The sequence below is a fragment of the Haliotis rufescens genome, unplaced genomic scaffold (assembly GCF_023055435.1).
Source record: "Haliotis rufescens isolate VD_foot unplaced genomic scaffold, xgHalRufe1.0.p SCAF_4, whole genome shotgun sequence".
NCBI classification, from domain to species: domain Eukaryota; kingdom Metazoa; phylum Mollusca; class Gastropoda; order Lepetellida; family Haliotidae; genus Haliotis; species Haliotis rufescens.
The window spans coordinates 23,387,663-23,441,275 of record NW_025964112.1 but is presented as its reverse complement, the minus strand read 5'-3'; the positions used below and the strand labels follow the sequence as shown (position 1 = coordinate 23,441,275).

Here is a 53,613-nt window from a genome sequence, read left to right as displayed (position 1 = left end):
GTCACTGGTCAGACCGGCGTGATATAGCTGAAATATTGCGGCGTTACACAAGCATTACAGCCACATGCAACAGTTCGTTTTTCTGTCAGTCCTTTACCACGTTTGTATCTCTGTATGCCAGTGCTCGTCAAAGCCCTTCACCAGCTGTCGATGAATAGCGGCAGCTCCACTTCAATGTCAATTACATGGAATGCCAAATACATCGCGCCATTACCAGTACCCCATGTCACCCGGTGGAGCAAGTGCAGTGGTGATTTACTGTGGACCTAACCCCGCGGACAGATGTGCGAAAACTAAAATACACGCATTCTCATTATCGAAACGATTGTAACATATGTTGAACGTTAAATGAGTAAGAGTGAGTGAGTATGGTTTTACGCCGCTTTTAGCAATATTCCAGCAATATCACGACGGGGGACACCAGAAAGAACGTTAAATGAAGAACTCCGTCATTCCACCTTCCACAATAAGTATTACATGGGAATGGCATTTAGGAGATAAACATACTAGCTGTGTTTTCAATGTAGACCTAGGTTACCTAGATTAAGCGCAAAATGGAAATTGGAACCTAACGCGAAGCATTAAAAACACCGTATGTTTATCTCCATTCTGGGGCGGTCGGGTAGCCTAGTGGTTAAAGCGTTCGCTCGGCACACCGAAGACCCGAGTTCGATTGCCGACATGGGTACTATGTGTGAAGCCCATTTCTGGTGTCCCCCGCCGTGAAATTGCTGGAATATTGCTAAAAGCGGCGTAAAACCATACTCACTCTCACTCACTCACTCACTATCTCCATTCTACCATGACTAAATAAAACGCGAACTCTTTGGTGTTAGCAAATATATTGAGTGAAGCGGCATGGGTTGAGTCCAGTGTTTTGAGTGGGTTGTCGATGTGAATTACGGAATCACCAACAGTCTATGGCGCTGTATATGCTCAGGCAGTTTGTTTACACCGTAATACTTCACTCGAACATGTGACAGGCAGTGACAGCATGTAAGCACGGCAACTTGGTAAGCTAACATGAGGTGGGCACCCCTAAGGAAACCAAAGCAAGCTTTGCAAGGCTTTCGTTCTACACCGAACGTCACCATTATAACGTCACATCGGTCATTGTGACGCAAAAGATATGACGTCACAGTCGTATATATAGAAAAGCGCCAAATTCCAAGCTCTCTGTTGTCCCCCAAACATAAAATACATTCTCTCTGACTTCTATCGTGTTTTCCACAGGAAATATATTGCCAAACATCCTTTGAACTTTGTAGTAACCGTAGCTTTGCATTTTGTTACGTATAATTGTAGGTATAATTATTTAAATAGGCAATGACTGAAAAAAAAGTACTATTCTATGAATATTAGCTTCCGCGGTGATGCGGCCGTCAAACCAGCAGTTTCAGTCAGAGGGGGTTTTGTGTGATTTAATAGCCTCTGATTGACCCATCAGAATCCTCATGATTTTAATCACTGGATTGTCTGGTCCAGACTCGATTATTTACAGACCGCCGTCATATAGCTGAGTGCAGCGTTAAACAACAAACAAACAAACAAAACAAAATAAAGACCTAGAATGAAATTGGGCAACAGACGGTGGAGCCGAAATTATATTTCATTTTGGCGCAGTAAGATAAATGCCTATTATAGCTAAAACGGATAGAATTATCATTAAAACGCCCGCATGTTATCAGAAATGAGCGGGCCACTGTAACTTGATAATGCCCTCGTATTGCTTGACGACGGGCCATTATCAAGCCCGTTGTTAGGTGACGTCATAGGGTATAGAAAATGACGTCACGTATTATAGTGACGTCATCTAGTTTGTTCTATGGTGTTTCCATATTTGTAAAATGTGGTCAGTGACATTCGTGCTGATTGCAGTAAATGTCTCAAAACCGATGTTGTTTCTTTTTATTTGATAACAAATTCCATCCATTTTAGCTATAATAACGGTAACGCTCTTTTTCAGGGCATTATCATTTGCAGAAGCCCTCGGTCTTTTCAACTGCCCTCCTTCGTCGGGCAGTTAATGGAAGACCTCGGGCTTCTGCAAATGATAATGCCCTGAAAAATAGCGTTACCCTTATAATAGTTCTATATATAATGGTATTTCCATTTTAACAATGCATTTGGAACTGCATCTGTCAACGTGAAGCTAAGCAACCGACGCCATTACTTTTTCTTGAGATGAACTGTTTACATCTGTCTGATGTCATAATCTCTGCGAGCTACCGAAAACGAAAATTTGGAAGTCGGTAACTGTCGGACAAGTCTGTCGGATGTATACACGTTCCTGTATATTTGTGAACAGATGTGGCTGCAAAGATGGCCTATAAACTGCATCACCACTGGGACACATGCTCTATCTAACCAAGTCGGACTCCAGCGTCCTGTCAGTCTGGTTAGGCGCGAGAAACAACATCAAAATAATAAATAATGTATTTCTGTGGGCGTACATCACAGCACGTTTGTGCGGGCGGTAGACGGTCTGTCACAGGAGTAGGTCTAGCCAGAGGTGGTGCTCTTGACACCTTTTTATGTAGCACAAGACCTTCAGCTATGTTTGGATTTAGTTGACTTTTTCCCCAAGGGTATTTTGTGAGGATCGATTTACTTCTGCTGTTGATAATATTCCTTCCATATGACACAATGGATAGGTTATACACATTGTACTCACCGACTCTCAACCCACCGGCTGAAAAGGGTGTTCAGACTCCGTTTAGTTGCTTGCCAATGCGCGATCACCGGATCCTGGCAATGACTAATGGTCACAGTATCTAACTATACTCAGCAACAAAAGTTCCTGTGACACGATATAAAACAAGAACCTGATCAAAGTAGACGCACACATCTGAAAGAATTCATTTTTTCAAACAGACAATGGACCAGTAAAACAAGTTTACACATTTAATGACACAGATCTGGAGAGCGAGCAGGCCATGGGATCACACTTACGTCGTTCTGTCCAAGTGCTTGTTGAACAATCCGGTCTACATGGAATCGGGCAGTGTATTGTTGCAGGTTGGGACCGATTTCGTAGATGGGTGGTTCGAATCCAACGATCTTGGCGGACGTTCGTAACGGGGGGCCTGCCGCTCCTTGGTCGGTCTCCGACAGTGTTTGTTTGCTGCCATCGCTGCCATAACGTCCAAATGGGCCTAGCAACTTCACGCTGCGACGTCCCGACTGGAGCATACCAATGGCTCTCACGCGGTCATTTTGAGATTGGCGTAGCATCTCCGACATGCAGGCATGATAAAAAAAAATCGATACTTTCAGTGAAACAAAATATTTTCGCATCCAACACCAGTGCTTCGGTCCAGAGTAAGTCAATTTGCCATTTGTATCACGTGCTCAGGCCAACACTGGCCCTGTGTCGTACAACATGCGTAGAAGCGAACGAGACAAATTTAATGTTGCGGTATGTTGATAATTGTTTATACACGCCACTGGGTATCACAAGTGGCAGGGATCGAACAGCAAGGCCCTTGAATACTTATCCGTCAAGGTGCTGCAACTAGTACACTACGAGCCCATATAAGGCTTAGATCCCCTGCTTACAGTCCACGGAACAATGTCGTGAAACAAAGCAAATGATATGTGAAACTTATGTCATGGTTTTACTTGAAAATATGTTTCCTGTGGTTGATTCGTGGACTAAACTACAGGCTATTTATGTACGTCTAAGGCGAGTTGAGTCCAGGAACTGTGTCACCATGGGTTTTCCTCTCACATAGAGCTGACACACTGCGATATAACTGAAATACAGTCACATTGTGATGCGATAGTGCTGCAGAACCACGCTATATAGTAATGGCACGACGGGTCTGAGATAGAGCTCCATCAGCTAAGACCCCAACGCTATGTCGCATATCGTGATATCACGTGATTGAAAATACAAAAAACGTTTAAAAATATGATAAAACATACGTATTAACATTTATATTTCTATGAATCACACATCAGAAAATCGCAGCAATGTCTTCACAAACGGTTGAAAGAAGGGATGTTTTCTCCGGCAACCGGATGTCACTTCTTTTGCCTATAAAAATATTTCCCGTGTCATATGAAGCATATCTGTCATTAATAAGCTGACACACCTGACCCAGTTGGCATTTTTGAAAGAGGCAAGTTCAGTGTATATATAATCCTAAGAAAAATGTGCCTGAGAAATATATCATTTTGCTTATGCCTCAAAGTGGCACTTTGAATTACATACCGGCATTGTTGTAAAACTGTCGCTCCGAAAGGGCGCTTCCAATTACCGCTCTGTTGTTTCGTGAGTGAGTGAGTTGGGTTTAACGCCGCTTTTAACAGTATTCCAGTTATATCGCGGAGTGTCAGCTTAATGTGGGAGGAAAGCCCGAGTAGCTCGGCAGATATGTAACAATATAAGGCCAAGATGTTCACTTCCGGAAGAAAGCGTGAACATTTGTACATAGGGGTTTTAGTGTATGCAGAATCTGATTTTAATGGGATCCACGCTGGCAAACCAATGGTTCCCACTCAAAATTAAGAAATTCAAGATGGCCGCCATCAGTATTACAAATTTTGATATATGGCCATAACTCAGCTATTGATATTGCAGCTGTTTTCACAACATGATTGTTTTCCATCTGGTTTTGGATGTTTGTACCTCCAAGAATCATCTGAACCAACGCAATTAGGGAAATTAGATTATCCTCATACTGCTCGTCTATCAATGATCCCGTGAATTTGTAGCGTTTCTGAAAGATCTCCTTCCTGATTATGTTTGCAGCTCTCATGAGTACAACAATATCACTCTCGGGTTCCTGCTTCTTGGCCTTCAACAAGGTATTTCCGACGTCATTCTTAAACGTTAGCATGACCTCATACTTTTGTGTGCTTCCAAGTCAGGAATTCGTATGAGAAGCTTCTCCTTCAGACGAGTTGAGTTTGTGCGCCCTGACACATCGCCGCCAAGTTGTTCAAGTCGTGATCTGTAAAGCCGTACGAGGGTTGACAGCTTGAATATGTGTTCTGTATGCTCATCCACCTGACCTGACCTGTTTGGATGGAGTTTTAATTAAAATCGTTCACCCTTCAAAAAAGCATATTTGTCGTTTACACAAGTTGTTACGCGGATGGCGGCCATCTTGGATCTTGTTCTGGATGCACTTTACAGTATTTTAAACTATTTCATTGCATTCTAATTTGCCACCAAGATCATGTTTCTATGTCAGATAGATCCAAAGTTATGGCCATATATCGACATTTGTAATACGGATGGCGGCCATCTTGGATTTCTCAATTTTGCGTGGGAACCATTGGTTTGCCAGCGTGGATCCCATTGCAATCAGTTTCTGCATACTCCATAACCCCTAAGTACAAATTTTCATGCTTTCTTCCAGAAGTGAACATCTATTTGACATATCTGCCCAGCTAGAGGTGATGCAGGTCTTAGACGTTTACCACTTCGATTCGAACCCACAATCATAGGTTTCTGGCGTGCCCAAGGGACGCAACTCTGTACAGCGAATCGCGGCGCCTTAGACGACTTGGCAACCCGTGCCCCCTTTGCAATATTGAGTTGCATGGTAGAGCCATAAAGCAGTGTGTTTGACACGGTACAAACTGACATCTATGTTGTCGCGTCGTACGAGACCCGTGAAGTGCTGCTTCATTGTTACATTGTATGTCGTGTAAACGAGGTTTACTGTAATCTGAAAATTGATGTATGCTTGACATGTTATTTAAACAATACCAAGCAAAATAACCTGAGGATAAACTGTCACACATACAAACACTGATCACAAAGACCGTCTACCCCCAATATATATTGTCATGTGAACACACGCTTCACGGATCAGGTTATGACGAAACAGTGTGCACATATACTTGAACCTTACACCTGACAACCTGTAGCAGATATGCAACGCTTTATACCGAGGAGAACACCGCATCACAACATACACATTCATCCTGTAGGGTAAGCAACTACGCTGAAGCTATGGAGTTGAATCGCGCTTTCCAAGTTGTTGGTTACAGCTTCCTTATTCGATGTTTACACTTGTAGTGAAGACATTGTGTCTGTCGTACACAGAATGGACCGCTTTGAGAAGGAGCTGATGGCTAGCAAGGTGAACATGATCCACGTGGAAGCAAAGGTGGTAAATATCGTAGATAGTGCAAAGATATCACTGAGAGCAGAGTTGAAGGATAGCATACGGGATCAAGTGAGAGAAGTCATGTCGGAGATTCTTCAAGAAGACTCACTTCAAGACATGGTGAGGAGTCAGGTTGTCTCTGAGTTGCGGCATCTGAAACAGGGCTACCATCAGATGAAGAGACAGCTGCATCATGTCTCAAGATCACTTGAAGCTGTCCAGGACGAGACAGGTGTATTTCACGATTCTGTACTAATGAAGTTGGGAGTTTGGAATCAAGATAACTCGAGTGACGTTTGTGTTCGGGATAAACAAAGACTGGAAAAAGAACTCCAGAAATGTGGTGTTTACGCTGCCGATCTCAAGGCCGAAAATGAGCGGTTTGTAGAATTGAATAAGACATGTCAGTCCGAAGTATCACGACTGAAAACAGCTCTTGCTGTACCAACCTCTACCACAGGAAGTGAATATTTCAGGTCTCCCCCCAGGGCATCTCTACCGACAACGTCAATGATGACACCGAAGCCGGAGGAGAGGAAAAGTCGGATCCTGATTGCTCCACGCTGGTCAGGCACCCAGCACCAGTTCCGTCAGCTCAACGTTGATAGGAACTCTGTTAAAGCCTATCAGTTTCACAACAAGAAACACATTGAAGCTGTTGCCTATGTAGGAAGGACAAAGAAAGTTCTAATTGGGTCATATCGTCCTGATATTATTGTATCATCTACCCTGGATACAAGTCACGTGACGGTGCTCAGAGAAGGCGTAGAGACATATGGCATGGCAGTGGATGAAGAACGGGACATTGTGTTTATGACTACATACAGTCCTAAATACACAATCAGCCGCATGTCTACACAGGGAAGAGACTATAGTGCCATCATTGACTTAAACAAATACGGGACTTGGCCAAGTGGAATTACACTGGACATAAAACGGAAGAAGATATATGCGTGTAACGGAAATAAAATGTTCATCGTGACATATGATGGTCAAGGTCTAGCAACATTCGCCACAGGAAGTAACATGTATGCTGTTGTCATGGATCAGATAGCTGGTGTGTTGTATTATAACACTGAGAGGAAACTGATGAAGATGACAGTGTCCAGCAATATGAGTACGGAGGTGGCCACCCTGGACGTTATCCGCAGGAACACGAGACTGTACAGGGGCACCATCTACTACAGCAGCTACAGTGGTACATCTGTAAATTCTGGTTCTGTTGGCGCTGTTGATGTGACATATAACACTGTAGCATATCGTCTACATTCAATATCCATGAAGACCATTAGGGGTTTTCTTATTTGTCTGATTCCTTGACATGGTAATGACGACATTTAACATGGAGAACTATTTCGTTCATTTTTCATTTGATGTAATGATAATCCGGTAAATGCTTTTCAGTGATTTGATATAACATATAATGATGATGATTTGCGGCTTAATTAAATAGGAAAACATTCGGAGTTTCTTTTTCAGATGTGAGTTATATTTTCTGTTCGATGCCCCTAGAATTCATTTGGAGCCAATGTTGTTAGCTGGAGGTTTAGAAAGATAACATTTTATTAATACAATTAAAACAAATATAAACCGTGACAATTTACACACCTACATATTTTACAGGGAAATTAAAGCGTATGTATATATATAGTCCAGATATTCGTGCTTGTCAAAAAATTTTTTTTAGCGTTCTATTATTCCCTTACCCTCATGTGAAGATATCAAGTCCTATCATACTTACGTAATGGTTTTTTGGGGCGGTCAGATAGCCTAGTGGTTAAAGCGTTCGCTCGTCACACCGAAGACCCGGGTTCCATTATCGACATGGGTACATTGTGTGAAGCCCATTTCTGGTGTCCCCCGCCGTGATATTGCTGGAATATTGCTAAAAGCGGCGTAAAACCATACTCACTCACTCACACTAATCTACACCCATATACGTTGATACATTTGCACCTGTGAGACCAAACCCTATTCTCAGGTGTGCTCTGGACAGTGAACTCGCTTTTCAGTTAAATCAACTGTTTTAACATCAGTGTGTGAAAGTTGTCAGCAATTATACAGCTATTTAAGACAAAGGCCTTTAAATTGTCGAGTCTGAAAAGCATGAGCATTGATCCCTCGGTCCACGATGTGACGCAATTAGCCGTGCCTCACCAACCGATCCCCAGTGGAGGCGCGCCCGGGATCAACCCAAACATGAACAACAACATTGAATAAACAATTTACAAGTGGTTACATGGATTTAAACAATTTGAAATGTTTGTGCTTTTATGTTTCAATGAACCCGAAAACCAACAGGCCACTCCCACAAGAGGACTTTTTTAGTCGGCTGTATTGCATCAGTGCGCGGAACGAGGTCACTGATTTCGTTTCGTTGTGTATAGTCAGTAGTATAATGATAAACCAGTCTGTGAAGTTATTATTATCGACCTATTTATGATTAAGAAATGGCTTTAATATATTGATTCGGTTTATGGAGGTGTAAACGTACAAGAGGACAATAGGGCCTGTATCGCTCACCTAGATATTAACGCAGTCATGACAAAATATTCATTTGCACTTAATCCTTAGGGATGTGGCAAGACCCCAGGCTCAGTTCTCAATATCATGGTTGTGTTTGTCTCTTTATGCCCAGCAATTGTATATATGGTTATGGGATGGGGATCTCAACTGTTTCAAAGTTATGTCTCCAGGTGTGGAGCAAGACCCCCCGGACCATCCTGGTAGCATATCTGCATTCTTCTCATTATACACTGGTCAGCAATTGTACACATGGTTATACGGTGGGGATCTCGGCCCCTCCATTTCTCCAATTTGAATCCCTACCATTGGAGAATGCTTCCATTGGAGAATGCTACGGTTGATATCTATCTCTTAGTTCAACAGAAGAAAGCGTTTAAAGCAATAACGCCAAGTTACCCCTATTCGCCCCCCCTCCCCCCCCCCCCCCCCCCCCCCCATGGTTCATATATATCTCTTAGTTCCAGAGAAGAAGTCGTTTAAAGCAATATAGCCCAATTACCACCATTTGACCCCATTTGGGGGATCAGAGGTACCATTTGTACAATTGTGAATCCCCACCACATAGGGATGCTTCCAGTCAAATTTCGTTAATTTCCAATTAGTGGTACAGAGGGAGAAGTCGTTTGAAAAAAACTGTTGACGTACGTACGACGGACGCAACGGTATGGCATAAGCTCACCTTAGTCCTTCGGACCAGGTGAGCTAAACATTAGGTGTGCACATTTTGCGTAAATCGATTTTCACAGTGTGGGCACCGTTTGCACGTTTATACCTCCACAAACACAAGCTATATGGACGTCAATACTTACATACATTCGTGTAGCTGATCACAATGGTACAATCACTTTTGACTGGTAAACTTGCTAACTGTGGTAAAAATGTTTACTGCAACATACCACTCTTTGCATGTGGATCGTGCTGAATAAACATATTTATATGAGGATACTTCATAAATATATGTAGGATTTGTTTCCATTGCTTTGTTTGTTTGTTTGTTGTTTAAGGACTCACATAGCAATATTTCGGCCATATTATGACGGCGGTCATTACATAATCGAGTTTGGACCTGACAATCTTGTGATTGACATCATTAGCATCAATCTACGTAACTGGGATATGATGACATGCATCAACCAAGTCAGCGAACCTGACCACCCGATCCCGTTAGTCGCATCTTACGACAGTCGCCTTATACAGTAAGCATTGGTTGCTAAACATATATTCTAACCTGGATCTTCATGGGTATGCTATTTCTCGTTTGTGGGTATTATCATAAAACACTGCAGTCCATTAGTATGTCAACATGTGACAAGGCATGAATAACTCCTACACGTAGACAGAACATTGTATCCATCACCAATGCTGTACAGTTTTCATGCATTTACTTTTGGATCCGTGCAATAGTGGGTAATATATCTCTTTGCAATATTTCCAAGCTAAATAACCGTGGTTTAAGGAAGTAATAAGCTGTATGATTTAGGTTGAGTTGATTGTGTTTGAAAGATGATGGAATAAAATGTTAAAACAAGAGATTTAACATTTTTAAAGAGAGACTGCGCAAGGCCCATTGTTTCAGCTTTTAACATTATTTCAGTTATATCGCGGAGTGTCAGCTTAATGTGGGAGGAAAGCCTGAAGTGATGTAGGTCTCAGACGTATACCACTTCGGCGAAACCCACGAGCACGGGTATGGTGCTGACAAACCTTGAAACATATTCGGGGCGAACCGGGATTCGAACCCAGAATAACACGTTTCTGGCGTGCCCAAGGGACGCAACTCTGCATAGCGAATCGCGGCGCCATAGACGACAGGGTAATTCGTGCCCCCCTTAATGTAGAAGATATCAAATAACGATCAGATTAATTGCTCAGTTATGACATCCGGCGCTCATACACGTATTTCGGAACTCGTGCCAGATAACAATGCATGCATTTTTGATAGCATTTGTGATTTGTGGAAGTTGTGGAAGTGCGCGTGAACTTATCGTGGATAGTTTACGTGACAATGCAAGACAATATCTAATGTCTGATGAATGTATTCAATATGTCTGCACACATTGTTGTCCCCCTGTGGCGACCCGGGGTAGATAAAAATGTGTCCTCATCACCCTATTGCTGGTCGTAAAAGGCGACCGAATTTGGCAACCCGTTTGCCGTGGGATGCGCCCCTGTGTCGGTGAAGGACGGAATGCTGGTGGTCGAGGGCACTGGAGCCAGGAACCGGTGTCCTTTTGCCCAACATACCACTTTGACCCTTACTTCACCTAGATGGGTGGTAGAATTGGTCCGATTCTATCAATCGGTTGGTCACGCCATGTCCTGTGCATGAAAAAGTGTCACTTCAGAAACATCATATCAAACAATAATTTATGATGATGAAATATGTTAAGCAAACATATGCCAAACTAATTATTGCCTAAAGTCCTATGCCAGAAGGCGGTGGCTCATGGGCCAATCTGGTGATGTCAACCTCCGAATTCTATATGTCTTCAATGTTCTGTCATGAGCCGAACCAGCTGGGCATTTCTTTTGGTATACAAATGTAGCTTTTCGTGTTGTATTTACTGGAGTATACCATCCCTGTAACCCTGGTGTTGTAGACTGGCTTCCTCTGCAGCATCGTCACTCGATGGTGGGTGGGGGAACAGGGGTGCTGAATAAATTCATTCAGCAACGCAACGACTATCTGGTTCAACTCATCATGAAAAAAGAGAAGACTTGAAAATGACAGTTTAGCGGAAAATGTGTTTCAAAACGATGATTCTTGGGCTCGTTTCCTGGTGTTCGCGGCTTCTGATCATCAACCATTAAAACTGAACCCTTTTGTCATTTCAAAAGATGTTCCTGGAATTTGTGGTGCAGTCAAAAATGTAACCCGTCTTCGGTCTGGCTCCCTACTTGTGGAGTGTGCACGGAGCCAGCAATCTCTGAATCTTTTATCAATTTCTCAGTTTGTTGATGTTGCTGTGTCCGGAGTTATTCGGGACAGAGCTCGTTGCTTGTCCGATATGTCGGGACAAGAAATTGTTGCTGAACTAGATGATCAAGTTGTTACGTTTGTTAAACGTTTCACCAAAAACAAAGATGGAGTTGTTAGCAATACAAACACGTACCTGTTCACTTTTGCGCGTTCTTCTTTACTGCAATCAATCAAAGCTGGATATGTTAATATCGGAGTGGATAGGTATATCCCAAATCCACTTCGATGTAATAAATGTTAAACTTTTGGCCATGGTTCAAAATCATGTGATAAACCTGGCAAATGTCATCGTTGTAAGGGTAGAGACTGTGAGGCGGACATGGTTTGTGCTAACTGTGGTGGCCAACGTTTGCCTTCTTCCAAGTCATGTCGTGTGGCATCTTGAATAAATAATCTATAAAATGAAATATGAAAACAATGTTTCTTGTGCAGATGCAAGAAAGCTGTTCACCAAACAATCAACAAATTAATTACATCTTAATTACTCTATCGCAGTTACTCGTTCTGCACCTATATCAACTTCCACTGCATCAATCACATGCCAAATGGATCCATCATGGGTCCATTCTGATCAGCCCATTAATACCGTTGGAATCAGTCAGCCAACATCCGATAATCAGACCAGTTTAGCAATCCAGACTGCAACTGGGCCTGACACTCTGACTGTTAGTCAGCCTGACACAGTTGTTCCAGAAAAGACCAAAAACCAGAACCAAAACCAGCTGTTCACTTGACAAAAAGAGAAAGAAAAAAATAAGTAGAAGATAAACATCTCCGGCAGCCTCGCCCCCAGTGGTATATCTTCACAACTCCTTTGGGCCTCTTGACATGGAGGTTGATCTGTCTGTACTGGACAGTATGTGTAATTATTCCTCACGTTCACGTGAGAGATCTCCATGATTCAATTGTCCAATATGATACAATGGAATTGCAGAGGACTGAGAAAGAATTTTGATGAAATACGTACAACTATTAATACAGGAATTTAAATCATGAGCAATATGTCTCCAAGAGACATATCTCAAGCATGCAGATAACTTTGCCTTACGAAAATATAATTTTCATCACTCCTTTTCGCCTCCAGGTGATAAAGCTACTGGAGGTTCTACTATATTGGTCAGACATGGTGTCAATCAAAGCGCCGTCACCCTGAATACAAATCTTCAAGCTGTTGCCATTCGCCTTACTTACACATTACACTTACTTCGTCTGCACTTCGACAGTCAAAACTTCAGAATTTTTTTGATCAGCTGCCAAAGCCCTGCATTATCATTGGTGATCTAAATGGGCATTGTGGGGAAGTTCAAATACAAACAATAAGAGGAAAATCCTTGAATATTTTATTTCTGACAATAATTTATGTATATTTAATGATGATTCAAAAACGTATTTACCTCCTTCCACTGGAACGCATTCAGCACTTGATCTTTCCATCACAGATTCAAACCTTTACAACGAATTTGAATGGTCAGTTCATGATGATGTGGGGGTGATCCCTTCCTGACTTTTCGTAAAACTGTTAACCCTACTGACGATCCACCATCAACGAGGTGGAATTTTACAAAGGCTGATTGGTCATTATGTGGCAGACACAAGTATTAACATACAGTTTTGTTGTATATATGTTTTATCTATTTGAGGTCCTTTAGGTTTGTAATATTATTTTAAGTTGTTGGGAGAGTAGGTTCTTAATTCAATATCTATTATGGGCTTCTGGATTAGTTTACTTATAATGTAGAGGGTGGTTGGGTTGGTCTATGTTTGTGTCATTGTTTCTTCTCTTTGTTCTAACTCAAGCCTTGTTTTCATTGGCTTGTTCAAACTGTGCACTTTTCATCCATCTTGCACTTGACACTACACCAATTCAGAAGTCAGTCAACAATTTGGACTTGGACAGATCTGGGATAAATAATTCGATTATTAAGGTTAGTAATCTATAAAATTGCTAGCTAATCTCTATGTATGTATTTAAATAATAATATAACTTATGTTATCTAAGTTATGTGGAATGTTATTTCAGTATTATTAATATGCTTATCTTTGGTATGGTGATTGTGTCACCATATTACTAAGTTAATAATTAAATAAGGCTAAGTAAACACTATAAATGCTTTTCATCCTTCTTCTTCCTGTGTGTGAATGTTTGAGTGAATGCGTTGATTTTTATCGTTGTGTAAATACTGAATTTGTATGCAATGTCAATCATTGTATGGTAGTTAGTAGTTAGTTATATATCCTCAACTGTATTCTGTATGTTACATTTATTCAGAGCTGATTCTGTAATTAGGAGCGTGCTGACAGCTACATAGCCACCACGCATGGCGGCTGCCTGGAGAGGACAAACACCCCAGTGTCACCCACAGGGTACGCATAATTTACATGTTTGTTGTGTCATGAAGTATATTTTGTAAATAGTGTATCATACCAAATGTATCATCAGGTAATGAATTAATATAGTAGTTTCAACAAAGTGGTAATTGAATTTGTAATGTTCATTGTATGTTAGAACCGTGGACCATCTATATATTGTAATCTTATCAGTAATGTCGGGATCGAGTTATCGCCCTTGATAAATCGTTTGTTTACTTCAGGGTAAGATAATGATTTTATATATCATTGATTATTAAGTTCATGTTGATGTAATGAATATAGACTATGTTTATATTAAATGAAAGGTCGCTTTGTATTGTATTAATATAGGTGTGTATGAAACCTGTGTACTCCTGTTTTTATAATCTTATTGTTTGTACATTACAGGGTGTCATTATTATCTACTAAGGCAATAAAGACTCACACCCGTAGCCTGTGTTGGACCTTGTATTTGCCATCACAAACCCCGGTTACAAAATGGAGCCCCCAGTGAGGATTTTTGCCTAAGAAATGTCAGCCAGCCTCTTCGTGGGATAGACAGCTCCCCTTCCATTCTGTGTACAGGCACATGTACTGAGATCTGCCGAGCCATGTGATCTGCCAAGCCATGTGATCTGCCAATCCATGTGATTCTCTTCACTTTCACGGCATCTGTGACTGACTTCTGTGTATTGACATTTGTGGATACAACGTGGATATAACGTTGTGTATTTTGTAACTTGTACCTTATTCCCGTACACAAAGCATATTTCTGATATCTGGTAATTTGTAAATTACTTCCCTTTGCAATCAATCATGTAATATATTTTACTTCATAGTATTTATTTATCTTTGCCGGCTTAAGTTTTTCATTATTGTACATTTATTTCAAATTATCTGCATCTATGTAAGGTTTTCTTAATTGTAATTACATTCAACCTTTCTCTACATTTGTAATTATAGATATTTATCTGGCCAGTAAACCTTGTTATGTAGCATTTCACAACTTGTGAAAACATTTTTTCGGTGATCACCAAGTTTGTATACTTTGGTATTGTGTACATTTGTTTACAGCATGTATCGATAGTTTAGTTTAGTTTAGTTTAGTTTAGTTTAGTTTAGTTTAGTTCAGTTTGACTATTGGATAAACTGTTTTGTTAGTTTCAATAAAGTTTGAAATATTTGCATACCTTACGTAGACTTGGTTTCCTTAGATTGGTTTAGTTAGTATTTAGTTAGACTTTTAGATTAGTTGTTGAGTTAGTTTCAATAAAGTATCATATTTAATTATAACCAGGTGAGTGTGTGTGTTTGAATCAGTTCTATTTGCTTCTTTCACCTTTCTACACGTATGCAAATAAACTTGGATAGGTATTAAATAATAATAATAATCAGATTAGAATTAGTTTGGGTTGGGTTTTTTTCTGACTGCCCTACCACAGACTGACTTAGTTTGAAATCATTTCCCCCATCTGCACTTCTTTTTTTTCACATTTACATAACAGCATGCCTTGATCTATTCCTTCGTGTTGTTTTGTTGGTCTTATATTCACACCGTGTATTAGTTATCTTAGGTACTTTATTTCATTATGTAGCATTTTAGTATCTACTTTTATTTTTCACTGAGATTATTTTTTTCTAGGAAATATTTTGCAATCAATTTTTTTATATTCCATTGCAGCTGTTTTTCTTTCAGATTGCAGGTGTGACTCGGTGATCATCTCTATTCATTTTCAGATTTCAGTTATCAGCATCTTTCAAAACTTCTGTGACTTTTTATAGTCTTTGCACATCTTCTTCACATGCTTTTGTGATCTTCATTTGGATTTTGTAATCCTTCCACTCGACTGCATCATAATCATACATCATGAATCTTAAAGAAGAAGAGATGAAAAGTTTGTTAACTATATTTACAAAGATGGGACTGTCTCCAAAGGTTGAGAACCCGGAAGACTTTAAAGCTTGGATTCAAGGAATGGCACAACAGGAAGGACCTATTGTAAAGACAGAGCCTGATGTCAAAGGCGCCTTCTCAGCCACTAATCCTGAACTTGCTGCTCCACCTTCAACATCTGGCATAACATATGACCACTTTCCCAAGATACCATTCTTTAGCGGAGAGACTGGAAAGGACACTCCATATGGCTTGTGGAAATATGAAGTTGACTGTCTTCTACAGTCAAAGACTCATTCTCTAGATGTTATACTCCAGGTTATCAGAACATCTTTGAAGGGAGAAGCCGCACTGGTTGCCATGAAGCTTGGACACACTGCCACAGATGAGGACCTCTTGTTCAAGATCCATTCTGCTTTTGGAACTTTGAGAAGGAAGGAGACCCTGATGTCACAGTTTTATGATACTTTCCAAGGAGACAAGGAAGATGTTACAGCAAGGGGTTGCCGGCTGGAGAACTTCATGTACCAGATAGCCTCCCAACGTCAGATGAACTTTGAGGAACAGGATGAAATGCTCCGAAGCAGCACAAAGACCCAGAACTATTTCTTTCTGGCACATCCATCGACGTACTAGAGGATGCCAAGTTTTTTGGGGCCTAATTTCGGCCGCCACCTGAAATTCTTGCCATTGCCACAATATCTCAAGGCAAAGTGCCTGAAAGCACTAGACTTATTGAAAGTCGTATCAGACTCTAAGTGGGGAGGGGATCAGACAACCCTTCTCCATTTGTACAGATCTTTGATTCGCTCAAAATTGGACTACGGTCCCATCATTTATGGTGTAGCCTGTTAAAATAATTCAATGCAGGGCTTGAGGCTCTGTCCTGGAGCTTTCAGGACCTCTCCTGTTGACAGACTCTATGTGGAGGCTGATGAACCATCACTAAAACAACGCCGTTTAAAACGTGCTTTACAATATATCACAAAATTAAAATCAAACCCGTCCAATCCATCATATGATCGCATTTTTAATCCTCCCTACGAAACTAAACCGAAACTGGTTCCACCACTTTAGATCAGAATGAAACCTTTAATAACAGCAGCAAATATTGACCTTGATTTTATTGCACAGTACCGATTACTGTCTACACCTCCTCGGCAATTAGTCCAACCTGATGTAGACCTCACACTTACTAATTTTTAAAAAATCAGATACAAACCAGTTAGTCTTTCAGCAAGAATATGTCAAGTTCATATCAAAGTATGATTCTCACCGCTCCATCTTCACTGATGGATCCAATGATGGTGGCAAGGTTGCCAGTGCTACCATCTTTGGATCAAAAATAATTTTTTCCTGATTACCAGACAATAGTTCTATCTTTACAGCTGAAGCCAAGGCTATTCAAAAAGCCTTGGAATATATCCAGAAACAAAATACATGTACAAACTTCATAATTTTCTCTGATTCTTTATCATGCCTTAAAAAATGTCCACTCAAATCATCCACTAATTCTTGATATTTTAGAATTATACAATACTCTGGCCACTAGCCAATACGATATCGTTCTGTGTTGGTTACAAAGTCATGTTGAAATTGCTGGTAACGCACGAGCTGATGCTGCAGCTAAAGCAGCTCTTAATAAATCAGTCTCTTGCCTTTCACTTCCCTACGGTGATTTTAAACCATACATCCAGGAATATGTGCAAGATTTGAAGCAGAAAAGATAGGACACTCAAGTAGGTAAAAATAAACTCCATGAATTTAATTAACCCAAATTAGGCTACACCTACTTGGGTTGGTATTGTAGACGTGACGAAGTCATTTTCAGACGATCCGCATCGGCCATACACTTTTTAAAAACACGAATTTATATACTGAACAGCATTGAAAACGCACCACCATGAAAATGGGTGTATTTTTATCAGGGCTTAAGTCATATGAAAATATATAAGTGAATGAGTAATATACGACGTTCTGGACGAAGCATGAAGAAGAACAGCTCATCAAAACACATTCCTAAATTTTTTGTGAGCGAAATCGCCAAAACGCAACAGATTGCGTGTTTTGATTCACGGGAAGCATGCAGAATAGGGCTATAAAAGACAGGCTTTTAAAAACCACATCACTTGTTGCTGCAGACGTAAAGGGTACTGACACAAGAAATGCCAAGATTAACAGCAGAGGAACGTGAACGTGCCTTGGGCATGCTTCAAGTTGGTACGTCAAGTAGAGTCGTTGCACAACGGTTCAATGCCATCATTCAACAGTCCTCAGGCTACTGAGCAGATACCAGCAGACAAGAACCACCAGAGATCGACCACGTCCGGGTCAACGTCGTGTAACTACACCACGTCAGGATCGCCATATTGTTCGTCGGCATCTTCGTGATCGTACACTTCCGGCTACCAGGACTGCAGCAACCTTACAAGGCCGACGGAATTGATCAGTGCTGCTACCGTACGTCGACGTCTCCGCTCAGCAGGGCTACGTGCTCGACGTCTATATCTTGCACCCATACTCACTGATCGACATCGAAATGAACGTCTGCGTTGGGCCCCCATGGTGGGGGGCGGCATCAGTCATGACAATCGAACAGAGCTCCATGTTTGTCGTGGAAGAGTTGATGCCCTTTACTACAGGAATAACATATTGGCAAATCACGTTATCCCGTTCTTTCATCAGCACCAGGATATGCACACCTTCCAGCAAGATAATGCAAGAGCGCACACAGCACGTGTTTCAACACAGTACCTAGCGAACAATAATGTGCCTCTGCTTCCATGGCCAGCCCTGTCACCCGATCTATCGCCAACGCCTCTCACGTCGTCCGCAAGTACAGAACCTGAGAGAACTTGAAGATACACTACGTCAAGAGTGGAATGCCCAAAAACACTATTCGCAGACTTATTCGATCAATGAGAAGACGTTGCATGGCCTGTGTTGCTGTCAATGGCGGGCATACCAGATATTGACTTTTTATTTTAACCCTATGTGTCTTCCTCATACTGATGACGTAATTTTAATTATTGTGTGGTATTCCTGTTTCCTTTGTCGTCTTTCTTAATAACCCGTCTATGTCTGTTCTAATCAAAATCGGTCATTGCTCAAGTTGTTTTTGTAATATTTTAAGATTTATTGCTGGTGCGTTTTCAATGCTGTTCAGTATATATTGAAGGGCCAAAATCCTCCATTCTGTGTCCCTTGTGATGAAAGGTTCACTGTCAAGGATACCTTGCTTGACCGTGTAGACTTTTCTATCGCAAGGGATAATTTTTATCATTCAACTTCATAAAAGGATCTTTTTACGAATGTCGGTGTTTGTTTTATTCTTGCCTTTTTAAGAGACACTGAATTCTTTGATAAATTTTGAACTATTTAAGAAGAGTGTAATATTATCAACGGATGTTATTGAAGGCAGGGGCACCAAGGGGGTTAAAGTAGTGTAAAATTATTGTCCGTGAGTCCATCCATACTGAAGTATATAAAATTGACTTGTGTTTTATTTCCCTGATTGTAGTTTGTTTTTAAAATTTTGGTTAGCATTACATACAACCACTGGTGACCAAATTGATAGCATAAATCATGCAGGAAGCAAAAGCACTGTAAGTCCACATGATCCCCAGTTGGGTGGTCTAGCTTTGATTGCTAGTCGTCTATAGCCTGGTTTTTAATTTATATTAACTAATTGACTGAACAATTCTTTGTTTTCATACAGATCAGGTTTGTTTTATATCTCAACTCTGATATTTACCTTACTGTTTTACTGTCCTTTGTCGACAGGAATTTTATTATAATAAACTTATTCTCATCGCGATATAGCTACTATATTGCCGATGCGATGTTAACTTATAACTCACTCACCCACATTGTTGTCAGTAGCACACCAGGTTCAGGGCCTTCATGGTACGTAACTTCACACATCTCTTTCCACGGCACTGCACGTGTTCCCCGGGGAGGTCTGGCTTGCTGGGAATGACGTCTTTGTAGGTCGGCTTTAAGTGGAATAGTGGTTGTTGATGGCCTGTTAGTTATGGGGGTCCTGGGGATACAAACACACGAAATGAACGGGCAACTGTCCTATTGGAGTATCTGTCCACACAGTTGAATCTATTGGTAGAACCATTATTCAGATGTCCAAATCGATTTCTGTTAAGAGACCTTTTTTGTAGTAGAGTTGACGCGTATTATACAGACGACCTTGGCTTCTGTCCATGTAGAAAACTATTGATGTGTGACTTCATCTAATTTTATCGACTTCCGACAGTGCTATAAACATCATGGTCTAGTTCGTGTCGCGTGAGTCAGTAGTGAAGTGGATGAAGGGATGAAGCTATGCCCATGTGATAGGCGTACTGAATACAATCACATTCAGGCAGTGATGTAAGCATGGCGTCAAAACCAAGCCACTGTGTCCCCTACATCATAGGTGGAGCAAGTTGACATGAAACATATACAAGTGAGTCCAAATTGACAGACCACTCCCCCTCCACAAATGACACATCGGAGGTCCAAATGTCTCAGCATGTGTCTCTTGTGCTCTTCTGGTTATTTTCAGTTTAGTCACCAAGGGCATCTTTTTAACGATGCGTGACGTCTTGCAGTTTTCCATTATTAAGGAGAAATAGTGAATCAGCAGCCCCGAACCAATATCATTTCCCCTTCCGCCCCGGGGGCACAGGTGGCCCAGTCGTTTAAGGCGCCGCGATTCGCTGTACAGAGTTGCGTCCCTTGGTCACGCCAGAAACCTATGATTTTTGGTTCGAATCCCGGTTCGCCCCGATTATGTTTCTAGGTTTGTCAGCACCATACCATTCTACCAAGCTGCGCCAAGCACTTAAGCCTGCTAACAGAAAATAACGTCACACCCCTATCCCAATCACGGCTGCGGCAAACCCATATATTTTACCGGTCTTTACTTATTATACCCTAGATGCTTGTAGACCCACATGAATGCGGTGTTATGTAGTTATTAGTACAGTAGCCGATACAAGGGTGGTTGAAAAGTTTTGATCCTAACAATGAAAGATGTATAGTATACCTCTTACAGTGTCCATATATTACGTACAATACTTCCCATGCTTACAGGTATTGAAACCGCGATACTGCCATCAAGTATCATCAAGTACTGCCATCCATGCGAACATGGTGTCAACTTAAGGCATGGCGCTCCTTCCTTTGCCACTTTTCGGTGGAGTAGAAGGGAGAGCCTCAAAGATGATCCAAGATCATGAAGATCTTCAACTGCCACCACTGAAGAAATAAATGAAAACAATATATGACACGCCCCGACTCGCAACACGTTACACAGCCAATACAGTAGATGTCTCTCATTAGAGAGTTGAGAACATTGAGGAATAAATTAGGCATGACACAGGTTTGGGTTCGCTGGACTCCAAGGCTTCTGATGCCTGATCAGAAACGCTTCAGGTTCATCAACTCTCGCGAGAATGTACGTCGTGTCGAAACAGTGAAAGCAAATTCTGTTATAATCATGGATGAGCATCAGTCAGCGACTAAAGAACTGTAAAGGCAGTGGAAACATCTGATGTCTCCCCCGCAAAGAAGGCAAAATCTGTTCCATCAGCTGGCAAGGTGATGGCTCGGGTAATCTGGAATTCCAAAGGAACCCTTACCTTGGACTGTCTCCCGAAATATCAAACCAATGACCAAAACCATCAATCTACTCAGATAAACTTAGAGAATATCAAGGGTAAACGTCGTGGATTCCTCACTAAAAGTGTGTTACACAAGTCTGTTGTCGACATGGCTGCAATGCATGCACCGCCTCCGTGGTCTGGTGGCAGAGCGTATGACGCGTCATACCAAAATACAAAGTTACGGTACTGGTTATTATCTGCCTGGCGCTCGGCATTAAGGGGGTTAAACAAGTACTTGTCGGCTCGCAGTCCGTGTACTGTGTCTGCGTGGGGTATTCATGTTCAACTGCGGCATGGCATCTCAGTCGGCTAGCACTATAAAGTCGGCATCAGTCCGGACTAGTACGGAGAGAAATTTCCATCCAGAACTGTTTGGCAAGGATTATACAAATGTTGATGATGTCATTTCTGCTGTGGAGGGCGTTGTTCAGACATAATAACAACATTATAAATAACAGGACGCGTATGATATCTCTATGAAGACGAGTATTATTTAAATAGATTTGATACAGAGGCGTGTCACGTAAGATGATGACAGGAACTGATGTGGAGTGATGTCTGTACACTGCTGTCAGATGTTACATACACCATAATTATTGTCCCTCCATAGGAATCTAAAGATACCTACACTAGATGACAAAAACAAAAATGAGGCTGTTTTTCCATATCATGGTTAGGTTTGGATAATATGAGCGTGTACATAGGCGCGACTTATCACCGCAGTAGTGCCCATCTGGAAATACCAGGAGGTGGACATGGGTTATCTGTCCTAATAGAGGCATTGGAAGCAGGAAAATGTAGAACGTTCTTCATGTGCTAAATACACATGGCCACAGGTTTATAGGAACGTAATACAAAGACACTTCATTAGACTACACACTCGGATCCACCCTCTCGTGAATATCGCACATCACAGCCCTTCATCTTTTGCATACATATACGAGGAATATATATAAAACTGTTACTGCTTTGTAAAATTACACATATTCAGTTTACTATTGAACATAAGTTATTAAAGGAACTGAGGAGAGTTGGCATTTGTTCTTATTACAATACAATACCATTATCATGGAAATGAATTTGAATGTCTTTCCATGAAAACGTTACATTTTTGCTGTTCGTTTTTGTTTGTTTGTTGTTGAGTGTCGCACTCAGCAATATCCAAGCTATATGTCGACAGTCTGTAAATAATCGAATCTGGACCAGACAATCCAGTGATTGGCATCATAAGCATCGATCTGCGCAATTGGGATACAATGACATGCATCAACCAAGTCAGCGAGCCTGACCACCCGATCCCGTCAGTCGCCTCTCATGACAGACACGGGCATGACCAATTCTAACCAGGATCGTCACAGATCTTGCAGGTCGTTTCCACTACCGAACATTAGAACTTGTTTAGTTCATCTCAGTTACCAAGCAATTGGATGAGCACTAATAATATCCAAATTTATACATGCTAATTACACAAACTATAATTCCATTTGCAAGCATTCCTACATGAAGAACATAATCACAAGTCAAAATTGAGGCAATTCTGGCGTCATAATGGTGGGTTGAGGTGAAATGGGATTTAACATCGCGTTCAAGATGATTGCACTTATATAGTGACGCGCATGCACATGTGTGTGTCTGCTTGTACTAGCCCTAACTACTGCCAGTTTTATAGCGCAAGCCTACTGCGGTACCATGCCTCAGTTTAACATGGATACCCAACTCAGACACATACTCCGAGCCGACCAGTACCGAGCACCAGGCAGGGTTACAACAAGTAGGCTTCATACTGCACCAATACCGGCCCAATTCAGCATATATGGTAATGTGCCAATACTGATGTATATGGGTCGGCCAAGGATTGGCAGCGTTACGCTGATATCACATTGTTTTAAGAATTTCCGGACAAATGCTAGCTTGGCACAAATGGGCAAATAGCGGTTTACTGATACTGTTCCGGCTAGGTTAACCATCATAAAAGATAATTAACTGGACCGGTAATTCCCCAATGTCGGCTCTCTGCAAGTATACCATTATTGGCTTGATGACACAGGCCTAGGAATGGTTCTATACTGGGCCTGTATTGGGTCAGTACAGAGCGAAGATACTCTCGCCGTGCGTTGCGGGAGACGTTTGCCAGTGGGAGTTGTCTGCCAGATACATGACCATAGTCTGTAAGTTTCACAATACGTTGAATAAGTACTTGATTATTTTATTCACCTTATAATGCAACATCCAAGACTGTGAATGTTATGAAACAACTTAAGTATCGGTCCATTATGTAATGGCACTTTCCAAGTCTATATGCAGTTTATAAACGATAGTCTTCATCATTTCACATACTACATAAGATACTATCACTCACTTTTTAAAAATCAGAGTGTGTAAGCTTAAATTCATGAGTAAACAGCGTAGTTTCTATCCCAAAAAAAGAAAGCGTCCTGTCGCAGGGTTATGCGCTAATTGTTTGAATATCATTTGTAATGAGTCTTTTCAGAATATAGAGTTCGAATGAAGTGAGAATGGGGCTCATATAGACCCATACTACGATCAGTAGTGGGTGAGAACACACAACTCTGTACTGGGCTGTAATAGGGTTCAGTATTGCCTACACGTCAACATGCCCCGTTTGGGGCCAGGAAAGACATACCTGCAATGGACATTTTTGTGACCAATGCAAGCTAAACGATATTGGCCCCGAGTTTTGATCGCGTGATTACAGTCCGGGTTAGAATCGACAGTCAGGTGACGTGCATCTCGAACTAGGCCAATAGCGCTTTGTATACTGCTGCACGTTTTGTTTCTTTCAGTTCGTGCTCGTAATGAACACGCTGCTAAATATAGCCGCAATAGTCACCTGACACTGCCGACCATTACCTGGATTGTTTTCACGTGATCTAAACTCGATGATGATTTTAATCGCTAGCAAAAGGGTTTATTTTTTAAAAGCCCACTTTGCAATTCTTGTCATTACTGAAAGTACTATTCCTTATTGCCGAAATGGCTACATTTTTACTTAATAAGTGTACGCACACATACATCTATCTTCGTTAATTAATAATTGCGCTAACTAGTGATTCTGTTTCCAGTAGCGAGGACTATAAGGCCAGTATACACCCTTCTGAATTTAAAATCCTATGCAATCAGAATGCTCACATTTTATGAGTCAAGATGAATATTCATGAAGGTATGGTCAGATTTTCCCTATGTTCAGTAGTACATTCTTGTAATCAGACGTTGCCTAGTGCCCTGTACATGTTTGTTCGACTGACCATACCAGAGTCATAATTTGCCATTGTGGTCAAGTCACACGTTCTAGCACAACTGTGAGGCGAGGGAAAATATTCCCAGCACACCAGAGTGTGTTCTTCCCCTACCACCTCACCGTCTCAAAACAAACCCAACACTCAGCGTTTTCGATCGATGGGAGGAAGATCATTACATTGCAGCAGAAGGATACACGCTCCGTACGTTAGACTCTGTGTCGTCTGCCGCGCAGGCGCAGACGTTAGCCACCAGTTCCACGCCCAAGGCAAGCGTGAGTAACAGTTGGTTGTAACACAGTGAAAAAGGCGAGTGTGAGAATTTGCTACACCAGCAAGTTGTAGGAAGGTAGGCTACGACTAGCAGCAACATGTCGAGTCAATGGCAGCACGGACTATGCGGATGTTTTGACAACTGTGGGTTATGCATTATTTCCTATTTTGCACCATGTTACAGGTTTGGGAAGAACGCTGAAGCGGTTGGAGATAGCTGTGTTTTGTGTGGCCTTCTGTTCTTAATCCCTGGAGTTGATCTGGTTCTAGGAGCTGTGATTAGAGGAAAAATTCGAGAATCTAAAGGAATTGAAGGGAGCTTTGTGTCAGATTTGTTAATGTGGTGTTGTTGTCCCTTCTGTGCGCTTGTCCAAGAGGCCCAAGAAGTGGATGGAATGGTCCCCCAGGCTATAGCGAGAGAATAACTCACCATCGACTGCATGCCTTAAGAACTCCCGCCAAAATGCAGGTAGCATTCATTGCTTGCATGCATCTTCCATGAAGCTTGAAGAGTGTCAGCGTGAGGTACTTCTGCAAGACGAAATGAGTTCTGTTTCGGTGTATACTGTCAGCCCTGTTTTAAGCTGGTGCTAGGCTGTTGTTGCAAGCTCCCTCTCTGATACATCCAGTCAGACCTTATGTTTGCAGTATGCTAATTGATACACTGATGGCACAATTTGGATGCCGTTTCGGAACAAGAACAGACTGTATGTTACAAGGAACATTTGTATATCTCGGCTGATATTTTTGTAAAATCATTTACTGTCATGTCTTCGATTTATGATGCTGGTAATGGCGTATTATACTGATTCACACCAAGTGACATTTATGCTTCCATTTATTATCTAATTTTCCCACATGTATGAAATCATGCACATTTAATCTGTTTTGCCATGCGTTGTAGCCGGTTAAAACTATTTAATACAACCCAAGCCAGTACTCTATGTGTGTATATACTTGCCATATGATCCCGGTTGTTAGGATAGTTTACTCCTCAGCGGATTATTTTCTGAAGCAGTGTTTCAACGGATGCCGTAACCTGACGTTGAGTTATCTCTCTGTAACTGCAAGCATTAGTTCCCACAGAAAACTGATATACAGTCAACTGTCAAAAACATTTTATGATGTTAGGTTTGTCTTAGTATTCAAAGCTGCTGGGTACTGTTTGTGAGCATGATGTGTCTGTTTTATTGATATAACTCCCGATCGCCCCACGACTTGAACCCTTTGTATTAAAGGGAGATAAATGCTGTTTCTATTTTCGTATATTTCGGTAACAGCGATATATACAGCATGCCCATTTTTATCAGCATTTACCTTTCGTTCTGTATGTTATTTAAACGTCATTCTTATCAATGATGTTTTCTTTATGCTATATAAATAAATGCTAAACGAATAGCCATTGTGTCGTCGTGATTGTGAATGCATTTTGTAATCTACATCAGTGTTTATGAGATGGAAGCGAGCATGATATTTGCGTTTAGTTGTACATGTTTCTAGGGTATATGCATAACTAATGCGTTACTTCTACGGAAAAAAATAATATTGTAGGATCAGTCACTGTTACTCGACTGTAGATTAAGGTTGTCGGGTAGCTGGGTTGTGAAAGTATCTAATCGATCTGGGTTCGAAACCCTGTTTAGGTACAGTGTGTGAAACTCATATTGTGAATGGTGTGCTCAACTGTGCTCAAAGGTATAAACAATCAATTCACTCTTGCACAGTTTAGGGTGATGGGAAAGCCGTTAGAACGCCCGCTCGTTATGCTGCAGACCAGTGTTCGGTTCTCCACATGAGCATGTGACAGGATGTGACATCACTATACTATCAGGAATGTGCACTGAACACTTTAGACAAATATGCGGATGTCACTTGCATACAGTTATCCATTATCTGGGTGTTTTTAGTGGGATGATGCGAAGTGCATAGTTGACTGCACCCCTCTCCCACCCCTATTGGAATTCCAGAGTAGACGTGGTTACAAATAGCCAATGTTTGTGGTAAAAGCCGACTTTGCATTGGCTGATTCTATGTCATCGTGCCTTGATAGGGTGGATCGTTTCTCATGCTTTCAGTCATTTCAAGGTCGCCACGATACCGCCGGAGTAAGTGAATCTTGCTTAATGCTGCATCATCAATTTTGCAGCTTTTCGCGGCGAGGAAAGCGCTGGAATAGTGTTGACTGTGACATTAATCAGCGTTCATTGTGTAACTGTGACGAGTGCCCAGCGGTGACTTTCTACAATAATATTGTTTTAGTAACATTGTAGTAACATTGTTAATGTACTCAACACGCAGAGTCGCTACCATGGTTTCGCCAAGAAGCATCAACAGATGTAGGAATGTTATCATCACTTAAATTATACCTCATTATTTGTGAAGTGCAACAGCCTATTTTGGTTATCCATCTCTGTTACATCAATCATCTGTAATAAGGAACACTTTAGTTGTATCCTCTGCATTCTGGACGGGCGTCCAGCTAACCGGAGGACTTAATTGAGATAGATAATTGATGATATAATCAAATATGACATGTGCAAAATTTTAATGGTTCTGGGCGCCGTTCCACAAAGCGATCTTAGCACTAAGTGGATCATAACTCCCATACTTTAACATAGACTTACGACAGTCGTAGCGCTAAGATCGCTTTGTGGAACGGAATCCTGCTCAATAAAGGTTTAATGAGGATGTGTGCTTTCACTAGGTCATGCTTACCGTATACGATATAAAATATGTGTACTAACTATACGTACCTCCTGACATAGTGTTTTCTTAATCACCATATGTCGTCGTCAGTATAGATGTATGATGACGTATTTAAAAGACGATAACTGACAAGTAATACTTCTTTCAGAGACAGTTTTGCTTTCTATTTCCTTAATGGGCCGTTGTTGCCTCTGAACCTGTAATGTGGGTTTAAATGAGGTGAGATCCTTTCACGTCAAGCTCAGGTCAGTTGATTTACCTAGTTAAGGTAACGCTGATATTGCCACTACGAGAACAAATGGGAATAGTGACACCCGATCGTGTGGTTTCCAAACAACAAGTGTTTGTTGATGAGCCTGTGCCGTGGAGTGTAAGCTATGTTGACAGCTCTGGTCCCATACATAGAACATTCTCGATCACAACGCAAAAACATAACAGTTTGGTGAGAAACAAATAAATTGTGTTCTTGCACGTGTCAAAGTCTCGTGACTTGCTCCCCACATCATTGGTTGAACATTATATTTAGCTTATCTGACTTGTGGTGAACACACACTGCCTTTGTGTTGACATTCTTCAGACAACATCAGGTGTCTGGTGCAGGTGTGATTCCTCTAGTAACGTCTATCTTGCGAAGTTCGTTAAAACTGGTGATGAATGCTTGTTTTCCATCTGACGTAAGTCTTAATGAGTGACGTATGCTTACCATCGTGACGACTTGGATATCTAGTGTGGTATGTTCATCGTGTAGTACGTTAAGGCTGATGCCGTATGTCAACTAGTGTTGAGGGCTCACTTAGCTTTATGTTGTTTCTTCCTAGCGGCGTAATGTTAAACCGATGTACATATGTGACATGTGTCATAATTTTAAACCGATGTACATATGTGACATGTGTCATAATTTTAAACCTATGTACATATGTGACGTGTGTCATAATTTTAAACCTATGTACATATGTGACATGTGACGTAATTTTAAACCTTTGTACATATGTGACATGTGACGTAATTTTAAACCTATGTACACATGTGACATGTGACGTAATTTTAAACCTTTGTACATATGTGAAATGTGACGTAATTTTAAACCTTTGTACATATGTGACATGTGACGTAATTTTTAGTTACATGACGTAAATATGTCTAGGCGCGTGCTTTGTCTTCCTGTTGTGTTATATTTGTAACAAAGAGCATATGTTCCAACTGTTGTGTTATATTTGTGACAAAGAGCATATGTTCCAACTGTTGTGTTATATTTGTGACAAAGAGCATATGTTCCAACTGTTGACGTTAGCTTCACAAAGTCATGTATGATTTTAAATAAAAGCGACAAAAATAATTCCCACAATCATAAGAAATTTCTACTAAAATTAGACCCCCGTCTACGTTTTCGACTGATTCGTCAAATCCCCGAGGCTGGTTATTGTCTGGCGTTGGCAGTTTATATTTACTAAGTGACGCAGGTGTTCTTATAGAGGTGAATCTTTTACCATGCTCATTTACCTAAAAAACGTTCGTTTGGCCGAGTAACGTAGATCTACCTAGTTTGCCATGTAGCAAACACAAATACGTATGTTTTAAGTGAGTGAGTGAGTTTAATTTAACCAAGTGACGTGCGAAGCAAAGCCTTTTTACCCATTGACATGTGCGAACATAATCTGCCTAGTGTATATTCTAGCCATTACGTTGCAAGGTATAATATGCCCCAAACTACCAATTGTACCGTCTGTAGGGATAGGATACTAGGAGGGATAGGAAGCAAATGTAGTAAGATGGGATAATAACACAAAAACCGAGAAAACATTCTTATTACGCTACACACTGACTCAATCGAAAAGAAACATTATAGACCGGTGTGTTTTAATGGTAAGTTTTTCAGAAATTACCCTCTGAACAGACAGGTAAACTATTTAGTTAACAGTGCATACCACCGCAAGGCAAGGGATATCGTTCGGCGACATGCAAATCTAAGGTTAATTCTGTAACGTAACTGCCGTCTGGACAGCAGGGGAAACTGACCGCTGGCGCTTGGTGATCGATAGCTGCATCCCGGTCTCTTCATATCTCTGTTACTACGTGTTCGAGGTGGAACAACAGAAATTCAAACGTTTATATACCGACTACATTTTTATACGGCTTGGAGTTGACTGCCTACCCGTCGCCCAATGCCAGCACAGCAATAGAGGCTTCACGTACAAGTAACCTCTTGTCATTCTTCCCAATACTGCATTGAACTTGAAGGAAACTTCGAGAACCCCCTACGTTCACAACGACATGAAGCATGCTCCAGCCATCTGTGCTGGCTGTATTTCCCCACAGCTAGAAAAGACTTTGATTCTGGTAATGATACATGTACACCAGAAGCCCTCTTTTCACTTTCTCGCGAACCCTGGTATCATTGCTAGTTGACAGTGATACATATCTACATGCCGTCGGAATCGTGCAGTTGACTCGGAATGTAAATGAATTTGATAATTTGTAAATCGGAAAAGGAACTTACCATTTTACTATATTAGGTGCCAAGTCCATTGGATTGCCTTGACTGTTTTGGAGGATGGTCAATGTATTTACTGTGGTTCGATGCACGATTTAGCGCTACCAGTCTACCACTAACGTACCCAAAGAACGCTAGTCTTGTGGCGATTCGTGTGGTGACCCTTGTCGATGCCGAAAATAACCTGGAAAAGCACATATTGGTGCCCTCGTAGACCAACGTGACGGATCGATACACTAGTGATCACTTGTTTCTTTTCAACAGACCATGATGACGGCTTATAGGCCGTTGTGGTGATATGGTAGTAACTTTAGTGATTGTATGTCGTAAAATCCCCATTCATTCTCTGTCGTATGAACGCTGTTTCTAACAGTGCATGAAATGAAATTTTTACCCACTCAATGTTCCAACTTGCTTCGAAATTTGTTATTGCATTTATTGACTGTACTTTGATCTCGGCGCCATATAATACAATCTAATATAGTTCTTTAAAAAGGACTTTAAAGTGATTATGTCGAAGGAGAAGTCGATTAAACTTAGCCTTACACAACACAACACATTTATTATCCATGCCATCACATAATAAGGCCTACCGCCTAAAGCTGATGCTTATTGTCCCAGTCCATGATGCCGTTACAAAACAACACTGTTTGCCTCACAACCATTGTGACAGCGTTGTCACTATCAGTGTGCTCCACAAAACAATATTGCTTCAATCACCATGTCAGAACAACCGACAGTTGCACTTAAGAAATGCAACCATTATTTGAAAATGGTATGATCTTTTTGAAACATAAAACATTCCTGGTGGGTATCATAAAGAATTTGAAAATCCCAAATCTATCCAGGTTTAAATTTGTTAATGTGAATCACGTTTGACGACATGCTCAACTCAGAGGACAGAGAGAGAGAGAGAGAGAGAGAGAGAGAGAGAGAGAGAGAGAGGGGGGGGATAGAATAATGCACAGCTTGATGTAGAGGTCAGAGAGAGAGAGGTGAGAGAAAGAGAGGTGAGAGAAAGAGAGGGTGTATGTGTGTGTGACAGAGTGTGTGAGCGATATATAGAATAATCATGTAATGGACAACTTGAAGTTGAGGAGAGAGAGGGAGAGAGAGCTTGATGTGGAGAGAGAAAGAGAGAAATGAAACAATGAGTAACAATTCACCGGGTGCAGTAGAGAGAGGGAGAGGAAACAATCATAGATTAAGGACGACAGGTTAACTTAAGAGTGAAGCCATGATATATTAGTGGATAGTGGAAGTAAATATATAGATAGGAAGAGCTGTCATGCTCTACAGCTACAGACCTCGTATCCTGACAATACATGTCCCTCGAGGTCATCTACAGATTGATCAAATATTCTGCAAAGTCAACTGGTCGATGTCAGACATGTGAGCGCCGATATCGAGACAGTCATATCATTATTTGTACAACTTGCTGATGCAATCACGTTATTTGGAAGTCCATATGATATATCTTTGTTGTAAATCATCCATTGCCATGACAACACGTCACATGGGACGGGGATCCTGTCCGTGACCGCATGACCAATGTGTGCCCGTCAGCAATTATCTTCACACACAAATAAGTGCACCTCCCACCGTCATTTCCATATTACGCATATTTTCATGTAATTTGCGTTCTCCAGAGTTAGATCTCTGCCGAGGGAGCCCCTCTTAGGTTTTACAAGCGCTCATCCCGGTTGCTATAGGAACCGATTTTCACCCATTTACAGCGAGAAATACGGGCAAGTTGTTCCACGACCACCACTCGGCAGAACGCAAAGTCGTCGCTGTACCGGAGATGATGGCTGTCGGTGGCTGGTAATTCTAACTGGTAATGTAAAGCCATCAAGCCAGACGTGTACATACTCCATCAGAGGTCCTTAACACCTGTCTTGTGAGTGTCTCAACCAGGACATGGTGTCGATGTAGTGGCCGGGCTCTTGAAGATAGTATCACTGATAGCTCACTTCATATCATGCCAGAGTTGAAGAGTAACATTGCTGTACGAATACCCAGGAATACCTTGGGGTGATGGTGGTTGAAGTGGCATAGAAAGAAACATTAATACTACACCATCAAGTATGTCATGCATTGTGAACCCATGATCCATTAGTCGCTTCAAAGCCGGGACTGCCCGGAAGTAAGTAGTAGTGGCCACTGCAGCAAAAGTAGTAGTAGTTGTAGTAGTAGAAAAAGAACTAGTAGCAGAAGAAGTAGTAATAGCAGCAGCAGCAGTTGCAGTAGTAGTAGCAGCAGCAGCAGTAATAGTAGTAGCAGCAGCAGTAGCAGTTATAGCAGCAGCAGCAGAAGTATTTATAGTAGTAGCAGTGGTAGTTGTAGTTGCAACAGTAGCAGTAGTAGTAGTAGTAGTAGTAGTATTAGCCACAGTTCTTGTTGTAGAAGTAATATTATTGGTAGCAGAAACAGTAGTAGCAGAAGCGGAAGCAGTAGAAGTAGGTTCAGGTGCAGAAGTAGTAGCAGTAGTAGTAGCTGCATCAGTAGCCGTAGTGGAAGGAGCAGGAGTAGTACTAGAAGAAGTAGCAGCTGTAGTAGCAGCAGTAGTAGTAACAGCAGGAATAGAAGTAGTAGTAGTAGAAGCAGCAGCAACTGCAGCAGTAGAAGTAGTAGTACTAGTAGTAGTAGCAGAAAACGTAGTTGTAGTAGTAGCAGCAGTAGAAGTAGGAGCAATTGCAGACGTAGTAGCAGTAGTAGTAGCTGCATCAGTAGCCGTAGTGGAAGGAGCAGTAGTAGTACTAGAAGAAGTAGCAGCAGCAGTAGTAGCAGCAGTAGTAGTAACAGCAGGAATAGAAGTAGTAGTAGTAGAAGCAGCAGCAACTGCAGCAGTAGAAGTAGTAGTACTAGTAGTAGTAGCAGAAAACGTAGTTGCAGTAGTAGCAGCAGCAGAAGCAGTGTCAGCAATAGTAGAAGTAGCGGTAGTGGTAGTAGCAGCAGCAGAAACAGGAAAAGTAGGAGCAGGTGCAGACGTAGTAGCAGTAGTAGTAGCTGCATCAGTAGCCGTAGTGGAAGGAGCCGTAGTAGTACTAGTAGAAGTAGCAGTAGCAGCAGTAGTAGTAACAACATGAATAGAAGTAGTAGTAGTAGAAGCAGCAGCAACTGCAGCAGTAGAAGTAGTGGTACTAGTAGTAGTAGTAGCAGCAGCAGCAACAGCAGTAGTAGTAACAGTGGTAGCAGTGGTAGTAGTTGTAGCTGCAGCAGTAGCAGTAGTAACAGTAGTTGTTGTAAAATTGGTAGTAGAAGCAGTGGGAATTGTGGCAGTAATAGTTGTTGTAGTAGTAGTAATAGTAGTAGTAGTAGTAGTAGTAGTAGTAGCAGCAGTGGTAAAAGTAGTAGCAGCAGTAGGAGGGACGGGGGAAGGAACAGCAGACGTTGCAGTAGTAGTAGTAGTAGCAGCTGTAGCAGCATCGGCATCAGTGGTATTTACATTAATAGCAGTAAGCTAGTAGTAGTAGCAGCAGTGGTAGGGATACTTGATAGCAACAGTAGAGGAATAGTAGCAGTAGTAGTATTCGTAATAGTAGTAGCAGCAGCAGCAGTAGCAATAGTAGTAGTAGTAGTAAAAGTAGTAGTAGTAGTAGCATTAGTAGCAGTAGCAGCAGAATTAGGATTAGAGGCAGAAGCAGTAGAAGCAGGATCAGTTGCATTAGTAGTAGCAGCTGTGGTAGTAATGCTTAATACCAAAATACTAGTTATAGTAGTAGTAGAAGTAGCATTCGTAATAGTAGTATCAGAGTCAGTTGTAAAAGAAGTAGTAGTACTAGCAGCAGAAGCAGTAGAAGTAGCAGTAGTAGTAGCTGCATCAGTAGCCATAGTAGTAGTAGTAGTAGCATTCGTAATAGTAGCAGTAGTATCAGCAGAAGCAGCAATAGTAGTAGTTGTAGTAGTAGTAGTAGTAGTATCAGTAGTGATAGTAGTATCAGACACAGTTGTAAAAGTAGTTCTAGTGGTAGTAGTAGTAGAAGTAGTAGTAGAAGTAGTAGTAGTAGTAGTAGTAGTAGTAATACTAGTAGTAATACTAGTAGTAGAAGTAGTAGTAGTAGTAGTAGTAGTAGTAGTAGCAGTAGTTGCAGTAGCAGCAGAATTAGGGCAGAAGCAGTAGCAGTAGACGCAGGAGCAGTTGCAGTAGTAGTAGCAGCTGTGGTAGTAATGCTTAATAGCAAAGTACTAGTAATAGTAGTAGTAGTAGCATTCGTAATAGTACTATCATACTATCAGTTGTAAAAGTAGTCGTAGTAGTAGCAGCAGAAGCAGTAGTAGTAGCTGCATCAGTAGCCGTAGTAGCAGAAGTAGCATTCGTAATAGTAGTAGTAGTAGTAGTAGCAGCAGAAGCAGCAATAGTTGTAGTAGTAGTAGTATTAGTATCAGTAGTGATAGCAGTATCAGACACAGTTGTAAAAGTAGTACTTGTGGTAGCTGTCACGTATGAGTATAAGTGGCAGTAGTAGTAATAGCAGCAGTAGTAGTACTCGTAGTAACAGCAGCAGCAGTAGTAATAGTGGCAGTTGTGGTAGAAGCAGCAGCAGCGGCAATAGTAGTAATAGCAGCAGCAGTGGTAGAAGTACCAGTAGTAGAAGTAGAAGTAGTAGTGGTAGAAGCAGTAGCACTAGCAGTAGTAGTAATAGCAGCAGCAGTAGTAGTAACAGTGGCAGTTGTGGTAGTAGCAGCAGCAGTAGTGGTAGAAGCAGCAGTAGTAGTAATACTAGTAGTAGTAGCGGTAGTAGTAAAAGCAGCAGTAGTAGTAGTAGTAGTAGTTATAGCAGCAGTAGTAGTAGTAGTAGCAGTAGCAGTAGCAGTAGTAGTAATAGCAGCAGTAGTAGTTGTAATAGTGGCAGTTGTGGTAGTAGCAGCAGCAGTAGTAGTTATAGCAGTAATGGTAGTAGCAGCAGTAATAGTAGTAGTAGGAGGAGGAGGAGGAGGAGTAGCAGAAGCAGTACTAGCAGCAGCAGCAGTAGTAGTAATAGCAGCAGCAGCGGTAGTAATAGTTGCAGTCGTGTTAGTAGCAGCTGCAGCAGTAGTAGTAATAGTGGCAGTTGTGGTAGTTGTAGCAGCAGCAGTAGTAGTAATAGTGGCAGTTGTGGTAGTAGCAGCAGCAGTAGCAGCAGCAGCACCAGCAGTAGTAGTAATAGTGGCAGTTGTAGTAGTAGCAGCAGCAGCAGTAGTAGTAATAGCAGCAGCACTACCAGCAGTAGTAGTAATAGTGGCAGTTGTAGTAGTAGCAGCAGTAGTAGTAATAGCAGCAGGAGTAGTAATAGTGGCAGTTGTGGTAGTAGCAGCAGCAGCACCACCAGCAGTAGTAGTAATAGTGGCAATTGTAGTAGTAGCAGCAGCAGCAGTAGTAGTAATAGCAGCAGCAGTAGTAATAGTGGCAGTTGTGGTAGTAGCAGCAGCAGCACCAGCAGTAGTATTAATAGTGGCAGTTGTAGTAGTAGCAGCAGCAGCAGTAGTAGTAATAGCAGCAGGAATAGTAATAGTGGCAGTTGTGGTAGTAGCAGTAGTAGTAATAGTAGCAGTTGTAGTAGTAGCAGCAGCAGCGGTAGTAGTAATAGCAGCAGGAATAGTAATAGTGGCAGTTGTGGTAGTAGCAGTAGTAGTAATAGTAGCAGTTGTAGTAGTAGTAGCAGCAGCAGCAGTAGTAGTAATAGCAGCAGGAATAGTAATAGTGGCAGTTGTGGTAGTAGCAGTAGTAGTAATAGTAGCAGTAGCAGTAGTAGTAGCAGGAGCAGTAGTAGTAATAGCAGCAGCAGTAGTAGTAATAGTAGCAGTTGTGGTAGTAGCAGCAGCAGCACCAGCAATAGTAGTAATAGTGGCAGTTGTAGTAGTAGTAGTAGCAGCAGCAGCAGTAGTAGTAGTAATATTAGGAGGAGTGATAATAGTGGCAGTTGTGGTAGTAGCAGCAGCAGCACCAGCAATAGTAGTAATAGTGGCAGTTGTAGTAGTAGTAGTAGCAGCAGCAGCAGTAGTAGTAGTAATATTAGGAGGAGTGATAATAGTGGCAGTTGTGGTAGTAGCAGCAGCAGCAGTAATAGTGGCAGTTGTGGTAGTAGCAGCAGCATCAGCAGCAGTAATAGTGGCAGTTGTGGTAGAAGCAGATACAGCTGCAGCAGCAGTAGTAATAGTGGCAGTTGTGGTAGCAGCAGCAGCACCAGCAGTAATAGTAGTGGCAGTTGTGGTAGTAGCAGCAGCAGCAGTAGTAGTAGTAGCAGTAGAAGTAGAAGTACCAGTAGTAGTAGAAGCAGTAGTAGTAATAGCAGCAGCAGTAGTAGTAGTAGAAGTAGTAGTAGCAGTAGCAGTAGCAGTAGTAGTAGCAGGAGCAGTAGTAGTAATAGGAGCAGCAGTAGTAGTAATAGTGGCAGTAGTGGTAGTAGCAGCAGCAGCAGCAGCAGCAGTAGTAGTAGTAGTATTAGCAGTAGCAGTAACAGTAGCAGTAGCAGTTATAGCAGCAGTAGTAGTAGTACTATTGGCAGTTGTGGTAGTAGCAGCAGCAGTAGTAGTTATAGCAGTAGTGGTAGTAGCAGCAGCAGTAGTAGTAGTAGTAGTAGTAGTAGTAATAGAAGTAGTAGTAGTAGTAGTAGTAGTAGCCGCAGTAGTAGTAATAGCAGCAGCAGTAGTAATAGTTGCAGTCGTGGTAGTAGCAGCTGCATCAGTAGTAGTAATAGTAGCAGTTGTGGTAGTAGCAGCAGCAGAAGCACTTGTAGTAATAGCAGCAGCAGCAGTAGTAATAGTTGCAGTCGTGGTAGTAGCTGCAGCAGCTGCAGTGGTAGTAATAGTGGCTATAGTAGTTATAGCAGCAGCAGGCCTAGGAGTAATAGTAGCAGTTGTGGTAGTAGCAGCAGCAGCAGCAGCAGCAGTAGTAGTAATAGCAGCAGCAGTGGTAATAGTGGCAGTTGGGGTAGTAGCAGCACCACCAGCAGTAGTAATAGTGGCAGTTTTGGTAGTAGCAGCAGCAGTGGTAATAGTGGCAGTTGTGGTAGTAGCAGCACCACCAGCAGTAGTAATAGTAGCAGTTGTGGTAGTAGCAGCAGCAGCAGTAGTAGTAATAGCAGCAGCAGTAGAAATAGTAGCAGTTGTGGTAGCAGCAGCACCAGCAGTAGTAATAGTAGCAGTTGTGGTAGTAGCACCAGCAGTAATAGTGGCAGTTGTGGTAGCAGCAGCAGCAGAAGCACTAGAAGTAATAGTGGCAGCGGTAGTAGTAATAGTGGCAGTTGTGGTAGTAGCAGCAGCAACAGTAGTAGTAATAGTGGCAGTTATTGTAGTAGCAGCAGCAGCAGTAGTAGTAATAGTGGCAGTTGTAGTAGTAGCAGCAGCAGCAGCAGCAGCAGTAGTAGTAGTATGATCACAAATTACGTGGGAGTAATTCTTTTTCTCTCGGATAGTCCCGATGTCATACCCCTTCTTGTCGAGTTTTTGTGTACATAACTGGTAGCAAATCATTCCAAACTGTGAGACACTACTCAAATATAGCATTTTAGTGCTGATAATACGGTTACACGTAGAGCCCTTTATATAATGCGACCACGTGTGTCTCACAATGGCGAACACCGTGTCACTTGGTTTAATTACATCTAATATCTTACTAAACCGACCTTGCCACAAATATCAATATTCTACCGACTTAAGCGTCCCATTCCTAACTCGCCGCGGAAATGGTTTACTTCAAGCTCCAATAGGCATGTATTTGCTTTTTAAAAAGCCAACAAATGCACGCAAAATACCTGCAGTTTGCAGGCAGTTAAATATTCAGCCAGTGCAAGTGTTTATTTTGTCTTTGACTTAGACCATCAGCTTCACTCGGTAAATATGATGCGTACGTAATAAACTCTTTAATCAATACGTTCGAAGAAAACACGCGATCTGGGGCCTGGTAAACGAGGAAGACTTGTCTTTAAGAGATACATTTAAAGGTGCTGACTTGGTCTCACTGTATGAACGTCTACAGTCTTTTCCTTACATAGAACTGGTCCTACATTTAATAAAGGTGCACGTTTGTCATCGTTGAATGGTCGCCCAGTGCACATTCCTCACTTGGAAGCTGCCCTAAATTCAGAGGTATTAACTTGAAGTTGTTGTATGGGCGTCTCGACTGCCTTTCTTACATTAAAACTCTCCCATATTTACACCGTCGTGTGGACGTGTACCTTCCGTACATGGACTAAATGTCCTTCATTTAAAGTTGTTAGCTTGGCTTCGATGTACGGGAAATAGATCACCTTCCTTCATTCTAAACGTGCATGCCTAGCGCTGTTGTAGGGACGTCTGATGTTTATGCTTTATCTCAGACGCGGTCATATAAATGACCTCTTGGTCAAATTGTGAAGCCATTTTTTAATGTCCTCGTCGAAATATTGGAAACATCACTCTGAGAAAGGATCGGGCGGTGGGGTAGCCTAGTGGTTAAAGTCTTCGCTCGTCTCCGATGACACAGGTTCGATTTCCAACAATGTATTAAGCCCATTTCTTGTGACTCCCGCCCTGACATAGCTTGAATATTGTTAAAAACGGCGTAAAACCACTGAGAAAGGGTCCTGTCATTTGATAGTAAAGAAACGTCGAGGCTCGAAGAATGAATGAGGTTTTGATAATATTCCCTCAATATCACGGCGAGGGGAACGCCAGTAATTTGCGTCACACATTGTACTCTTGTAAGGAATCGCACCCGGACCTTTGGCGTGACGAGCGAACGCTATAACCGATAGGCTACTCTGCCACCCCGGATACTCAGCATCCTGTGACGGCTACATAAGTTGTATACGCTCCCTTGTATGATTGCAGGAACCTGTGCAAATACTTATCCTTGTTCCACATGCGGCAGCCAAACTAGGAGAAATCTATTAAGCGAGCTTCTTTAATCAATCGTTACAACGTTGCAAAACGTAAACGAAATGGTAAGGACTGGCAGGGATATACTCATTCATGAAAACTTTTCATATTACTGCTACAGTTTGGTGTTTGGGGGCACAGATTGGAGGCCTAGTTCCTTGGTTTCATCCTATCAAACCGTAAATAAAATAGTACCTACATAAAGGTTATATGTACAACTGGTGCTTTGGGTTTACCTAAGTTATTCCTGAAGATAGTTACCGTAATGATCCTGGCTCCTCTCCTCCATACATGTCAAGTTTTCGACTGTCCCCGTTAGATCTAAACACACTCATATCATCTTAGCTAGTCTAAACAACGCGTGAGTACTGGTTATTGACTTCTTGAACAATGCACACCGACAAGAAGTACACATTGGTCTCCACTCGTCAAAATAAGAGGTGAGAGGTCAGTGTTTGTTTGCATTTGTAGAACCTGTGTATAATGCCAGGTTCTCAAGTATGTGGCCACGAGGGAGATCTGGCACTGTACTCACAGACATGAATCTAGGATATGGTTGTGAATGACGCGGACTGTTACCATGGAAACACCTTCGTATACGTTAATGGGGAAATATGGTCTAAATCGTGTAATGTTTCAACACGGAGACATTATGTCTGGGTTATGGTCACCTGCTACGGCGGACTACGACAGACATTCTGAATTAACGGACACCGTGATGTTTTAACGACTGGTTTCTGGGGTTTTTTTTCTCAATTGACGGGGTCTAGTGCCGCTTGAAGAAAGGAGGGTTGCCCAGTCGTCTCAGACGCCGGGATTCACTGTGCAGAATTGCGATCCCTGGTTACGCCAGAAACCTATGATTGTGGGTTCGAATCTCGGTTCGCCCGGATTATGTTTCTTGGGTTGTCAGCACCATACCCGTGCTCGTCGGTTTCACCAGAGTGGTAAACGTCTGAGTCTTGCATCATTTTCGGCTCTCCTCCCACATTAAGCTGACACGCCGTAATGTAACTGGAGTATTGTTAAAAGCGGCGCTAAACAAAACTCACCCACTCACTTACTTGAGGAAAGGTCATTCGAAAGATCTTGAACGCTTACGACACACGAAATAACATACTTTATCATGAGCCAAAACTTTAATTTCACGACTAATTACGAAATGAATCATCTCATATACACTTTGGTGTAATTAAATACAAAATGACCGCTTAATATCAATAGAATAAAATAGTCACCCGTGGTATGGTGTCATGACTGGCCCACACGTTCCCAGGACACCCGGTGTCATGTTTATCGAGCTAATTTGTTGTTTTAATTTACACTTACGTTCTTTTATTTTAAGTTTGTTTGACAAATATACAAATGGAATTGGAATGTGGAATTAGACTTGCTATCAGACGCAATTCCCCACTCATTCCTCTAAACAAATCTCAGCTGGGATCTAGACATACCAGCACATCTCGGCTTCACCCTCAGGTGGCAGCCCCTACTCGGGCATAGTGTGCATTGGTTGATGTGTGAGATTTGTTTGTTTGTTTGTTGTTTAACGCCGCAACCAGCAATATTCCAGCTGTATGACGACAGTCTGTAAAAAATCGAGTCTGGACCAGACAATCCAGTGATTGACATCATGCACATCGATCTACGCATCAACCAAGTCAGCGAGCCTGACCACCCTATCCCGTTAGACGCCTCTTACGACAAGCATGGGTTGCTGAAGACCAATTCTAACCCGGAATCTTCACGAGACTGATGTCTGAGAAAAGGGTGTCATTACATCCTTGTAAACCCGAGCTATGTATAAAGTCTACATGATGTCACACCATACCATGAAACATAGTTTAATGTATGGTCTATTCAACCAACTATGTTAGTTTCCAAAAACTGACGATCAGCTCTGTGAGACTGAAGACTGAAACACCGTTGGGCCCCACATTCTTGTGACATTCTCGATTATGTACAGACTCGATTATGTATATTTTAACTACTGTAAACTACGGTTATAAAGAACTCAAAGGGACCACTAATTGCAGTTCGTTATAACCGTAGTTTGTTATAACTTAAAGAATATATACAGCAAGTGGCCGGGACAAAAAAAAACAGTTTGTTGTATCCGTCACTTCGTTATAAGCGTGTTCGTTATAAACGTAGTTGAATGTTTATAACTACCACCCTTCCCTGCTCGATCTCATCCTCAAACGCTGTCAGTCACTGCTTCATTACCAAACACCACCCTCCGTATCACCTTAACTCCTAATTTCAACTCCCCTCTCTCACTCACTCCCCTCTAAGACGCCCCTCACATCTCCTTAACACCTACTTCCACTCCTCCTTCACTAACACCTCCCGAAATCTCCCTCTCCCTAAAACCTCCTCCATCACTCTCACACTAACACTTCCTCCTTCAATCTCTCCTCCACTCCCTTCGTCACGCCCTCACTAATAACTCATTCCATCTCTTTCTCACTGTACCTCAGTCAATCTTCCTCACCAACACCCCTCCCCATCTCTCCCTCACTAAACCATTCACTCCATTTCTCCTCCCCCCTATTCCATCTCTCCCTCACTAAACCCCTCACTTCATCTCTCCCTCACTAAACCCCTTACACTATCTCTCCATCCCCTCACTCCATCTCTCCCTCACTAAACCCCTCACTTCATCTCTCCCTCACTAAACCCCTCACTCCATCTCTCCATCCCCTCACTCCATCTCTCCCTCACTAAACCCCTCACACTATCTCTCCATCCCCTCACTCCATCTCTCCCTCACTAAACCCCTCACTTCATCTCTCCCTCACTAAACCCCTCACTTCATCTCTCCCTCACTAAACCCCTCACTCCATCTCTCCCTCACTAAACCCCTCACACTATCTCTCCATCCCCTCACTCCATCTCTCCCTCACTAAACCCCTCACTTCATCTCTCCCTCACTAAACCCCTTACTCCATCTCTCCATCCCCTCACTCCATCTCTCCCTCACTAAACCCCTCACACTATCTCTCCATCCCCTCACTCCATCTCTCCCTCACTAAACCCCTCACTTCATCTCTCCCTCACTAAACCCCTCACTCCATCTCTCCATCCCCTCACTCCATCTCTCCCTCACTAAACCCCTCACTCCATCTCTCACTCACTAAACCCCTCACTCCATCTCTCCCTCACTAAACCCCTCACACTATCTCTCCATCCCCTCACTCCATCTCTCCCTCACTAAACCCCTCACTTCATCTCTCCCTCACTAAACCCCTCACTCCATCTCTCCCTCACTAAACCCCTCACACTATCTCTCCATCCCCTCACTCCATCTCTCCCTCACTAAACCCCTCACTTCATCTCTCCCTCACTAAACCCCTCACTCCATCTCTCCATCCTCTCACTTCATCTCTCCCTCACTAAACCCCTCACTCCATCTCTCCATCCCCTCACTCCATCTCTCCCTCACTAAACCCCTCACTCCATCTCTCCCTCACTAAAACCCTCACACTATCTCTCTCTCACTAAACCCATCACACTATCTCTCCCTCACTAAACCACTCACTTCATCTCTCCCTCACTAAACCCCTCACACTATCTCTCCATCCCCTCACTCCATCTCTCCCTCACTAAACCCCTCACTCCATCTCTCCCTCACTAAAACCCTCACACTATCTCTCCCTCACTAAACCACTCACTTCATCTCTCCCTCACTAAACCCATCACTTCATCTCTCCTTCACTAAACCCCTCACTCCATCTCTCCTTCACTAAACCCCTCACTCCATCTCTCCTTCACAAAACCCCTCACTCCATCTCTCCTTCACTAAACCCCTCACTCCATCTCTTCTTCACTAAACCCCTCACTCCATCTCTCCTTCACTAAACCCCTCACTCCATCTCTCCTTCACTAAACCCCTCACTCCATCTCTCCTTCACTAAACCCCTCACTCCATCTCTCCTTTACTGAACCCCTCACTCCATCTCTCCTTCACTAAACCCCTCACTCCATCTCTCCTTCACTAAACCCCTCACTTCATCTCTCCTTTACTAAACCCCTCACACTATCTCTCCTTCACTAAACCCCTCACACTATCTCTTCCTCACTAAACCCCTCACTCCATCTCTCCTTCACTAAACCCCTCACTCCATCTCTCCTTCACAAAACCCCTCACTCCATCTCTCCTTCACTAAACCCCTCACTCCATCTCTCCTTCACTAAACCCCTCACTCCATCTCTCCTTCACTAAACCCCTCACTCCATCTCTCCTTCACAAAACCCCTCACTCCATCTCTCCTTCACTAAACCCCTCACTCCATCTCTCCTTCACTAAACCCCTCACTCCATCTCTCCTTCACTAAACCCCTCACTCCATCTCTCCTTCACTAAACCTCTCACTCCATCTCTCCTTTACTGAACCCCTCACTCCATCTCTCCTTCACTAAACCCCTCACTCCATCTCTCCTTCACTAAACCCCTCACTTCATCTCTCCTTTACTAAACTCCTCACACTATCTCTCCTTCACTAAACCCCTCACACTATCTCTTCCTCACTAAACCCCTCACTCCATCTCTCCTTCACTAAACCCCTCACTCCATCTCTCCTTCACAAAACCCCTCACTCCATCTCTCCTTCACTAAACCCCTCACTCCATCTCTCCTTTACTAAACCCCTCACTCCATCTCTCCTTCACTAAACCCCTCACTTCATCTCTCCTTTACTAAACCCCTCACACTATCTCTCCCTCACTAAACCCCTCACACTATCTCTCCTTCACTAAACCCCTCACTCCATCTCTCCTTCACTAAACCCCTCACTCCATCTCTCCTTCACAAAACCCCTCACTCCATCTCTCCTTCACTAAACCCCTCACTCCATCTCTCCTTCACTAAACCCCTCACTCCATCTCTCCTTCACTAAACCCCTCACTCCATTTCTCCTTCACTAAACCCCTCACTCCATCTCTCCTTTACTGAACCCCTCACTCCATCTCTCCTTCACTAAACCCCTCACTCCATCTCTCTCTCACTAAACCCATCACACTATCTCTCCCTCACTAAACCACTCACTTCATCTCTCCCTCACTAAACCCATCACTTCATCTCTCCTTCACTAAACCCCTCACTCCATCTCTCCTTCACTAAACCCCTCACTCCATCTCTCCTTCACAAAACCCCTCACTCCATCTCTCCTTCACTAAACCCCTCACTCCATCTCTCCTTCACTAAACCCCTCACTCCATCTCTCCTTCACTAAACCCCTCACTCCATCTCTCCTTCACTAAACCCCTCACTCCATCTCTCCTTTACTGAACCCCTCACTCCATCTCTCCTTCACTAAACCCCTCACTCCATCTCTCCTTCACTAAACCCCTCACTTCATCTCTCCTTTACTAAACCCCTCACACTATCTCTCCCTCACTAAACCCCTCACACTATCTCTCCCTCACTAAACCCCTCACACTATCTCTCCCTCACTAAACCCCTCACACTATCTCTCCCTCACTAAACCCCTCACACTATCTCTCCCTCACTAAACCCATCACACTATCTCTCCCTCACTAAACCTCTCACACTATCTCTCCCTCACTAAACCCATCACACTATCTCTCCCTCACTAAACCTCTCACACTATCTCTCCCTCACTAAACCTCTCACACTATCTCTCTCTCACCAAACCCCTCACTCCATCACTCCCTCAATAAACCCCTCACTCCATCTCCCACTCACTAAACCAATCACTCCATATCTCCCTCCCCTCACTCCATCTCTCCCTAACTAAAACCCTCAGTCCATCTCTCTCTCTCACTGAACCCCTCACTCCATCTCTCCATCCCCTCACTCCATCTCTCCCCCACTAAACCCCTAACTTCATCTCTCCTTCACTAAACCCCTCACACTATCTCTCACTCACGAAACCCCTCACTCCATCTCTCCTCACTTAACCCCTCACTCCATCACTCCCTCACCAAACCCCTCACTCCATCTCCCACTCACTAAACCAATCACTCGATATCTCCCTCCCCTCACTCCATCTCTCCCTCACTAAAACCCTCACACTATCTCTCCCTCACTAAACCTCTCACACTATCTCTCCCTCACTAAACCCCTCATACTATCTCTCTCTCACCAAACCCCTCGATCCATCTCTCCTCACTAAACCCCTCACTCCATCACTCCCTCACTAAACCCCTCACTCCATCTCCCACTCACTAAACCAATCACTCCATATCTCCCTCCCCTCACTCCATCTCTCCCTAACTAAAACCCTCAGTCCATCTCTCTCTCTCACAGAACCCCTCACTCCATCTCTCCATCCCCTCACTCCATCTCTCCCCCACTAAACCCCTAACTTCATCTCTCCTTCACTAAACCCCTCACACTATCTCTCACTCACGAAACCCCTCACTCCATCTCTCCTCACTTAACCCCTCACTCCATCACTCCCTCACCAAACCCCTCACTCCATCTCCCACTCACTAAACCAATCACTCGATATCTCCCTCCCCTCACTCCATCTCTCCCTCACTAAACCCCTCACACTATCTCTCCATCCCCTCACTCCATCTCTCCCTCACTAAACCCCTCACTTCATCTCTCCCTCACTAAACCCCTCACTTCATCTCTCCCTCACTAAACCCCTCACTCCATCTCTCCCTCACTAAACCCCTCACACTATCTCTCCATCCCCTCACTCCATCTCTCCCTCACAAAACCCCTCACTTCATCTCTCCCTCACTAAACCCCTTACTCCATCTCTCCATCCCCTCACTCCATCTCTCCCTCACTAAACCCCTCACACTATCTCTCCATCCCCTCACTCCATCTCTCCCTCACTAAACCCCTCACTTCATCTCTCCCTCACTAAACCCCTCACTCCATCTCTCCATCCCCTCACTCCATCTCTCCCTCACTAAACCCCTCACTCCATCTCTCCCTCACTAAACCCCTCACTCCATCTCTCCCTCACTAAACCCCTCACACTATCTCTCCATCCCCTCACTCCATCTCTCCCTCACTAAACCCCTCACTTCATCTCTCCCTCACTAAACCCCTCACTCCATCTCTCCCTCACTAAACCCCTCACACTATCTCTCCATCCCCTCACTCCATCTCTCCCTCACTAAACCCCTCACTTCATCTCTCCCTCACTAAACCCCTCACTCCATCTCTCCATCCTCTCACTTCATCTCTCCCTCACTAAACCCCTCACTCCATCTCTCCATCCCCTCACTCCATCTCTCCCTCACTAAACCCCTCACTCCATCTCTCCCTCACTAAAACCCTCACACTATCTCTCTCTCACTAAACCCATCACACTATCTCTCCCTCACTAAACCACTCACTTCATCTCTCCCTCACTAAACCCCTCACACTATCTCTCCATCCCCTCACTCCATCTCTCCCTCACTAAACCCCTCACTCCATCTCTCCCTCACTAAAACCCTCACACTATCTCTCCCTCACTAAACCACTCACTTCATCTCTCCCTCACTAAACCCATCACTTCATCTCTCCTTCACTAAACCCCTCACTCCATCTCTCCTTCACTAAACCCCTCACTCCATCTCTCCTTCACAAAACCCCTCACTCCATCTCTCCTTCACTAAACCCCTCACTCCATCTCTTCTTCACTAAACCCCTCACTCCATCTCTCCTTCACTAAACCCCTCACTCCATCTCTCCCTCACTAAACCCCTCACTCCATCTCTCCTTTACTGAACCCCTCACTCCATCTCTCCTTCACTAAACCCCTCACTCCATCTCTCTCTCGCTAAACCCATCACACTATCTCTCCCTCACTAAACCACTCACTTCATCGCTCCCTCACTAAACCCATCACTTCATCTCTCCTTCACTAAACCCCTCACTCCATCTCTCCTTCACTAAACCCCTCACTCCATCTCTCCTTCACAAAACCCCTCACTCCATCTCTCCTTCACTAAACCCCTCACTCCATCTCTCCTTCACTAAACCCCTCACTCCATCTCTCCTTCACTAAACCCCTCACTCCATCTCTCCTTCACTAAACCCCTCACTCCATCTCTCCTTTACTGAACCCCTCACTCCATCTCTCCTTCACTAAACCCCTCACTCCATCTCTCCTTCACTAAACCCCTCACTTCATCTCTCCTTTACTAAACCCCTCACACTATCTCTCCTTCACTAAACCCCTCACACTATCTCTTCCTCACTAAACCCCTCACTCCATCTCTCCTTCACTAAACCCCTCACTCCATCTCTCCTTCACAAAACCCCTCACTCCATCTCTCCTTCACTAAACCCCTCACTCCATCTCTCCTTCACTAAACCCCTCACTCCATCTCTCCTTCACTAAACCCCTCACTCCATCTCTCCTTCACTAAACCCCTCACTCCATCTCTCCTTTACTGAACCCCTCACTCCATCTCTCCTTCACTAAACCCCTCACTCCATCTCTCCTTCACTAAACCCCTCACTTCATCTCTCCTTTACTAAACCCCTCACACTATCTCTCCTTCACTAAACCCCTCACACTATCTCTTCCTCACTAAACCCCTCACTCCATCTCTCCTTCACTAAACCCCTCACTCCATCTCTCCTTCACAAAACCCCTCACTCCATCTCTCCTTCACTAAACCCCTCACTCCATCTCTCCTTCACTAAACCCCTCACTTCATCTCTCCTTTACTAAACCCCTCACACTATCTCTCCCTCACTAAACCCCTCACACTATCTCTCCTTCACTAAACCCCTCACTCCATCTCTCCTTCACTAAACCCCTCACTCCATCTCTCCTTCACAAAACCCCTCACTCCATCTCTCCTTCACTAAACCCCTCACTCCATCTCTCCTTCACTAAACCCCTCACTCCATCTCTCCTTCACTAAACCCCTCACTCCATTTCTCCTTCACTAAACCCCTCACTCCATCTCTCCTTTACTGAACCCCTCACTCCATCTCTCCTTCACTAAACCCCTCACTCCATCTCTCTCTCACTAAACCCATCACACTATCTCTCCCTCACTAAACCACTCACTTCATCTCTCCTTCACTAAACCCATCACTTCATCTCTCCTTCACTAAACCCCTCACTCCATCTCTCCTTCACTAAACCCCTCACTCCATCTCTCCTTCACAAAACCCCTCACTCCATCTCTCCTTCACTAAACCCCTCACTCCATCTCTCCTTCACTAAACCCCTCACTCCATCTCTCCTTCACTAAACCCCTCACTCCATCTCTCCTTCACTAAACCCCTCACTCCATCTCTCCTTTACTGAACCCCTCACTCCATCTCTCCTTCACTAAACCCCTCACTCCATCTCTCCTTCACTAAACCCCTCACTTCATCTCTCCTTCACTAAACCCCTCACACTATCTCTCACTCACGAAACCCCTCACTCCATCTCTCCTCACTTAACCCCTCACTCCATCACTCCCTCACCAAACCCCTCACTCCATCTCCCACTCACTAAACCAATCACTCGATATCTCCCTCCCCTCACTCCATCTCTCCCTCACTAAACCCCTCACACTATCTCTCCATCCCCTCACTCCATCTCTCCCTCACTAAACCCCTCACTTCATCTCTCCCTCACTAAACCCCTCACTTCATCTCTCCCTCACTAAACCCCTCACTCCATCTCTCCCTCACTAAACCCCTCACACTATCTCTCCATCCCCTCACTCCATCTCTCCCTCACTAAACCCCTCACTTCATCTCTCCCTCACTAAACCCCTTACTCCATCTCTCCATCCCCTCACTCCATCTCTCCCTCACTAAACCCCTCACACTATCTCTCCATCCCCTCACTCCATCTCTCCCTCACTAAACCCCTCACTTCATCTCTCCCTCACTAAACCCCTCACTCCATCTCTCCATCCCCTCACTCCATCTCTCCCTCACTAAACCCCTCACTCCATCTCTCCCTCACTAAACCCCTCAATCCATCTCTCCTTCACTAAACCCCTCACTCCATCTCTCCTTCACAAAACCCCTCACTCCATCTCTCCTTTACTGAACCCCTCACTCCATCTCTCCTTCACTAAACCCCTCACTCCATCTCTCCTTTACTGAACCCCTCACTCCATCTCTCCTTCACTAAACCCCTCACTTCATCTCTCCTTTACTAAACCCCTCACACTATCTCTCCCTCACTAAACCCCTCACACTATCTCTCCTTCACTAAACCCCTCACTCCATCTCTCCTTCACTAAACCCCTCACTCCATCTCTCCTTCACAAAACCCCTCACTCCATCTCTCCTTCACTAAACCCCTCACTCCATCTCTCCTTCACTAAACCCCTCACTCCATCTCTCCTTCACTAAACCCCTCACTCCATTTCTCCTTCACTAAACCCCTCACTCCATCTCTCCTTTACTGAACCCCTCACTCCATCTCTCCTTCACTAAACCCCTCACTCCATCTCTCTCTCACTAAACCCATCACACTATCTCTCCCTCACTAAACCACTCACTTCATCTCTCCTTCACTAAACCCATCACTTCATCTCTCCTTCACTAAACCCCTCACTCCATCTCTCCTTCACTAAACCCCTCACTCCATCTCTCCTTCACAAAACCCCTCACTCCATCTCTCCCTCACTAAACCCCTCACTCCATCTCTCCTTCACTAAACCCCTCACTCCATCTCTCCTTCACTAAACCCCTCACTCCATCTCTCCTTCACTAAACCCCTCACTCCATCTCTCCTTTACTGAACCCCTCACTCCATCTCTCCTTCACTAAACCCCTCACTCCATCTCTCCTTCACTAAACCCCTCACTTCATCTCTCCTTCACTAAACCCCTCACACTATCTCTCACTCACGAAACCCCTCACTCCATCTCTCCTCACTTAACCCCTCACTCCATCACTCCCTCACCAAACCCCTCACTCCATCTCCCACTCACTAAACCAATCACTCGATATCTCCCTCCCCTCACTCCATCTCTCCCTCACTAAACCCCTCACACTATCTCTCCATCCCCTCACTCCATCTCTCCCTCACTAAACCCCTCACTTCATCTCTCCCTCACTAAACCCCTCACTTCATCTCTCCCTCACTAAACCCCTCACTCCATCTCTCCCTCACTAAACCCCTCACACTATCTCTCCATCCCCTCACTCCATCTCTCCCTCACTAAACCCCTCACTTCATCTCTCCCTCACTAAACCCCTTACTCCATCTCTCCATCCCCTCACTCCATCTCTCCCTCACTAAACCCCTCACACTATCTCTCCATCCCCTCACTCCATCTCTCCCTCACTAAACCCCTCACTCCATCTCTCCCTCACTAAACCCCTCAATCCATCTCTCCTTCACTAAACCCCTCACTCCATCTCTCCTTCACAAAACCCCTCACTCCATCTCTCCTTCACTAAACCCCTCACTCCATCTCTCCTTCACTAAACCCCTCACTCCATCTCTCCTTTACTGAACCCCTCACTCCATCTCTCCTTCACTAAACCCCTCACTCCATCTCTCCTTCACTAAACCCCTCACTTCATCTCTCCCTCACTAAACCCCTCACTCCATCTCTCCCTCACTAAACCCCTCACACTATCTCTCCATCCCCTCACTCCATCTCTCCCTCACTAAACCCCTCACTTCATCTCTCCCTCACTAAACCCCTCACTCCATCTCTCCATCCTCTCACTTCATCTCTCCCTCACTAAACCCCTCACTCCATCTCTCCATCCCCTCACTCCATCTCTCCCTCACTAAACCCCTCACTCCATCTCTCCCTCACTAAAACCCTCACACTATCTCTCTCTCACTAAACCCATCACACTATCTCTCCCTCACTAAACCACTCACTTCATCTCTCCCTCACTAAACCCCTCACACTATCTCTCCATCCCCTCACTCCATCTCTCCCTCACTAAACCCCTCACTCCATCTCTCCCTCACTAAAACCCTCACACTATCTCTCCCTCACTAAACCACTCACTTCATCTCTCCCTCACTAAACCCATCACTTCATCTCTCCTTCACTAAACCCCTCACTCCATCTCTCCTTCACTAAACCCCTCACTCCATCTCTCCTTCACAAAACCCCTCACTCCATCTCTCCTTCACTAAACCCCTCACTCCATCTCTTCTTCACTAAACCCCTCACTCCATCTCTCCTTCACTAAACCCCTCACTCCATCTCTCCCTCACTAAACCCCTCACTCCATCTCTCCTTTACTGAACCCCTCACTCCATCTCTCCTTCACTAAACCCCTCACTCCATCTCTCTCTCGCTAAACCCATCACACTATCTCTCCCTCACTAAACCACTCACTTCATCGCTCCCTCACTAAACCCATCACTTCATCTCTCCTTCACTAAACCCCTCACTCCATCTCTCCTTCACTAAACCCCTCACTCCATCTCTCCTTCACAAAACCCCTCACTCCATCTCTCCTTCACTAAACCCCTCACTCCATCTCTCCTTCACTAAACCCCTCACTCCATCTCTCCTTCACTAAACCCCTCACTCCATCTCTCCTTCACTAAACCCCTCACTCCATCTCTCCTTTACTGAACCCCTCACTCCATCTCTCCTTCACTAAACCCCTCACTCCATCTCTCCTTCACTAAACCCCTCACTTCATCTCTCCTTTACTAAACCCCTCACACTATCTCTCCTTCACTAAACCCCTCACACTATCTCTTCCTCACTAAACCCCTCACTCCATCTCTCCTTCACTAAACCCCTCACTCCATCTCTCCTTCACAAAACCCCTCACTCCATCTCTCCTTCACTAAACCCCTCACTCCATCTCTCCTTCACTAAACCCCTCACTCCATCTCTCCTTCACTAAACCCCTCACTTCATCTCTCCTTTACTAAACCCCTCACACTATCTCTCCCTCACTAAACCCCTCACACTATCTCTCCTTCACTAAACCCCTCACTCCATCTCTCCTTCACTAAACCCCTCACTCCATCTCTCCTTCACAAAACCCCTCACTCCATCTCTCCTTCACTAAACCCCTCACTCCATCTCTCCTTCACTAAACCCCTCACTCCATCTCTCCTTCACTAAACCCCTCACTCCATTTCTCCTTCACTAAACCCCTCACTCCATCTCTCCTTTACTGAACCCCTCACTCCATCTCTCCTTCACTAAACCCCTCACTCCATCTCTCTCTCACTAAACCCATCACACTATCTCTCCCTCACTAAACCACTCACTTCATCTCTCCTTCACTAAACCCATCACTTCATCTCTCCTTCACTAAACCCCTCACTCCATCTCTCCTTCACTAAACCCCTCACTCCATCTCTCCTTCACAAAACCCCTCACTCCATCTCTCCTTCACTAAACCCCTCACTCCATCTCTCCTTCACTAAACCCCTCACTCCATCTCTCCTTCACTAAACCCCTCACTCCATCTCTCCTTCACTAAACCCCTCACTCCATCTCTCCTTTACTGAACCCCTCACTCCATCTCTCCTTCACTAAACCCCTCACTCCATCTCTCCTTCACTAAACCCCTCACTTCATCTCTCCTTTACTAAACCCCTCACACTATCTCTCCCTCACTAAACCCCTCACACTATCTCTCCCTCACTAAACCCCTCACACTATCTCTCCCTCACTAAACCCATCACACTATCTCTCCCTCACTAAACCTCTCACACTATCTCTCCCTCACTAAACCTCTCACACTATCTCTCTCTCACCAAACCCCTCGATCCATCTCTCCTCACTAAACCCCTCACTCCATCACTCCCTCAATAAACCCCTCACTCCATCTCCCACTCACTAAACCAATCACTCCATATCTCCCTCCCCTCACTCCATCTCTCCCTAACTAAAACCCTCAGTCCATCTCTCTCTCTCACTGAACCCCTCACTCCATCTCTCCATCCCCTCACTCCATCTCTCCCCCACTAAACCCCTAACTTCATCTCTCCTTCACTAAACCCCTCACACTATCTCTCACTCACGAAACCCCTCACTCCATCTCTCCTCACTTAACCCCTCACTCCATCACTCCCTCACCAAACCCCTCACTCCATCTCCCACTCACTAAACCAATCACTCGATATCTCCCTCCCCTCACTCCATCTCTCCCTCACTAAAACCCTCACACTATCTCTCCCTCACTAAACCTCTCACACTATCTCTCCCTCACTAAACCCCTCATACTATCTCTCTCTCACCAAACCCCTCGATCCATCTCTCCTCACTAAACCCCTCACTCCATCACTCCCTCACTAAACCCCTCACTCCATCTCCCACTCACTAAACCAATCACTCCATATCTCCCTCCCCTCACTCCATCTCTCCCTAACTAAAACCCTCAGTCCATCTCTCTCTCTCACAGAACCCCTCACTCCATCTCTCCATCCCCTCACTCCATCTCTCCCCCACTAAACCCCTAACTTCATCTCTCCTTCACTAAACCCCTCACACTATCTCTCACTCACGAAACCCCTCACTCCATCTCTCCTCACTTAACCCCTCACTCCATCACTCCCTCACCAAACCCCTCACTCCATCTCCCACTCACTAAACCAATCACTCGATATCTCCCTCCCCTCACTCCATCTCT

The 53,613-nt window shown here is 43.6% G+C and overlaps 1 protein-coding gene across 1 annotated transcript; it reads right to left on the bottom strand.

The window, feature by feature from the left end:
- Positions 1 to 19,905: 19,905 nt before the first annotated feature.
- LOC125372251 (spore coat protein SP65-like) lies at positions 19,906 to 36,549 on the bottom strand (the record flags this gene model as incomplete). Its single annotated transcript, XM_048381541.1, has 3 exons — positions 19,906 to 19,916; positions 34,848 to 34,917; positions 36,478 to 36,549. Coding segments are annotated over 3 exons (153 nt in total), but the record flags the coding sequence as incomplete, so codon positions are not given.
- Between the last annotated feature and the right edge of the window lie 17,064 nt (positions 36,550 to 53,613).